Consider the following 72,089-nt stretch of genomic DNA (forward strand, 5'->3'; position numbering starts at 1 on the left):
GGTATAGACTGCTAGGATGCAGTCAATAACCACAGACGAGAGCTGACTACTCAGGTGCTAATCCGGTGTCCCACTTTAATTCAATAAATAAGGAGGGGGGGGGGGGAATGAAATGGAAGATAACAAGAAAGACTGCAAAAGTGTACACATAAAGAAGCTCATAAGATAAATTTAACACAATCAGAAACACAGTATGAGACCTCCATTAGCTACATCTTACAGAAGGGGGGATAAGGAAGAAATGGTGCACGACAACCATCGGTATGAGCAGAGTTCAATGAACATGACATATATCGAGGACTAAAGGCTGATTTGCCCCAAACTGGGAAAAGCTGGTTCTCGTGCTTGTAAGTGCTGGCAACATCACCATGACAATTTCCTCACCAATTTAGATGATCAGCAATCCCAATCCATATTTTCTTCATTCCGAAACATAGTTGAAGAGAATTACTTTGGGACTAATTCCACTTCCTCATCTGCAAACCATTACCAACAATAAAGAAAACGGGGGTCGGTAAAAAACACATTTAAACACGAAAGACAATAACCAGCAGTCAGACTACTGTTAGATGAACATGAAATAAATGGATCTTTTGAATGAACAAAATAAATTGATTTAAGAACTGGTTGATTAAAAAGAAAATACAAGAGGAATGAGAAAGTGTTCCATAAATACAGTGATGAAGGCCACCAATCAAAGGTCAAAATGTCAGTTTAAATAGTTGTAGGATAAAATACAGTCGTAGTCAAACATTTCAGAGCTAGACTGCTGGAACAGGGATGTCGATCAACATGTCCATAAGAGGTTATCTTGTCAAGATGCGATCTATCAAAAGCTTTCCTGAAGAATGACCACATTAAGAAATTGAATTACCACCACCATGTCCCAAATGGAGCAGTGATCTCAATATGCAAACCATGCAGAGAAAAAGCAGCCCGTTGAAAAATGAAGTACTCAAGTTCAGAGTAACCCTTGCTCCCACCAATATCAGCTTATTCATCAGTTTTCAGGTTGATGCTCTGATCCAATCTGTGGGTGTTCCATTTACTACTAATTGATTTTGCTGTGTTTCCTCAGTATTGGAGAATATTAACCATATGTTCTGCCACAGTGGACTAGCTCAGTTTGTTTGGGCTACTTTGGTCAGTTTGTTGTATTGCCCTTCTATCAAACAATCAGACAATCAGTAGAAGCTAGATTAAATAGTTGTTTACCTAGGCTAATAAGACCTCTATGTTCTCGACTGGTGGGAACTACTCCATCTCCTATTGTGTGGGAATGGTGGCTAGAACATTGTATTATACATCATGAGGGGAGAGTGATGCAGATCAGAGCTTGAAGAAGAGGACAAAAATAAAAATAAGAAAATACAGTTCACGAATTACCATTAACGTAAACAGTAACTCGTGTTACTGCTCATGTGAACAGTGTTGTGGGTCCATAATCCTTGAATGGAGAAAGAAATCCAAGCAAATAGAGATTCTGTGGGCCCCACTGAAGATAGCAAGACAAAACAGATTTTATGTCTGTCTAATAATTTCTAATTCTATTTAGTTTCTATTTCTAGTGTCCTTCCTTTTGTTTTAGAAGGCTGATCTATAAAGCCTTTAGTAGTTTCTAATTTTATTCACTTTCTATTTCCATTATTTACTATTTTCATTAGTTTCTATATTCCAAACAGTTGCTAAGTTTTACTTTCTATATTTGTAGTCTAGACTCGGTCTATAAAAAGACAGCTATTGTAATTGATAGACAATGAATTAATGGATGAAGTTTTGAGGCATTCTTGCACTCGATTATGGGAGTAAAACCCCTATTCAACAGCTGGGATAGCTGTGGGAGGGGTGGCCTTCTCAGCTGAGACCCAAGTTGAGAAGGCCATCCCCTACCCCCTTCTTCTATCTTCTTCTCTTTATCTTCCTATTCTCCCTACCCTGTTCGATCCCCTTTATTGGTGCTGCCATCCAAAGGTTATTACAAGTGTTGTGAGGACATCTTGAAGATCAGAATCAAGTGACAAACAACAAGGTCCAGATCTATTGATGTTGTGACCAATTGATTGAAGACCCCTGTGCTAAAAAAAAACAGAAGAGAGTTTTAATTATCGTGTTGATCCTGTCTGCAATTGATCTCTCATTGGTTTCTCCCTGGTTTGAGGTCGACTTTTGCATTATTTGGTATCAGAGCTATGGCGGAGAGAAGCTCCAACCAAGCCCCTATAGATCCACCTCCCTTCGTTTTCAAGACCCGAGTTCGTCTACCCAGTGGGAGCACAGCCATATTATGTGTTGATGAGAGGCGACATGACAACATTATTTCATAATCCGTGGTGGAAATGTTGTCTCAGACAGGAGAGATTTGCATCATGCCTACAGGTCAAGTCTTTGTTGAAGTTGAATGTTCCTCATACTATGACGGTGCTTGGTGTCAGCCGGTACCATCTCCAAAGAGCTTTATTGCAGTAGGTTGTGATTGGTTGGATGAACGACAAGGTTGGATTGAACCTAAAAACAACAGATGTGTCGTACCTGATCGACACCATCTATACCATTGTTTTACTCTAAAAGGGTTACAACCAAAGGTGACAACAACGACGGTACAGCCACAGGAAACGCCAAACATATCAACTCAAAAGCAAGTAGCAGCAACTGTGATTGAAGTTTCACTAACGGCTGATGCACCAACAGAAGATTCTACTAAGACGGTCTATCTTGAAGAAATTCAAGAACATATAGCTAACAAAATTCAAGTAGACCAAGCTGCAGCAGTAGATGAGATCGTGGTTGAGAAGCTCAGCCATCAAACTGATGTGGAGTTCAAGAACACAATGGTAGAAGATGAACTAGAGGACAACCCCGTGGACACATCCAAAGACGTTGAAGTGGCACACATGAAGTTTGTCATCCCCTTGAAGTACCTTGAAGAGCGACGTCCTCACCTCAATAACTACATTCATACATCCAAGGAATCACCCGAATTTTTCTATGGATTGAAGATGGATGTGCACCATACTAAAATCAGCCTAACATTTTACAAAATTCGAGGACAAATTTTATCTAAGAGGGGGCGTGAAGAAGAGGACAAAAATAAAAGTCATAAAATACTGTTCACGAATTACTGTTCAGGTGAACAGTAACTCGTGTAATTGTTCATGTGAACAATGTTGTGGGTCCATAATCCTTGAATGGAGAAGGAAATCCAAGCAAATAGAGATTCTATGGGCCCCACTGAAGATAGCAAGACAACAGATTTTATTGCTGCCTAGTAGTTTCTAATTTTATTTAATTTCTAGTGTCCTTAGTAGTTTCTAATTTCATTCACTTTCTATTTCCATTATTTACTATTTTCATTAGTTTCTATTTTCCAAACAGTTGCTAAGTTTTACTTTCTATATTTGTAGCCTAGCCTCAAAGTCTATAAAAAGGCAGCTATTGTAATTGATAGACAATGAATTAATGAATGAAGTTTTGAGGCATTCTTGCACTCGATTATGGGAGTAAAACCCCCGTTCAACCTCTGGGATAGCTGTGGGTGAGAGACCCAGGCTAAGAAGGCCATCCCTTACCCCCTTCTTCTATCCTCTTCTCTTTATCTTCCTATTCTTCCTACCCTGTCCGATCCCCTTTATTGGTGCTGCCATCCGAAGGTTATTACAAGTGTTGTGAGGACATCTTGAAGATCAGAATCAAGTGAGAAACAAGGTCCAGATCTATTGATGTTGTGACCAATCAATTGAAGACCTCTGTGCTAAAAAAAAAAAAAAAAAAAAAACAGAAGAGAGTTTTAATTATCGTGTTGATCCTGGCTGCAATCGATCTCTCAATGGTTTCTGCCTGGTTTAAGGTTGACTTTTGCATTAGGGTAGTTAATAGCCCTAAGGCTATGCTTTTCGGAATTAAGAGGTGCATATCTTTATCTTTTGCACCATCTTCTTCCTCTAGTGGAGCTCCAAGTCCTACATTATCTGATGGCTTACCAATCGCCCAGCGTAAAGGTACACGTTCATACACTCAAAAGTCTATGGCTATGTATCCTATAGATCAGTTTGTTTCTTTGTCTCATCTCCCTCCTATTATTCATCAGTTTGCATTGTCTCTTTCTACTAATACTATTCCTAAAAATCATATTGAAGCTCTTCAACTCTTTGATTGGAAACCCATCATGGATGTTGAAATGGATGCTCTTTTGACATGTAACACCTAGAGTTTGGTAGATTTGCCCCCTGGTAAGGACTTGGTTAAGTGTCGCTAGGTTTATACTACTAAGTACCATCCTGGTGGATCTGTTGAATGGTTGAAAGCCCGTTTGGTTACCAAAGGGTATACTCAGACTTATGGAGTTGATTACTTCGAGACATTCTCTCTTGTTGCCTAGTTGATTCGGTTCGCTTGCTTATTTCTCTTGCTATTAACTTTGATTGGCTCTTATTTCAATTGGATATTAAAAATACCTTTCTCTATGGTGACCTACAAGAGGAGATCTACATGGAACAACCTCCAAGGTATGTTGCTTAGGGGGAGAGTAGTGGTCATGTTTGCAAATTACATAAGGCTATTTATGGCCTTAAATAGTCTCCTAGGGCGTGGTTTGAGTTCAGTGCCATTATCTCTTGTGTTTTTCATAGTCTTACTCTAACCATTCTGTCTTTGTTCGTCGTCGAGGGGATAGAATAATTGGTTTGATTGTTTAAGTAGATGATATCATCATCTTTGGTAATGATCTGGCTGGTATTATAGAAAGAGTATCTACAACAGCATTTGCAAACCAAGGATTTAGGTCAGCTTCACTATTTCCTTGGTACTGAGATTGTGAGAAGCAAGAAAGGTATTAGCTTGTCCCAAAGAAAGTACGTCTTAGATCTCCAATCTGACACTGGTATGCTTGCATCAAAACCAGTGAATGTTCCCTATGGATCCTGTAATACCCCACACCTAGAACTGTTGATTTAATAACTATTTTATTGTTGGATTCACAGAATGACCAGACTGGACAGGCGGAAACCAGTGTACCAGCTTGATGCACAAGTGAGTACGGTATATTTTCGCTGTACCTATGATTTATACGATTATTATAATGATTTGGGTATATATATTTAATTTATGGTCTAATATATTAATTTATGGTCAATGATCCTATTTTATAGACTATGGTATATAATGGGATTAATGTATTAATGTGACCTATGTGTATATGTTATATTAATGGGTTCAATAGACACTATTATGGTTCAATGTTGGTTTAAGAGTTTGATTCAATTTAAGTTACGTAGTCAATCTTATGACTAGATTTAGGACCAAGGGTATTTTGGGGAAGACATGAATTAGATACCCATATTTGAGTTAATATTGGTTGAAGGGTTTTGGACTTAGTTGTCACGTCGTCACGGCGATCCAAGTCGGTGGAGGGGTGTCTAATCGATATATCGACATGTCGCCCACCATGGCGTTGCCATCGCGATCTTGTTGACCATGTTTTATTTTTTATTTTCTCTATTTTTAATGTCATTTAGTATGCTATAATATATACCCTATAACATCAAAAAGAAAAGTGTACTACTAATCTACTATGGTTTAATTCATGAAATTGTAATATCCATTAGTGTATATGAATTATGAAACCTTGGATTAGCCTATCAAATAATTAATAGCAATAGTCTTGCTGATCATAAAATTGAAAACAAAAAAACAATTTAAAAGAACATAATTTATATTGACTTATTGAGTGAAATCAGTGAATACTAGTAATAAATAGCACATCTAAAGATTGTATTTCTAAGTAAATAGTTCACTGATTTCAGAAATTAGAACTTAGAAGGGGAAAGAAGAGACAGTAAAACAGGTACAGTATTCTGGTTGCAAGGAAACCAGAAAACAGAGCAAGTACTTGCAATGCTAGGAAACCAGAAAATAGAGCAGGTACTGTGTCTGTGTGTGTGTGTGTGTGTGTGTGGTGACTGGTGAACACCGTGAAGCGTGAACTACTGAGTCACTGACTTTAATAAATCCCTCCCCCCATCTCTGTCTCTTGACTCTCCCTCTGTCTCTGTGAGTCTGTGTGTGTGTGGCTATGTGCAAGGGAAGAAGAAAGAAAGAAAAAAAGAACCCCCCCTTCTCCGTGAGTGTGTGCAAAGCTGCAAGCCTGCAATGCAAGAAGAACAAAAAAGAAAGGAAAAAATAAGTAATAAATCCCTCCCCTCTCTCTGTCTCTCTCCCTCTGTCTCTGTGTGTGACTGTGTGTGTGGCTGTGTGCAAGGGAAGAAGAAAGAAAGAAAAAAACTGAGGATTAAAAGTGAATACCTGAATATTACACTAAGTTACTTATAAAAAATAAAGAAGAAGAAGAGGAGTCACTGGAAGTAAACACGAAGAAGTGAAAAGAACAACTTAACTGAATTTTTTTTCTGTCTCTTGCGGGAGTCACTAGCAAACTACGTGTGTGTGTGTGTGTGCGTGAGTGAGTGAGAAGAAGAAGAAGAATTGAAGGCGAGAGTTGCCGGAGGACTGGGAGGAGAAGAAGAAGATGAAGTGATGAACCAAATAAAAAATAAATAAACAAATACTTACCTGTAAGCTGTAACCTGCTTGAAGAAGTTTCAGCCTGTCGGAGCTGTGACTGGGAGTGTCGCCGGAGCCGTAGAAGGAGGCCTGGAAGTGTCACCAGAGCCGTAGGAGGCCAAGAGCCTAGAGTCGCTGGTCGCTGGAGGGGTTCGAAGAAATTTCACGACTCTCTCGGTCTCTCCTCTATCGATTTCTATTTCTCCCAAGGTAGGAGTTAGTGTAAGTAATGTAGTCCTAGGTAGGAGTAATCCCACTAGGAGCCAGGGTAACGGGTTCACCTAACAAGGCTGGCCGATTGGGACAGCTTAGGCTAATTAGGGCAGAATGAGGGTTAGGGTTAGGGTTTCGAGCTAGGGTTTTATTTGGTAATGATGTGCAGGTTTTTATGAGTCTATTGGTGTAGGTTTGGATCAATTTGGATGAAGTTGGAAATCTAGGGTTTCGGGTTAGAGGCCTTATGAAAATGGACTGTCTGTGAGATCTAGGGTTTAGGGGTGGATTTTGGGAAAGGGGTTTTTAGGGTATTAATGGGCAGGTCTAGGGGGTTATTTTGGTATAAAGAAGTTAGGGTTTGCGAAGGTTTTAAAATTCTGCAATTTAGGGCAGAATTGGATTTAGGGTTTTAATGGAGGTTAGGGTTTGATGGATGGAGGGGAGTTTGGACTAGGTCTAATGAAGGGGAATGGCTGGACAGATTAGAAGAAGAAGGTTTGAAATCAAATCTCAGATTGAAACTTACTGGATTTGCAGAGATCTTCAATGGTAGCAACTTTGAAGATGAACAATGGGGTCTCCCGATCTACAAGATGCAAGGAGATAAGTAGCAGCCTTCCCGATCTTCACAATGCAAGGAGTCGATTGGAGATCCACCAATCCATTCACCTTGATATTACTCACAAGGCACGCTCACGATGGAGCAAAGGCAGCAACAAAGGCAGCAAGCATAAAGCTGAGTTTTTATTAATCAAATTCGTGTTCCATACATGGCCCCTTTAGAACTTTATATAAAAGACTCAAAATTAGACTTAGACACTAAAAAGAAATGGCCTAACCCAATCCTTAACCTATTAGCTAACTTAAACTGACTAGGAAACTGAAATAGACTCAAAATAGAGTCCTAAGGACTTAAAAACAACTTAAACTACTTAAAATAAAGAAGATTCCCTAGTAGCCAATAGGATATAAGAACCTCTTAGCCAATAGGATCACTTCACTTAAATTAGACCAATTGAACCAATTGGATGCAACCAATTTAAACCGGTTCAATTAAAAACACACAATAAAAACTAAGTATTGGGCTAATCCCGTATGCAACCTATGTACCCCTATTTTAGGCCCAGAAAAGTGGCCTATTACATTAGAAACCCATGGGATCAAAGGCCCAACATGTATGTAACCCAACCCTAGACTTATTTCTAATGAAACAAGCCCTATTTTGGTGATGAATCTGCATCAGTAAGAATAGTCAAAAGTCATTCACTAATGTTTTTTAAATTTTTTTATGTTAATATGTATTTCAGGTGTAGCTTGAAAAGTTACACCACCAATATACATCAAGGAAAAGGCATTTAAGCTCTTATATGGTTTAAAAAAAATAATTCAAAAACGTAAGTTTTATGCACTGAAACAGGAATATCGGGCGATATGGACATATATCATGGTATGGCATCCATGGTGGCGCCATGGCGACGCCATGGACTCCATATCGGTCGATATATGTACATCTACCATATCGTTGGTCGATATGTACCTCTTCCCACCGCCAGGACGCCATGATGACACCATGACAACTATGGTTTTGGATAATGGAGTTTGGCATGGTTTTGTTTGCATTTCCTAGAGAAGCTAGGAATATTACAGACCTGCCATTATGTATATATATTCGTTATTGTTGGGGTATCACAACAAAAGATTTGCACTTTACCAATTGACAAGAATGGATTGAAGGAGTCAATATTGCTGCAACTCAAGGATTTGAAGAGATCTTGGAAGGATTACTGCTCAAGAATGGTGTAGAGACTCAAAGCTATACGATAGACTCACTTGAGTTGAAGATTTAGCATGATTTGGGGTGAGGAAGTCAAGGTTTAGCTATGACTTGGCTTTGGGTTTCATTATGGTTTCATGGAATGATGTTTAGAGAGTGTATTAATGATCATTTATGATTGTAAATAGTAGGTTTTACAACCCATTACAGATTAATCTCGTTTTTTAGGAAGATTAGGGGTTTTCACATGATAAGGAAGCTTAGAATCTATTTGGTTGCAAAACCAAATATGGATTCATGTTTCTAATGGATTGAGTGTGTTATTCATGATGCTTTGATGCTAGAACTGCAACAGTTTGATGCATTATCAAGGATTCACCATGGAATTAAAGGTTCAAGAGCTCAACCCTAGGTTTTGGGAAGAACTTGTCAAGAACAAGGTATATCCTTCCCGAATCTTCAATTGGTTTCACAACTAGTTGATTTATATGTTATGAGCATGCCATGATGTTTAGAATGCTTATATGGTTGTTTTCTGGGGTGGTATTTCGAGTATGATGTATTAGAATGGAAACCTCCATGATTGAACCCCATTCAAAGCTGTAATTTTCATTTTCAGGCAGACTGACCCCTGTGCAGCGGAAATGGCATGTCTCACTCATTTTAGATCGAAATTCAGTAATTCCAAGTATGTATGAAAGTAGACTCATAGATCTACATTTTTTGTGAAATAGCATTTTTCCCATAACTGCTCGGAAAAAGGTAAAAAAAAACCCCTAGAAGTTCGAGGATAGGAGACAAAATTCTGCAGTTTGGTCCACCAGCTGCCTTGTAAATGCCAATCTTGACTGTTTTCTTTGGAGTTTTGTTCATGGATTGTTAAGGGATCTTTTTGGTGTTTGAAAACACACCTAATAGGGATGTTTTCACTGTAGGACATTAATGTAGTCCTAGTCCTAGATAGGAGAAATCCCACTAGGAACCAAGGGAATAGGGTTATGTAATAGGGTTGGCCGAATGGGCAGATTTGGTTAATTAGGGCAAAAGTTAGGGTTAGAGTTAGGGTTTCGAACTAGGGTTTATTTGGTAAAGATGTGCAGGTTTTTAGGAGTCTAATGGTGTAGGTTTGGATGGATTTGGATGAAATTGGAAATCTAGGGTTTCGGGTAGGAAACCTTATGAAAATGGACTGTTTGTAAAATCTAGGGTTTAGGGGCAGATTTTAGGAAAGGAGCTTATAGGGTTTTAATATGCAGGTTTAGGGGATCCTAATGATGTAAAGAGATTAGGGTTGGAAGGGGTTGCAAAATTCTGCTGTTGGGGGCAGAATCAGTTGCAGGTTTTAGGGTATAATGGAGTGAGGGAATGGAGGGGTTAGAAGAAGAAATTGGGCGTCAAACTTACTGGAGATTCCACTGGCAGCAGCTTGAACAGATGTGAAGGATAAAGCCACCTTCGAATTGAAGAAGATCCTCCCAGTCGTCACGGCGTAAGGAGTCAACCGGATTCCACCAGTCCCTTTCCACCTTAATAGAACCACAAGGATGCACACTCACAAGGAGCAACACTCAACAGAACAGGGCAGCAGCAATGGCAGCAAACAAAAGCTTTTCATTAATCAAATTCGTGTTCAAGGCTTTGCCCCCTCACAACCTTATATAAAAGACTCAAAAATAGACTTCTACTCTAAAAAGGAAAGGCCTAACCCAATCCCTAACCTATTAGGTAACTTAAACTAACTGGGAAACTAAAATACTTAAAGAAATAGACTCAAAACCTGGCTGGACTTATAGAATCCTAATCCAGCCCAACTTACATCACATGACCACTTAAGTTGTCACATGACCACTTAAACAAGTCACACGATCACTTAAGTGATCACATGACCACTAATTACATAAAAATCAAAAACTAAGGAATTAAAACAGCTAATCCCGTATGCAACCTAATTACCCATATTTTAGGCCCATAAAAGTGGCCTATTACATAGAAAATCCATGGGATCAAAGGCCCAACATACATATAACCCAACCCTAGACTTATTTCTAAAGAAATAAGCCCATTTCGATGATGAATCTGCATCAACTCTCCCCAACTTGAAAAAATTCGTCCTCAAATTTTGCAGTGATGAGGGGGAAACAACATATGCGTAGCAGCTTCAACCATTCCCAAACAAAATTCTGGTGATGCAAGAACATTAGGGATGAAGTCTTCAAGGCGTGGAGCTTTCTCTTCAAAGACCCATGGTGGCATAACAAACTCTATGTGTTCGACCTTTGAATCAATATCAACTATGTATGTCGTGTTCATAGAGTCTTCAACGTTGATAACCTTCTCATCTAAAACTTGAGGCACAAGGTGTACCTCTTCAAGAACAACATCTTGAATGCCAATGATTTCCAGTGGAGTGCTGTCAACCACCATTTCATCTTCTGCTGTTTCAGCTTTGTCAACTTTGTTTTCTTCAACATTGACTGCTTTAGTAGAATCTTCTGTTGGCGCATCAGCCGTTGGTGAAACTTCAAACACAGTCGATGCCATTTGCATTTGAGTTGACATGTTCGGCAACCCCTGTGGTTGTACAGTCGATGTGGTCACCTTTGGTTATAAGCCTTTTAGAGTAAACAAATGGTATAGATGGTGTCGATCAGGTAGGACACACGAGTTGTTTTCAGGTTCAATCCAACCTTGTCGCTCGTCCAACCAATTACAACCTACTGCAATAATGCTCCTTGGAGATGGTACCGGCTTACACCAAGCACCGTCAGAGTATGAGGAACACTCAAATTCAACAAAGACTTGACTTGTAGGCATGATGCAAATCTCTCCTGACTGGGACAACATATCCACCACAGATTGTGAAATAATGTTGTTACGTCGCCTCTCATCAACAACTAATATGGCTGTGCTCCCATTGGGTAGATGAACCCGGGTCTTGAAAACGAAGGGAGGTGGGTCTTTCGAGGCTTGGTTGGAACTTCCTTCCGCCATAGCTCTGATACCAATTTAATGTAGTCCTAGATAGGAGAAATCCCACTAGGAACTAGGGGAATAGGGTTATGTAATAGGGTTATGTAATAAGGTTGGCCAACTGGGCAGATTTGGTTAATTAGGGCAAAAGTTAAAGTTAGGGTTAGGGTTAGGGTTAAGGTTTCGAACTAGGGTTTATTTGGTAAAGATGTGCATGTTTTTAGGAGTCTAATGGTGTAGGTTTGGATGGATTTGGATGAAATTGGAAATCTAGGGTTTCGGGTAGGAGGCCTTATGAAAATGGACTGTTTCTAAAATCTAGGGTTTAGGGGCAGATTTTAGGAAAGGGGCTTATAGGGTTTTAATATGCAAGTTTAGGGGATCCTAATGATGTAAAGAGATTAGGGTTTGAAGGGGTTGTAAAATTATGTTGTTGGGGGCAGAATCGGTTGCAGGTTTTAGGGTTTAATGGAGTGAGGGAATGGAGGGGTTAGAAGAAGAAATTGGGTGTCAAACTTACTGAAGATTCCACTGGCAGCAACTTGAACAGATGTGAAGGATAGAGCCACCTTCGAATTGAAGAAGATCCTCCCAGCCGTCACGGCGTAAGGAGTCAACAGGATTCCACCAATCCCTTTCCACCTTGATAGAACCACAAGGATGCACACTCACAAAGAGCAACACTCAACAGAGCAGAGCAGCAGCAATGGGAGCAAACAAAAGCTTTTCATTAATCAAATTCGGGTTCAAGGCTTTGCCCCCTTACAACCTTATATAAAAGACTCAAAAATAGACTTCTACTCTAAAAAGGAAAGGCCTAACCCAATCCCTAACCTATTAGGTAACTTAAACTGACTAGCAAACTAAAATACTTAAAGAAATAGACTCAAAACCTGGCTGGACTTATAGAATCCTAATCCAGCCCAACTTACATCACATGACCACTTAAGTTGTCACATGACCACTTAAACAAGTCACATGATCACTTAAGTGATCACATGACCACTAATTACATAAAAATCAAAACTAAAGAATTAAAACAGCTAATCCCGTATGCAACCTAATTACCCATATTTTAGGCCCATAAAAGTGGCCTATTACATAGAAAACCCATGGGATCGACTTATTTCTAAAGAAATAAGCCCATTTCGGTGATGAATCTGCATCATACATCCTCTTTAATCATGCATTCAATAGCCCCAAAGATTGATATTGTGACGGAATGGATAAGAATAGGACTGAAGTGGGTAGGATTACTCAATAGGTGTTCTAGTGTATGAGATATTTTATATGATTGATGCAATGAATATAGTTTGCGTTTACGCACCACAGATAGGTTTGGATGAAAGTTGTATGCATCAAATTTTGGGGCCGTATCGATGATTTAGTGCAGGGTTTTGGCCAGGATGAATCGATTATTATTGGAGGTGACTTGAACAGCCACGTTGGGAGTGACTGTCGAGGCTATGAAGGGGTCCATGCTAGACTTTATGAAGAGAAATGAGGAGGGGACTTCAATCCTCGACTTTGCGGTAGCTTATGATCTTTCCATTATGAACACTTTCTTCGAAAAGAGAAAGGAACATTTAGTTATCTACAAAAGTGGGCTTCGTGCTAATCAAAATGACTTCTTCCTAACAAGAAAGGCTGACAAATTGGTGTGTAAGGACTGTAAGGCCCTGGGGAGAGCCTAGCAACAAAACATAGATTGGTGATCTTGGATATGTCTCAGTACGCAGAAGCGTTGGAGAAAACCTACGCACCCTAAGATAAGGTGGTGGAGATTAAAAGGGGAGTACCTAAGGACATTTAGTGATAATGTGGTCAAATAAGGAAGGTGGGACTTCGAAGGAGACACCAATGTGATGTGGCACCAGATGATGACTTGCATTAAGAGGGTTGCCAAAGATGTGCTATGGGAAGCGAAGGGCAGTCGCCAGGCTCCTAGAGAGATTTGGTGGTGGAACGATGAGGTCCAAGCAGCTATTAAAACTAAAAAAGTGTGTTTTAAGACTTGGCAAAGGACTAAGGAAACAGAGGATAAAAAGAGGTATTATGATGCTAGAAACGGAGCTAGGAACATTGTGGGGATGGCTAGGGCGAAGAAATATGAGGATCTCTATATCAACCTAAACATAAAAGAATAGGAAAAGGCTATAGATCCTCCTCTGACGACCTCAATGGTAATGTAAGTACTATGTTTAGTGAGTAAAGTTTCTTTTTCCACCAAACAAAAAAAAAAAAAAAAAGATAGCTAAGATGAGAGAAAGGAAGAGTAGAGATTTCGACCATGTGAGGTGTATGAAGGATGATGAGGGAAGAGTGTTAGTAAGGGATGAGGACATTGTGAACAGATGGAACGAGTATATTTGTGACATACTAAATGGAGGTAGGTCGAGTAGAATTGACCCAAACGATTACTCTATTCGACATGATACCATACATCATAGATATTTAAGAAAAGTTGGTGTAGCGGGAGTTAAAGAAGCCCTAAGAAAGATGAAAACAGGTAAGACAATAGGCCCAAATGAGATTCCAATAGAAGTGGAAAACCTTAGGAGGTTGTGGGGTTTATTGGCTAACCAAGTTGTTTAACAAGATTATGAACACAAGTAAGATGCCAGATGAATAGAGAAGAAGTATTGTAATCCCGGTCGATAAAAATAAAGGTGATATCCAAAGCTGCAATAACTATAGAAGCATAAAGCTATTGAGTCACACAATGAAGCTTTGGGAGAAGGTTATTAAAGCTTGGTTGAGAAGAGAGACTCCTATCTCGATGAAACAATTTGCCTTTATGCCAGGTAGATCCACGATTGAAGCTATCTACCTATTGAGAAGGCTTATGGAAAGATAAAGAGATGGCAAGAAGGATCTCCATATGATATTCATCGACCTGGAAAAAGCCTATAATTGAGTCCCTAGAGATCTAATCCAACATGTTCTAATGAAGAGGGGGGTGTCAAGTAAATATGTGGATGTCATTAAAGATATGTATAGGGTGTGGTGACTAGGGTGAGATCTATGGGAGGTCAAGGCAAGGAATTCCCAATTACGATTGGATTACATCAAGTCTCAACCTTAAGCCGGGGGGGGGGGGGAGGGGTGGGGTGGGGGGACGGAGCTCAGCGACAAAGAAGTTTTATTAGAAATAAAGTAGATAGACTAGAATGCATGCACAAATCTCATATAAGCCCGGCGAAGAATGGTAGAAGCAAGAACACCAGTACACTCCCAACCTTGTCGAATCATAATGCAGTGGCACTGTAGGCCACATCTATAAGCTATGGTTTTCCTACCTGAAAACCTAGAAAAGAGGCATGAAGAAAAGCCTAAAGATATAAAATAAGGCACAAACCTGTCCTTCATATTAAAATACTTAAAACTCTTGGTAGAAAATTCAAATAACCCCCCCTAAACATTACTACATGGGGCTGGAATTGTTCTAATAATACAAAAGCAAACAAAGGTGAAGGACTGAAAGCAGAAAACATGATGGTCTACTGACATGGCCTCTTCTTCTCTATCAACCTAATTGATTTCTCTCCTTGGGGCCTTAACCTGCCATCATAATCCAAGAAACAATCTGACCCATCAACATACTCAGATTTGAGTTTTGTTAAGTTAATATGATTTTTGCTAAAATCGTTTCCTTCTGATGCTGGACGGTTTTCTCCTGTCTGATTAAGATTCTTTATGATGTCTGATTCCGTCATTTCTTTCCTGTTATCGGTGCACTGTTTGATAATAGCATTGCTGCAGCCTCTGGTGGAGCTACCTCCCCCAGTAGTCCTCTTGCTGCTAGTATTTCTGGGTCAAGTTCCATAGAAAGTGTTGCTCATGCTGTTGCACAAATCCCATTAGATGCGAAGCTGGCTCAGTTTTCAAGGGGTTAGCTCTGTGATAATCGAAGTATCAAACTTAAATAAGGTTAAAGAAAGTTATACTGAGGACTCACTTCAGGTATGTTAAAATCTTGTGTGTTCCAGTAGGTGCTGCTTTTTGGCTTTTCCTTATTTTTGATTTTTATCTTTATTCTTAACAACTTCCATTGTGATTATTAAAGTCTCAGTTAAAGGTATAGTAGATTGATTTAGTTCTGGTTTCTGATCATGATGGTCTGGCACAATCTATCACTATTGTCTTTCTGTACCACTTTCTGAATGTTTACTCTAGATTGCTATCATAGAATAGGCTAGGCTTTTTTATTAGAATTATTCCATTAGGCTTCTGTGACAGAGATGAGACACCTAGGAGTCCATTGTTCTTCTAGCTTTTTATTTTTTGATAAAAGAAATTTTATTGAAAGAAAAAAAAATGCAAATAGTACAAGAAAAACAGCTGGAAACACCCCAGCATAGTTGTCATGGTGTCTAGGAGACCCAGGGCATTGGAGGGGGCCTGATGCAAGGCAACGCCAATAAGGCGCCTGGACGCCTTGACAACTATGCATCTCAGCCTAAGGCCAAGGTTTAGCCACAGACACATCTAGTTGGGTATGGTACTTGGTGGGTATGGTGGGCATGATTCATCATCACCCTCATTCAGCACTACTCATGATGTTCAGACACAGGGTGTTCCATCTTTTGTGGATAGCATCTTCTCCTTCGTAGGCCCTCAGCAACCCTATCAGTCTGGTTCACCAAGAAGCTACAGTGGATGCATGTTTGCATCATCTTCCTGACTCGGAGATCTGTATCCGAGGTTGGAGTGCCTAGAGTTTGTTGATGATGAGACACATCAGGATATGTGAAGTATTTTGAGGGTTTCTTCCGGCATACCATGACATGGCCATCTTTTGGGATCAAGTCAGTGGAATGGTATCGTCAGTGGCAGCAATCTTCCTCATCTTTCGAGCCTGCCGAAACTCTATGAGGTATTGACATAAAGTTGGACACTAGGATGAAAGGCAAGGGTATTTTGCTTATTTGCACATTTGATGTGGGTTGAGTCTGTTGAGTAACTGTACACTTATAATGCAACATTTTGGCAATTAATAATATTAAATAATTTGTCTCCATTGGTCACTTGTGATTGCATGTTTTAGTTTTCATTTAATTTTGAAAGTTATAGTACTAAACTTTCTGTAACATAAGCGATCTTTGAGAAATATACAAGCAAGGTACAGTATACATTGCCAAAGTAGGGTACAAACCAAACTAACATTTTGAGTATGTTTTTCAGCAATCTAAAGGTTCCATTGTGTTTAAGGATGCTTAATTACCAAGTTTCAGCCCAAATTATGATCGTTTAACCACTGAAATTGTCAAACGAAACCGACCACTAACTCCTGTAGCATTTTGGCCAGGTTTTGGTCAAAATCCGAAATATGTCTTCTTGAACCTTGAGGGGGATCTTTTGGGTCTTTTTTAGTTCTAGATATCAGAATCATGTTATGTTATTGATTATTTATTATTTATTTTTTTATTTTTTATCCTGTCCCTTTTCTTTCAGATGCATTCAGATGCTTCGATTTTGTGACTTCAGAAAAGAAAAGCTTTACATCACTATTCCAACAAAAAATGATGTGCTAAATTCAATATTGACGGCAGTAGTACGGAATAAATATCTAAACCCTTGAAGAACACTGCTGATGTTTCCTCTATTTGAAGCCGTCCTCCCAATAGGTCCCAAGAGCACCGTTAGAATTTTTCAGCCTGGAGCCACCTTGTTGTGAAGGGAGAATCCACTCTTATGATTAAGTGGCTATCCCTGACAGGAAGGAGACGATGGAGATTGATTGACATCCTTGATTAGGAATGCAAGATCCTAGTGTTTTCAAAGGAATATCTCATTTACTTTGGGTATTTGTATTCTGTTGGCTGTGTAGGGGTCTTGTATGGTATTCTGGGTTGTGTCCCTGATAAAATACCTTCATTCTCTATCAGAAAAAAAAACCCCTGCTTTAGACAAAAATGCTAACCTAAAAGTGACTGACATCCCAGTCCAATCATATGTCAGATAATTTCTACTTATTTTTTTACCAATAACTGCATGACTACAACCTCCCAGTTGAATCACAAGTCAGAAGTGAGTTGTATTGTGCGCTCTCTCCAAGCAGTTTTATGGCTTGGCTAGTTTCTAGCCTTTGTATTTCTCCAGCATTCTGTACAGACATTGTGCTAATAGGCCTAATCCTATCCTTGTGCCACTCAGGGTTCCCTTCCCTGTAACTAATCCCTCCTCCCTTTTAATATTTCTATTAAACAAATCCACAATGAAAAAGTATACAGAGCCCAAAAATATTTATTCAACCACAAGCAACAAAATCAAATACTTGAAGGATTGGTATAGTAATTAGCCGGCGGTACATTCTGACAATTGCAATAATTTTGATAAAATCACACAAACAAATAAGAATCAACCAAAAACAAACTTTGAAGAGGTACCAATAAGCGAAAATTTATTTAGACACAGAACATGGATATAATATGCATAGAAAGGTCTGAAAGAAGTAATACCTAGCGTCCAAAGTACGAAGGCATTGCTCCTATCAGCCCAAGACCAGGTTGAGACCTTGTTGCTGCACTTGCTACAGCAGAGGACTGACCCAATTGAGCACTCTGGTAAGCTCCCAACCCTTGCAAAGCTGCCTGAGAACCATAACTACCAATCACACTTGGACTAAAGCTATTGATACTCGTGTGACTGGCATAGGCTGCACTCAATCCCACTGTTGGAGTTCCGCTTCGATTCACAGAAGGAGACAATCCACTACCAACAGAGGGAGTCATAGCTGCATGATTTAATGATGCATCCAGTGCAGGATTCAATACCCCCATCCCTGGATTCTGACCAACCATAGCTGCCGGATTAAAACTCTGATACATCATTCCCGGATTCAATCCCATTGCATAAGTAAGAGCAAGATCGTTGGGCGGCAATACCGCAGAACCAGCTGCAACCGCTGCCTGACTCTTATTATCCCTGAGGCCTTCACCTGCTCTTTGACACTGCAATGTGCAACCTTCAAACATCTTTATTGGCTCCTCCAATGCCTTCTTACTTCCCTCTTGCGTCTTGTACACAAAAATCGCAAAACCCTTAAGCTTCCCAGTGTTCCGATCATAACCCAGTGGCCCTTCCTCTATTTCCCCAAATTTAGCGAAGAAAGCTCGAAGCTTCTCTGGGTTTATATGAGGGCCAACATTGGCTACATAGATCTTGCGACCAGTTGCATCAATAGATGGTTGACTAGGCATGGGACCCGATGAGGCGAGCTGACAAGCAGTCATGCGGTTCCCAATCTTCTTCTGAGGCTGCTGAAGGGCCTTTCGAGCTCCTTTACGGGTCTTAAAGAGCACAAATCCATAGCCCTTGGACTTTCCAGTAAGCTTATCTGTGACAACATTGCATTCTTCAATTTGACCATATTGTTTAAAAGCTGAAACTAGGGTTTCAGTGGTGGCGTCCCAGCCAAGGCCATGAACGAATATCTTGCGCTGAACAGGGTCGGATTCTGCAGCTTTGCTGATGTTAGAGATGACTGAGCGGTCCTTGAGGGCAGCTTCTTTGAGAATTTCAATTAGTTGGTCTTTCCCGAAGGGCTCCAAGAGCTTACGAATTTGTTCTCGCTTTGAAGTTTCGTCTTCTTCCTCTTCTTCTTCGCCATCTTCGTCTTCATCTTTGTCTTCTTCCTCTTCTTCAGACGAAGATACATCTTCTTCTTCTTCTTCTTCTTCTTCTTCGACTTCTTCTTCTTCTGCTTCTTCTTCTTGTTCTTCTTCTTCGTCTTCTTCTTCTTCAGAGGATTGATCTTCGGAGTCGTAGGTTTTTAGCTTTTCATCATCATCGGAAGAAGATTGTTGTGCTTTGGAAGCAGCCTTTCTCTTCCTCGCCATTTTGGAGAATAAGAACAACTGATCTCTTTTCCTTTCTCTACAAATTATGGGTTTTTAGGGTTTTGTGACCAAGATCAACAGAAGGTTTGCGGAAAGTTTGCAACAGAGACTCGCGACCGGACTTACTGGGACTCCGGAGTTGAGATATAACTATATAAGCGTGTTGAGTCGTTTAGATCCGGTCTTTTTTTACGTAAAAGAAGTGTTTACATTGTTTCTGGTGTGGTCATATTTGGCCAGGTTAAGAGCTATCCCTAAACAAAACCGATCCAATAGAGGGACACACTGTAATATTGAGACCCAAGTTACTCATATATAATAAGTCTCTAATAAAATACCACGGCCAGCCATGGGGTACGAGATAGAGATGGAAGAACGTCAATGATCATATGATTGGAGCACCATATTTCTTTAATCTCCAATCCAAACTCAAGAGCTTGTTCAAGACCCTTCCTAATGATGTACAGGTCAATCTCCAAAGCTAAAGAAACATTAATTAACCCTGCAGATAAAGATAAAATTCTCCCATCTAAAAAAATTATATTCGACCAGCCTGCAAGGCTTACTCCTGGTTCCTAGACACCTACACAGATCAAAACAGGAAATTTAAGAATTGGTAGAGAAGACCAACTTGAAATAGTGTATTGTACAGCAAGATCCTCAGTTACACAATGGGATGAAAGAGAAGGGGGAGAAATGTCCAGATCTGCTATCCAGCGGTCAACATGTTTGAGCACCCATTTGGCATCGGGTGAAGCTGACTTCATGAGGACATTGTTTCTGGCAGCCCATATAAAATAACAGGTGATAATGAACACCTCAAAAAACCAAATACTAGAAGTTTTATCTAATTGTCTAGAAGGAAAAAAAACCGAAACAAATGTCAGCCAAGGAAGCATAAGACAAGAATTCAGTCCTTGGTCCCAAAAGGTCAGCTGCCCAGATGTGTTTGACCCAATCGCAAGATAGGAAAAGGTGCCAATAGGATTCAGAACAATTTCCATAAAAACCACAAGTAGGGTCGATCTAAAGCCATTTTGAAATGGAAGCCTTGACCGGAAGTCCTGCATTTATCAAATGCTAGAAAAAGAATTTAAACTTGGGATGAATCTTAAGTTTCCAAAAAAAATTCCACCAAGAGGAAATCAAACTAAAAGATGAGTTAGCTCTAAGCGTTAAAGATCTAGCAGCAACTTTAGTCTTAAACTTCACATCTTTGAAATGAGAAAACCACCATCTGTCATCAGAAATATTAAATCTAAAATTAAGCAATTGAGTTGAAAGAGATGCAGGGAGCAAGGATAGCACTAGTGACGGAAACCCTCCTCCATCAGAGATTAAATTAGCTATGGATAACCTCTTGGCAGAGATAGGCAGAGGATAGAGTGCATAATTACATAAGCACAAAGGCTGAGAGGGTAACCACCATTGAGTCCAAAAGAAAGAGGTAGCACCATTTCCAATATTCATTACCACCATTCTTTCTAGAGAGGGAATTATGTGAGTAATACTATTCCATATCCTGGAACCCTTTTTCAACCGAGTACTGGGGTCAAAGAAAGACATCTTAGGAAAGTATTTGGCACGTAGAACTCGGGACCAAAGGGATTGGGGCTCAAAAATTACGCGCCATCCTAGCTTCAACAGGAGAGCAGTGTTGTGATGTTCTGCCTTGCAAAAATCCAAACCACCTTGTGATTTTGGAATACACAATTTGTCCCAGGCGATCAAAGTATGGGTTCTCTTGGTTCCAGTATTCCCCAACCAAAACTTGAGACAGATGGAATCAATGTTTTTGCAAATATGGCGGGGCAACAAAAAAAATTTGTCAGGTAAGCCGGGGTAGAGTCAAGAAATGATTTAATAAGCACACTTCGACCTGCATAAGAAAGAAAATTAGTTCTCCAAGCAGATAATTTCTTCTGCAAACGAGATATGATGCCACTGAACTCTTTAACCTTAGACCTGCGAGGAAAGAGGTTCGTGCCCAGGTATATAGAGTCCTTGGTCATTTCACGAATGCCAAAAATGTTGGAGAGAGATCTTCGTTCCTCAATTGGCACATTGCGACTAAAATGGATCCCACTCTTAGAGTAATTAATCACTTGGCCTAATCGATCTGAAAATAGCTCCAGAATGGCCTTAATTGTCAAAAGATCATCTTGAGAAGCACGACAAAAAATAAATATGTCATCAGCAAATAACAAGTGTGAGATTTCAAGAGCAGTTCTGGAAACCTTAACTCCCTTGAAGAGATTTAAGTCCCTGTAGGCAGCAAAAAGCCAAGACAGCACTTCCATGGCCACAATAAAAAGGTATGGACTAAGAGGGCCGCCCTGCCTAATGCCTCTGGATGCACAAAAATGCCCAAAAGGGCTACCTTCCAGCTTAATTGAGAAAGAGGAAGTGGAGATAAGAGAGAAAATGAGACGTTGTTGTTTGAGTTTAAAATAATACCACAAGCGTACGGGTCAATCGTAGCTACGGGTCGAACACGAGGAGGTCAACCTTGAATAAATTTTCACTTTTAATTAAGGCGAAGTGTACAACTTACCAAATATGAAAACAACCTCTATATGGAAACTACCAATTATGGAAACTAGCAAATATAGAAGTAACTAAATTACCAAAGATAACAAATTAAAAATAGAAACTAGGGCAACCGCTAAGGGAATGGATGAATTAAAAGTAAGAAAGTCACTTGGGAATGGGTTCCACCATGAGAATTAAGGCAAATCAATGACTAGCATATTAGGGCAAAGCATGCATATAGCCTAGGTCTATAAGATATGCGGCACGGCTCATATACGGCTAACATATCCTATGAAATTAGTGCTCACACAACATACAATGTAAACAAAAAAATACATGAACATAATGATGTCACAATGGATACGGCTAACGAACATGTATATAGTTCCCCTTGGAATGACATACAAGTTGTGGGTGGTCATCCATTGTAAGTCTAATATTGATCATGTTCATTAATCACATAAACAATGCTAGCCATCAATTCTTCCTTCTCTCATGTTTTCACCCACTACCAAGTGGAGAGGTTTAGCTAGCCATGAAAGCAATGAAGAGGGAAGGAAGGATTGATGGAGAAAAAGACATAGAAATTACTAAAATTAAAATTTTTAAGAAGAAAAACTTAACTGATTCGAATAACTCCAATGAAGACGATTCTATCACTTGAATCCCATCACTTGAATCCGCATCCAATATTGAAGAACAAATTACCAAAGTATATAATAAAAATTACACATATGATCTAAAGGATGGGGAAATAAAAATTAACCTAACAATGATTCTAAAAATTAAAATTACATCTAATAACCTAATTACATAAGATCTAAAAAAAACACTCAAAAGAAAAGGAAGATGAGAGAATCGGGAATGGGAAGAGGGCTGTTGTCAACTAAAATTTTGAAGGAAACTAAACCAATCTGGAAATCAATTCTGTTACTACTGTATTCAAAAATTAAGCCGCTACTATAACAGAAAAATAAAACTAACAAAGAAAAAAATAAGGAATCCGATAAAGGGCTGTGTTGAGTGCGGACAAAAGATGGGGTATTTATAGAGGGGGAGGGAGAGCTCGTGAAAGGGAGATAGGAGAGATGAGAGAATTTAAGAGGAAGTGGGAGAGAGAGAGATAGAAGCCGAGAGGGTTTAGAGAGAGATGGTGAGAGCCGTAAGTGGGAGAGAGTTAAAGAGATGGAATGTGAGTGGTGATTGAGATGGAATTGTAAGAGATAAAAAAATAGGAGAGAGGTGGAATGGTGAGAGAGAGTCCGTGAGAGAGATGGGTGTGAAAGAAAGAAAGAGATAATAGGATGAGAGGTGGAGAGAAACGAGAATGGGGGAGAGAAAGAGATGGATTAGGAAGAGAGAGAGAGGCCGTGAGTGGGAGAGAGAGATTAGGAAAGGGAGAGATTATCTTCTTTTTTTTTTTTTTTTTTTTTTTGTTTATCTCTTTTTCCTCCTATCTCTCCTACTATTTCTCCTTTCTTTCTTGTGCAAAATCCCATCTTGGCCGATCCTTGCTTGCAGCCCACTTTCTAGTTAAACTTCTAATTTGAATATGAAATTCCTCTTTTGTCATTGGTTGCTTCAGACTGGCCCGGGCTTGCGTTTCGGCTCATTTCTGGCCCATTATTCTTTTACGGCCCGAAAACGATAATTGCTTGCATGGAGGCCTAAAAGGATGCGAAATTGAATTCTGTCATGTCCATCTTGCTCAAAATTTAACTCTGAACACAGCCATGCAAAAACATTGGGCAACTTTATGTGTAAATTTGGAGATGTAGCCCACGATAGTCCAGAATAGCAATAAATAGCCCAAAGACCTGAAAAGCACAAGAAAGCACCGAGTAACTCTGTCCAATGTGGTAAAATGTATGCTTTATGCCCTAAGATTTCACACATAAATGTGCTCATCAGATTCCCCCACACTTGAACGTTACTTGTCCTCCAGTAAAGCAAAAACAAAAACTAACCTAAAACACACAAAAAAACCTAACTCACTTTCGTAGGAATCACGATTGCACTTAGCATGTGCAACAAGCCTTTAAACCCCTAGGTTACCCCTAGTAAACCCATAGGTTACCCCTAGTGGATGAGTTGTGTCTCATGAGTGTTTGCAGTGAATATACACACAAAATGCAATTTGTAAATCTATACTATGGCCAAGGTAAAGAATGCAGCCCAAAGATAATTTACTTTGAGATTTTCTAGATATTCCCCCAAACTTGAACTTTATTATCCCACTCTGAGTTGGAGAACTGTCATACATCTAATTTAGGGAGGTTTGGGGTAGGGTGAGTCACACTGTTTTTCCTTGAGATTAGATCGAGTAGGTCATCTAGATTACAAAAGACTTCAGCTCGGAACCTTAGTAGAACCTTTAAACACATGCACAATCTCAATTTCACTTCGATTTCACTTTGCCATACATTTTCAAGTATTGAACTCAAATGTCCCTCCACTACCATTGGCTTGAATGACATGCAGGGCTTGCACCAGACACCCAAGTTACTAAGTAGTGTTGGAATAGATTCTCAATGCATATATCATTTGATTGCCACATTGTGGCTTTAGACATTGTGGCTTTAGACATTGATGCAGTATGAGTTTTTTCTTTTTTTTTTTCCAGCACACACTGCTCTAATCCGTGCAATGTCTGGACTTCTTAAGCTTTCTAGGTGGCTCTTGTAATGAGCTTTTGGCCAATTACTCTCAAACCAGACGGCTTTAAGGAATTAAGTGTAAAACACCCCTCGGGCTTACTTACTCAAACCAAATAGGCTACAAGTCAAGACTGGATCAAAGAGCAAATAATTTTTTTTGGCAATCAACTATACCATGCAAGGTATTAGGTACTTTCAACAAAATTTAAAACTCCCTTTGATCGATATATTCTAATTCCTCCTCCTCAGTGTGGAATTTTTATTACTTCAAAGTGTAGGTTATTTTGGATGCTCTCAAAGTCAAACTAAAGAGGCCACACACTTGCTCTCAAACCAAAGTAAAGACTACAATTCGATGAAATCCCCCCCATACTTAAATGATGCAGTGTCCTCAATGCATGAAAAAATAAAAACAAGGACAAAGAAGAGGGGGCGTACCAGATATGATCATGGTGGCTCAAAATAAGGAGGTGCATGGAAATCCATGACCTTGTAAGAATGTGGTGAAGAAAGTGGCATGAGAGAGGAATTAAAAGATGTGCTAGAGATTGTAGAGTTTGTACCCTTACTTGGATCAAATATTACAGTGCCCCCATTGTGTTGCTGGGACAACACCTCCTATTCCTTTTCAGGCGGTTCCACTGGTGGTGACTTGGGAAGAGAAGTAAACAAATTACCATCTGGCTCAACAGGTGGTGGATTGGTCCATAATTTAGAAGGCTCTCCCCCATACTTGGATTGAGGCAAGTCCTCTAGACATTGATTAATACTTGTGTTAAGATCAGTTGCAACCAAATCAAATGGTTCAAAAATTAGATCCACGTCTTCATCTAAGCATGGTTGCTTTCCCAATCTAAAGACATTAAAATCACGAGATGCATTCCCAAAAGACAGCCTCATCAGACCATTCCTACAATTGATCAGAGCATTGCTAGTAGTTAAGAAAGGTCTACTAAGGATAATTGGGATTTGGCCTTTGATATTGGGCACAGGTTGGGTATTTAGGACAATGAAATCCACGGAAAAAAAAATTCTCCAACTTTTAATAACACATCCTCAGTTACTCCCTTGGGAGTCTTGACTGATCTATCTGCCAATTGTAATGTGACAGATGTTGGCTTAAGGTCTCCTAACCCTAATTGTTGGTACATTGAATATGGTAATAAATTGACACTAGCTCCTAGATCAAGAAGGGCATGATCAATTCTAGTGTTATCAATCATGCATGAGATAGTTGGGCAACCAGGATCCTTATACTTAGTCACTATCTGTTGTGACAGAATTGAGCTCACATTGGCTATCAGGAAGGCTTTCTTAGGTACATTGGTTTTCCTTTTCTAAGTACATAAGTCCTTGAGGACTTTTGCATAGGTAGGTACCTGGGAAATAGCATCTAAAAGAGGGATATTAACTTGCACATTTTTTAAGATATTTAAAACTTTTTCAGTTATTGCATCCTTCTTGTTGCTTTTAAGCCTATTGGGAAATGGAGCCTTAGGGAGATAAGTTTTCTCAGGTGGCTCTTCATATTTCTCTTCATTAATCACTATAGGTTCATCAGACGAACCTTGGACAGGGGCTGGTCATTCATAACTATGGGAGGGTCGTATGGGGCACTTACAATGGGAGATGGATGGAAAACATTCACAACATCAATAGGAGGCTCAGAAGTTAAAGGAGTTGATTGAATTGGAACCTCTTATTGGTACTCACGTCCACTCCTCAGAGCATATATGGCATTACATTGACTAGAGGGTTCTAAGTGGTGTGAATTCTGATGGATAGAGTTCAACTGAGTGTGAGGTGGATGGGGTATAGAGGTCCTAGGGTTCAGATCTGGTTGACTCGGCATCTTACCCTTTTCCCTTTCATGAAGAGTATTGGCCAGTTGAGAGATTTGCCTCTGTATGTTATGTTGGCTGATCATAAATGTGCTCATGAGGAGCTCCATACTCTTCTCAAGGGAATTTATCCTGGTAGACTCATCGCTATTTTTCAAAAATTCAGGTGGTTGCTGATTCATCATTGGGTTTGGTGGTGTGGGTTGAAGATTATTGGGAGGGGAGACAAATCTAGGGTTAGTCTGCCGGGGAGCAAACTGACCTTGGATTGGAGGCTGGAATGTGGATGGACCAACTTGATTGGGGCCTTGGTTCCATGAGAAGTTAGGGTGATTTATTCACCCAGGGTTATAGGTTTCACCATAAGGATTGTTCATTACATGCACACTCTCATAGCTTCCATGCCCACTAGACCTATTAGAGCACTCATCCATCATATGTGATGAGGTTTGGTATTCACTACACAAAGGGGTGGTCTGACAAACCTGATGTATCGGGGAAGGTCCCTTAGTCACTATGGCTTCCAATCTTCTAATAAGACTTTCCAATTGAGCCTCTTTGGCTACAGTTCCCTCTACCAAAAATCCCTTATCGAGTTTTCATTTTCTGAGTGGATTCCCACTGTCTTCCGCTAAGTCAACCAAAACTCCCAAGCTTGATTTCATGAATGATGTGAATCCAGTTGGGCACATGGATTCCACCAATTGCTTGATTTGATAATCTATACCCTCATAGATAATTTGGCACAGATGCCAAGTATCTAGGCCATGGTGAGGACACTCTTGAAGAAGGTTGTTGAATCTCTCTATGAATTTGGAGAAGGAATCGTTTGGTCCGTGTCTGAACTGCAGAATGTCATTCCTAATCCTATTGGTCTTATGCAAGGGAAAGAACTTCTTTAGGAAGACAACTGTAAATTGATCCCATGTAGTTATTGAGTCACTAGGCAAACCATAGAGCCACTTTTTAGCTTGATCCTTAAGTGCAAAGGGGATGAACCTCAACTTAATCGCATTATCAGTCAATTGTTGCATCTTAATGAGCACACATACCTCCTTAAACTCTCTAAGAAACAAATATGCATCTTCATTAGCCACCCCATGAAAGTGGGGCAACATACTAATGAAATTAGATTTTAGCTCATAATTGTTTCCTTGGGCGACGGGTAAGCGAATGCATGAGGGTTGTGCAGTCTGTGCGGGATAAAAGCGGTCCCTAAGGGTCATAGGTTGCCTCTCTTTCCTCACCCATGGTTGGAATCTCAACTCGCTTTACCCGGTTCTTTGAATTCCTCACCCAAACAAGCATACAAAAACCACAATCTAAAATTAGGGCACTTCTCAAAACTCTTTTTTTTTTTTCTTTTTTTTTTTATTTAAAAAAAAATAAAAGGACTGTAACAAAATCACAAAAAACACGAGGGAATCAATAATCAGTTGGTGCACTGCCCTCAAGGATCAAAAAAGTGGTTCCAAAGCTGTAAGGTTGCCATATAGGTTGATAACAAGGGAACCGTTATAGTCTTCACGAGCCACCTACGGGCGACTCCAAGTGGATTCTGATGTAGAGTAGAGGACTACTATACGTTTCTGTTTCCAAAGAAAAGCACTCACTATGTCGCTTTCCTATTATCAAAGTTGGTCACCTCCAAAGATAAGTCACATGCCAATCCACCCAACCAAGTCAAGATGCAGCATCATAGGTAACCAAATCCTATGAGGGACACCAAGACAGGCAGGGTTTGGGCATATGAAGGACTTTAGATTAGGCGCACAGTCTTTGAAACAGAAGAGAAACAAGATGAGGTTTTCAAAAACTTTTTTTTTTTTTTTTAAACTAAAACACTATGAATCAATTAAAATTGGAAACTAAACAAGCATCACCTCCCCGGCAATGGCGCCAAAAACTTGTTTGAGTTTAAAATAATATCGCAAGCGTATGGGTCAATCATAGCTACGGGTCGAACACGAGGAGGTCAACCTTGAATAAATTTTCACTTTTAATTAAGGCGAAGTGTACAACTTACCAAATATGAAAACAACCTATATATGGAAACTACCAATTATGAAAACTAGCAAATATAGAAATAACTAAATTACCAAAGATAACAAATTAAAAATAGAAACTAGGGCAACAACTAAGGGAATGGATGAATTAAAAGTAAGAAAGTCACTTGGGAATGGGTTCCACCATGAGAAGTAGGGCAAATCAATGACTAGCATATTAGGGCAAAGCATGCATATAGCCTAGGTCTATAAGATATGCGGCACGGCTCATATACGGCTAACATACCCTATGAAAATAGTGCTCACACAACATACAATGTAAACAAAAAAATACATGAACATAATGATGTCACAATGGATATGACTAATGAACATGTATATAGTTCCCCTTGGAATGACATACAAGTTGTGGGCGGTCATCCATTGTAAGTCCAATATTGATCATGTTCATTAATCACATAAACAATGCTAGCCATCAATTCTTCCTTCTCCCATGTTTTCACCCACTCCTAAGAGGAAAGGTTTAGCTAGCCATGAAAGCAATGAAGAGGGAAGGAAGGATTGATGGAGAAAAAGACATAGAAATTACTAAAACTAAAATTTATAAGAAGAAAAACTTAGCTGATTCGAATAACTCCAATGACGACGATTTTGTCACTTGAATCCCATCACTTGAAGCCGCATCCAATATTGAAGAACAAATTACCAAAGTATATAATAAAAATTACACATATGATCTAAGGGATGGGGAAATAAAAATTAACCTAACAATGATTCTAAAAATTAAAATTACATCTAATAACCTAATTACATAAGATCTAAAAAAAAACACTCAAAAGAAAAGGAAGATGAGAGAATCGGGAATGGGAAGAGGGCTGCTGTCAACTAAAATTTTGAAGGAAACTAAACCAATCTGGAAATCAATTCTGCTACTGTTGTATTCAAAAATTAAGCCGCTACTTTAACAGAAAAATAAAACTAACAAAGAAAAAACTAAGGAATCCGAAAAAGGGCTATGTTAAGTGCGGTCAAGAGATGGGGTATTTATAGGGGGGGAGGGAGAGCTCGTGAAAGGGAGATAGGAGAGATGAGAGAATTTGAGAGGAAGTGGGAGAGAGAGAGATAGAAGCCGAGAGGGTTTAGAGAGAGATGGTGAGAGCCGTAAGTGGGAGAGAGTTAAAGAGATGGAATGTGAGTGGTGATTGAGATGGAATTGTGAGAGATAAAAAAATAGGAGAGAGGTGGAATGGTGGGAGAGAGTCCGTGAGAGAGATGGGTGTGAAAGAAAGAAAGAGATAATAGGATGAGAGGTGGAGAGAAACGTGAATGGGGGAGAGAAAGAGATGGATTAGGAAAGAGGGAGAGAGATTATCTCTTCTTTGTTTTTTTTTGTTTATCTCTTTTTCCTTCTATCTCTCCTACTATTTCTCCTTTCTTTCTTGCGCAAAATCCCATCTTGGTCGATCCTTGCTTGCAGCCCACTTTCTAGTTAAACTTCTAATTTGAATATGAAATTCCCCTTTTGTCATTGGTTGCTTCAGACTGGCCCGGGCTTGCGTTTCGGCTCATTTCTGTGCCATTATTCTTTTACGGCCCCGAAAACGATAATTGCTTGCATGGAGGCCTAAAAGGATACGAAATTGAATTATGTCACGTCCATCTTGCTCAAAATTTAATTCTGAACACAGCCATGCAAAAACATTGGGCAACTTTACGTGTAAATTTGGAGATGTAGCCCACGATAGTCCAAAATAGTAATAAATAGCCCAAAAACCTGAAAAGCATAAGAAAACACCGAGTAACTCTGTCCAGTGTGGTAAAATGTATGCTTTATTCCCTAAGATTTCACACATAAATGTGCTCATCAGCTGCCAATGGTCCCCAAAACCCAGGAACCGAAAAAGGGATATAGTCAAATCCCACTCAAGTCTGTCGTAGGCTTTGGACATGTCAATCTTAAGAGCCACAAACCTGGTTTTGTTGCGAGTGTGGTTGAAGAAATGGAAAATTTCTTGTGCGATGATAATGTTATCAAAGATTTGCTGTCCAGGAATGAAGGCAGATTGGAAAGGTGAAATGAATTAGGAAAGGATTGGTTTAAGTCTATTTGCAATTAGTTTGGAGATGGTCTTCACATTGCATAAACTAGGGCTGCAACAGGTTCAGGTTGGGCCGGGCTTTATAGTACCCTAGCCCAATCCTAAGTCCCCTTAGTTGGGCCTAGGCCTGACCCGCCCTCAGGGTCGGGCCAGGCTGACCCTGATTGGCCCTGATCATGGGGAGGGGGAAAGAAATGCATGGACTGGAATGGGACGGGGAGAACATTATCAATTTTACATAAAATAACACTATAATAAAATGTATTATACCACTTATTGTCTTTATATATAATATATTATATAAAAAAATGTGGGTGATGTTCAAAGATTATAATGCATATATTAATATCAACATATATTCTATAGTATAACTTAAATCAAGGTCGGCCCGGGCTGGGCCAACCTTAGCCCGATGCCTCAACCCTAACCTGACCCGACCCTAACTCAGTGCCAGAAATTTCCTGCCCTGACCTAGGGTGGGTTCGGGCCGACAGGGCCAAACTTGCACCCCTAGCATAAACTAATGGGCCGGAAATCACTAACTGAAGACGATGAATCGGATTGGGGATAAGGCAAATAAGGGTGTGATTTACACTAGGTGGTAGTGAACAATTGGAGAAAAATAGCAAGATGAAATTAATTAGATCTGGGCCAATTAGAATCCATTGTTTTTGAAAAAAACAAGCCTGAAAACCATCAGGACCGAGTGCTTTGAAAGGGTTTAGACCCGGTCTTGGATTTAGAATTTAGACTTGGTCTGGTTCATAATCCACTTCCCGACTCAAGAATTTATTTATATTGGCATAATAGGAAAGGATTGGGCATGACGGGCTGCCCAACCATGTGTCATACTCTTTCCCACCCCTTGTGAAATGACCCCTGCCCAACCCATCCTGTGACCCCCTGCCCAAGCCATCCCGTCCTCTCCAATTGTGCATGCTCTCTGATACGAGTAAAATATTTCCACCACTAATAACAAGACGCGTGGATACACAAAATGGGAAACATGATCCAACAAATCTCTAGCCCGACTTTCGCAATATGGAAACTTTTCAAGTTCCAAGGCAAGGAAACACACCCTAAATAGGAAATTAAGGAATCCCACTCCAACTCCCACTAAAGGGAAGTAATCCTAGTGAATCTACACGATATAGAACCTTTTCTCAAAAAGAATCTCCAAGAATGATCCCAACTCCTAAAAGGAAGCTACTAATTTGTGAAGAATGTGTATCAGAGAAGGGCTCTCTTCCCTAGCTCAAGTTACCAGGAAACCAATATAAATAGAACCTCCCTCACAGTGTAAGGTATGAGACAATTACCACTCTACACTCTTATGATATTGCTCTGTTATTCCCTTCAGTTGCGAGGAAGTTGATTTAAACATCCGAGAGTCTTTGTCAGACATAGCTCTAGCACTCTCACATTGTCCTCTTCTTTGTGTTCCATAGGTACCTCACACAGCACAGCTCATAGTTGTGAAAAGTCAATGTTCTGCTGCAATAGTTGGCACATATATGGGAACGATCACAAAGCAATTTCATAATCGACAATGGTGAATACCAGATCCACTACTACAATGACCCATAAAGCCGAAACTTCTATTTAGGGTATAGACGTGTAAGGACATCGAGGCTACCCCCTGCTTCGATTGAGGAGCAAACTACAAGCCTTGATGGGAACGAATAACAGACTCGTACTCACCTACCCCTAGAAATACAAGTCTAAATTCAAGGAGGTGAAGATGAACAAAACTGTGCGTTAGAAGTAGATTATCCACCCATTGTTAATTCTCAAGCCACCTATTCAGCGGTAGCGGCTGATCAGATGGACGCTATGTAGATGCAAATCATGAACCTGGAAAAATTGATGCATGATGCAGTCAAGCGAATCACTCATATCCAACTACCGCAAACAAATTGTAATCCCCCATCAGTATGAGGAGGACTCCTCATAATGGGGGTGAAGAGCGAAGCAGGACAAGTTCAACAAGAATGTAATTGAGTAGTAGCGACAAACCAATCGGTCATATCCGACCTGCTGACCCCCCCAGGGGTCCAAGACATCCTAGCAAATCTCCTCTCTGAATGGAGCAAGTCGTAGCCCGCTAAGGAGTGAGACACAAAGAAAGTTTGGAGAACTCAAGTTTCGGGAAGAAGGAGAAGGCCTGAGCAAACAACTCAAAGAGCTCACTGAGCAGTTGCAGAAAATATTAAAAAGGCTAATGGTTACTGATGATTTGAAGTTTTCCAACAACAACACTTTATCTGATGAAATTATGAAGGCCCCACTCGTTGTAGGATTCAAATCACTAACTTTTAAGATCTATGATGGGAAGACTGATCCAATAGATCACTTGAATTTTTTCAAGTCAATTATGATCTTGATGGGTGCCCCGCATCCTATCTTCTATAGAACCTTCCCATCTTCTCCCAAAGGACTAGAAAAAAAGTGGTTCTCAAAGCTCCTGCCAAAATCAATCAAAGATTTTGTAGAGCTCAGCAACAAGTTCATGGTTAACTTCTAGACCAGCCGTAAGAGTAAAAAGAATTCTGCCACACTTGTAAAGCAACACATAAGAGAATCTCTTTGAGATTATGTTAGCAGGTTTACCCGTGAATCTTTGGAAGTCGATGACCTAGATCCTCAAGTAGCTTTTGCCGCATTACAAAATGGAGTAGTAGATTACAATGTGATTAGGTCCATAGTAAAAAAAGCAACCGAAGAGTATGGTGGAGTTGCTAGCTAGGTGTGACAAATATGGGAACATGGCTGAAGTCTTGGAGGCCCGAAAAGAATGCGATCATGGGAGAAACGACAAGAGAAGAGTAGATCGAGGAGAACATGCCGATCGAGGGAAAAAGTCTAGATATGAGAATTGGTCAAAACGAGATCATAGCCCACAGAGATCAAGAATGGTGCTAATCCATTGGAGTTCTGATATCTTATATCAAATAAAAGACTGTAATATCATAAGATGGACCAACAGGATGAGAAATCTAGACAACCAAGATCCAAAGAAGTTTTGTAGATTTCATGATGAACATGACCATGATATTGACCAATGCAGGCACCTTAAAAGGGACATAGAGACACAACTTCAGTAAGGCTACCTCGGGCAATTCATACGACAAGATGACAAGGGGCCCCACAAACCCCAAAGGCAAGAGCTCTAGGATGATAACGAGGAAACGATCATTGAGGAGATGAATGATGCTATGATCAGAGAGATAACAACCCTAGAGATGGACAAAGAGAAAAGAGAAATACAATGGCAATAGATTAAAGGTGAGACCATCTCTGAGATCAATTGGCCGAAATAATCACCACCATCAGCAAGCTAGTCACGACTAAAATCTCTTCCAACAGAAAAGCTAAAGCCCATACCAGAAGTATCAATGCTACAGAATGGACAAATAAGAATCTCAAGGCAGGGCCCATTATTTCTTTCTCTAATGATGATTTTGAAGGAATTTAGACCCCTATGATGACCTGATGTTGATAAAGATGATAATTGCAAACTTTGAAGTCCAAAGGATACTCGTGGATAACGGTAGCTTAACCGACCTACTATTTTACCATGCGTTTGAAAGATGAACTTGGACGTGGAAAGGCTTAAGCCTGTAATTTCACCTCTATACAACTTCACTGGAGCTCTTGTCAGAATTGAAGGCTCTATAGACTTGCCCAACATTGTGGGAATCAATCCTAATCACTCTACTATGATGACCATGTTTATGGTCGTAAAAGTTGCCAATGCGTACAATGCCATACTGGGGAGAACTAGCTTGAATGCATTGAAGGTTGTGGTTTCCATACCACACTTGAAGATGAAATTCTCTACGGTGGACGGAATCGGGAAATGCAAAGGAGATTAGCAGGCTGCTCAAGAGTGTTATACGACCTCAGTATGAGGAACCGACAGCTCAGCTGAAGCCCTACCAATCTAGATAGAAGATTTGAGAGACGAAAGCACTCTCCGTAGAGGAGTACCCGCACAAGACACACAATAATAGGATTAAGAGGAGATCTCAATCGGATTGTACAGATTGGAAGTCGATTGGAAGGAAAGGAAAGAGAAGCCTTGATCCAATTCCTTGAAGAAAATTCTAATGTCTTTACATGGTTAGTAGCAAACATGCCCAAGATAGCTCGGGAAGTTATTGAACACAAGCTAAGTATAGATGTTGCTAGAAATCATGTCCGTCAAAAGATAAGGAAGTTTGCTCTAGAAAGAGAATTGAGGATCAAAGAGGAAGTCAATAAGTTGTTGTAGGCCAAATTCATCAAGGAGATCAAGTACCTAGAGTAGTTGGTAAACGTCTTCATGGTTTTCAAACCTTTATATAAAATGGTGGTTGTGCGTTGACTTCACCGACCTCAACAAGGCATGCCTAAAGAACACCTATCCGCTGTCCAGAATTGACCGACTCATTGACGCTACCGTAGGTCATAATATGCTAAGCTTCATGGATGCATACTCCAGATATAATTAGATTAAGATGTGCGAGCCCGACGTCCTTAAAATGGCTTTCCTCACCGGAGACAACCAGTACTATTACAAAGTGATGCCGTTTGGATTGAAGAATGCAGGTGCGACCTACCAGAGGTTAGTTAATAAAATTTTCAAATCTCAAATTGGTAAAAATTTGGAAGTTTATGTAGATAATATGATGGTTAAATGGAAACCAAAAAACATTTAGAAGATTTAGAGGAAGCTTTCCAAGTCCTTAGGAAATATCAAATGAAGTTAAATCCAGCTAAGTGTGCTTTCGAGGTAACTTCTGGAAAGTTCTTAGGCTTCATTGTCTCCAATAGGGGAATTAAAGCTAATCCTTCAATGATTAAGGCCATCCTAGACATGGCACCACCTAAAACAGTGAAGCAAGTTTAGGAGTTGATCGGCCGAATAGCAGCCTTGGGGCATTTTCATAGCCTGATCTGAAGACAGGTGTCTTCCATTCTTCAAAGCATTGAAAGGGTCCAAGGACTTCGTATGGACTGAAGAAAGCCAGAAGGCATTCGAGGAACGAAAGCTTATCTTGCCTCCCCACCTCTGTTATCAAAGCAAAATGTAGGAGATAACCTACAACTGTATTTAGTCGTATCTCCTATGGCTATTAGTGTTGTGATAGTAAGAAAAGAAGCCATGGCGCATCATCCAATTTATTATGTTAGTAAAGTTTTCTTAGATGTAAATAAGGTTGAAGACCATTGAAAAGTTTGCATATGCCTTGGTAATTGTTGCTCGAAAGCTCAAGTCGTATTTTCAAGCTCATACCATACAAGTCCTCACTAACCAACCTATACATAAAATATTGTGGAAACTAGACGCTTCAGGTCATCTAGTAAATTGGTCAATAGAGTTAGTGAGTTTTATATCCGTTATCTTCCTTATACTGCCACAAAAGTTCAGGTGTTGGTAGATTTTCTAGTTGAATCAACCATACCCAAGGACGTTGTGGAAGAGAGAGAGAAGTAAAAAGGAGTTGGAAACTATGGACCTTGGCTCCTCAAATTTCAGAGGGGTGTGAGAACTAATGGTCATGGCGGGGGATTGCCATGTGTCCTCCACTTCATCCCTCTTTGGGGAGAAGAGAGAGGTGAATTGAATGTTGGAGTCACCACCTAGAGGAGGGTCTGGGACCCAAAAAAAAATGTAAATGTAATGACTCTCATATTACGCCCTTTTGGGGATCAAATGGTCCGTCGGTCTGGGTACGGGTCAAGTTATAGTCCGAGGAAGGTTTCAGGTACCCCAGTGTGCCTGGATTTGCCAGTCTTTCTATTGCTAGGCATAATGGAATGAATAACATACTTTGGGAGGATGTAAAATGCGAGAGAAGACGTAATGAATTAAATACAAGGGAAGTAGAGAGACACATACCCGGAGGTTCGACTGTAAGGCAAGAGTTAGTATACAGGAATGTAAAATAAAGGACTCAAAAACCTAAACATGGATGACACTAGTCTAAACATGATATTACAATAGGCACACATATGTGAAAATGGTGATTTGATGTGTATGCGTGACGAATGAGGAAAATGAGAAGAAAACATGAAAGCATCTATGTATTGCATGTGAAAAATATATAAATAATACATGAGGAAAACTAAGACTATGAAGAATGAGATCATGCGAAGAATGCATGCATGCTAAGAAAGACATAGCATAAATAAAAGAACAGAGGAAAAAAAGTGTAAGTGATCACCATCCAAAGAGATGGGATCACTTTCCTCAGGAGATGCAAAACAAAGTATAAATGCAAACAACGTAAATTAAAAAGAAACTTGAGAATGAAAGATGGACTACCTAGTAGGGAGAGATCACAATGGTAGTGTGGAGTCCCTTTTGTAACTTAGGATTTTCGTACGTTGAGCAAGTATCGCTGCTTGTGGTGGCTTCTCTTGTCTCTTTGTACTTGAGTGCTTCATTGTCAAGCCGAGATTACCGGATTGGTGTCTCCTAGTCTTGATCTTGAAGTTGGGATTGTGGTGTTCAAGAGGTGAAAGTAGTGGTAGGAATCTAGGCTAAGTATGGGTGGAAGGATTGCTGGCTTTGAACTGGGGGTTAAGCAAAGCTCATAGGAGGTTCATGTGAGGATTGTCTAACCTAGTGAAGGCAAGTACCCTCCTTAATGTGAGAGGGACTGTATTTATAGATGTAGAGGGGTGTGTGCACTCCCAAATTCATGTAGGTATGGTTGGGTTAATCCGGATCATCCGACATAGGTGTCTGTGCATCGACGGTGGGTGTAAAGTCAAGGTAAGGACCAATGGAGGGGTGACAAGTGTTTAATTGCCTTAGAAGTGGTTTCTTGGGGCCTAAGGGAGCCAAGATTGAGATCCAAAGTGCCAAAAATAGGCTGGGACACGAAAGGTATCGCAATCGGAGCAAAATATGGTAAGTTTGGGCTCCTCTGATTTATAGATATTCGACAGCGAAGCTGCCTGAGTTGACATCAAAGTGGGGTATAATCGACATTGAGTGGCTGTCGATGAAGGAGGACTCGACATCGAAGGTTGGTATTTGAGTGTCTAAAATTGAATTCTGAATGTCCAAGTGGGATAGATAGTAAAAACACACTGATCGACAATAAGAGGATATGGCTCAATGTCGATGGCAGGTGGGTGCAGTGTCGACTCGGGGCCTTTGAGTATCGAGGTGTGTTCCGGTGTCAACAGGGATAGAATGGGTTGTTTAGGCTAGGTTTTGGCTTGGGCTAGGTTGGTTTTAAGGGGTCTGGGTCAGGGCTAGCCTTTCCAGGGGTTCTTGGATGGCTTGGAAGCTTTGGTTCATGCTTCGGTAAGGGGAATGGATGATCGGTAGATGGATTCGGGCAGTGCACATTGACGCTACATCCACAGATACACCGATTCTAGGCCTTGGAGGGTACTCATCATCATTATGGGAAACCTCCAGGTGGAAAGACAAAATGAGGTGTCGACCTAATGCCCCTCTTTGACTGAGACTATGCACAATTGTAAGTCAAAAAACTGATTTTGTGAACACTTCGTCTCATTGGTTTGAGCAAAAACTCACCAATGCCTTGCTCAAGGGCACTGGAGTGTGGGAGATAGAGGCATACCTGTGCAGGTGGCTCCATCGATTGAATTTTTAATAATGCTCGGGATGCCAATAGTATGGGCTGCGCTGGCTACAGTGACGATACTGATCGATAGTGCGGGCTCTTCTGTCGGGGTTGTCGACAGTATCTGCCATGGTTCGGGCGTACTGGAAAAATTTACTGTTGATAGGGCAAGGGTTCTTCTATAAATGATCGTGAATAGTTTGGGTGCTTTGGTGAGTAATACACCGTCGCTAGGGCGAGGTGCATTTGTAAAGGGTTGTCGATAGTGCAAGCACTCCTGAGGATAAATTTGCCTTTGATAGGGCAAGGGGCAGGGGTAGGTTAATAATTTACCACAGGTGGCTGTACAACTCTGGACATGTGAGGGCAGTCTAGTAATTTCATCAATTCAAGGGCGTGCAGGATACACTAATTGAGATACCAAGTTGGTAATGGCCGATTGTGCGAGCGTGGTTGGTGACTGGAATCTTGCTCGATTGCAACCGCAGGCCACGTGTAAGGTGGGTATTGGCTTGCTAGGGGTGCCAAGTCACCATGGGGGTGGACCCACTTGATTAAAATTCAAAATTTGGCGACAAAACATATAGTTTGACAGTGAAAAGGGATTTATCGATAGTGAGAGCTTGAGTTGACATCGAAATGCTTTACTCGACAGTGCATTGATGTCAAGGGAGGGGTTGTTCAATGTTGATTCTGGGCGAAAAATCCTGTTTATGAAGACGAAGAGACACAATTCGTTTTCATTTCAAACTTGATTTGCTCTGGATTTTTAGGGTTCCAGAGTGGATTTTACCCTATTTTAGGCCGTGTGGCATCAATTATGGATCAAATCTCGAGATCTTGGACTTAAAACGATCGGCTCTATCTTGTCTTTGTTTCTATTTGAGTGGAGTACTGAGAAAACCCAAAATTTTCTTAGATTTCCTTATTTTGTTTTCCTTTGCTCCTCTTCACCATGTTCGATAGAGATAAGGGAAAGAGGTTGATGGGGTCTAGTGGTACTCCTCCTTTTGTCAAGAGGTCGAGGAGTTCGAGCATATTGATTTGGGAGGAAGATGATCCCGCTTGCCGCCCGGAGACCAATCCAGATGAGGATGTTCTCAATGATTGTAAGGAATCCTCAAGAGCTTCATGGTATGAGGATCGCCTGCTCAGAGAGACACCCTCGCATACCTGTAGTACTACGTGGAAGCCGCCCAAGGTAAGCTTTCAATTTTCTTGAATTCCGTTCATTGTTGTTTGATTTTTCCCATATTGATTTAGCCATGCTTGTTGAAGATTGGTTCAACCCTAACTTAGGTTTGACCAATTTTAGAACCACTACTTGTCGTGATGACTTGGATTGCCTGCCTTATACATGAGTTCTTGCATTGATCTCTGCTTTACTTGCAAAAATTTCTATTGCATTGATCCTTTTGGATCTATTGGGGATTGGTTTGTTCCTAGTGTAGGTTCGTGTATGAGATGACCCATCCTTGAACCAAAGCAACATAATCCTTGGCCTGTGTTGCTTCTGTCCCGAGTTGCATATGGCTTGTCTTATTGGATCCATTGGGGCTTGATAGCATGAGCTCATTTCATGAGGTTCGAACCTTGGGTGCCAAACCTATGGATTTTGTTGCCTATTTTTTCTTGTCATGGCTTGTATGCTTATGAGTATTAATGTGGCTTACCTTAGGATATTTTATGGATTTTCACTGTTGAGGATTAATCCACCTTTGAACCTTTTTTTTTTTTTTTGATAAAATTAGCCCATTGGGGATGTGTTGAACTGACCTTGAAGTTGTTACTTTGTTTTGCAAGAACCCGTGACCTATCACAAATATGGGTCACGATCAACTATTCTAAGTTGGTATAGCCAATTATGCGGGGCTGTCCGGCAACCAATTGTGGTGGCCGTCTTTGAGGATCTAGCTCTTCTCCAGACTAGGTCCTTCGATACATCCTTGGCGTAGGCCTTGGCTGAGAGGTGGTGGCCCACTACCCATACCTTCCACCTACCTATGGGCGAGATGACGATCACGCCCTCGCTATTTCGGTATATAGGACTCTCTTTTGGTGGTGAGGCTATGACAGGTGCCCGGTGGTGGGAGTACAATGAGGAGGAGTTGAAGAGGTAGCTCGGTTCCTTCCCCGATTCAAACATGGCGGTGTAGTGGTTCCGTCGTGAGTGGGATAAGAAGACGATTATTGACTCTTCTAGCCAAGAGAAGTTGGATCGGTAGGCGAGGTGCTTCATCATCTACCTCTTGGGGAATACTTTGTTTAGCACCGCGCATGAGGATCCACATTTCTATGGTCCTGGTACCTCGGGATCTGTCGAACGTAAGAGCCTTCGCTAGGCTGGAGCGGGCTATGCCCACATGCCGAGGACATCTGGATTCTTGCATGCGGCGCACCCAAGGTGTTGGCGACACTTGGTTCATGCCGAGGTAATCCATCATTCCTTCCTTGTGTCTTGCTTTGAATTTTAACTATGTCTGGGTGTAGTGATGTCTTTTATTTGTCTATAGTGCTGGTGTTATGACCATCTCAAGGTATGTGCCCCTAGATTGAGGGCTCAAGACAATACTTATTTCCATAGGGCGGGAATGTGGTTGGCTGACCACACTCGTCCTAAGGAAAGGAAAGTTCCGGTGTTGGTGCTTAGGGAGATGTTGGACTAACTCTCTCCACAAGAGGTAAAATTTGTTTTCTTTTGCCTGTTCTTTCTGTGTTTGACTTGATGCTGGCCTGAATGTGCTTGTGTTGGTAGGTTGTGTGGCAACCCTTCTAGTCTGTCGAGCTAGGCGTGCAGGCTTGGCTAGAGGCAGCTAGGAGACTTGTGTCTCAGCGCATGGTCTTTGCGGGCCATCTGGTACCTGGGGGATCGGGCCTATAGACAATGGCCCAGCATTGAGAGGCCTTGTATTCCCATGAGGCCTCCTTGCTTTATGCTCGAGCCAGAGAGACTCTCCAAGAAGGACATGAACCGGTTTGTGAAGGGCTTGATGCACGGCCCTTCGTCAAGCCCAACTCATGGGGACGTTACTATGGGTACAGGGCAAAGGAGCTGATGTGCGTTCGACTCACTCCTTTGGGTCCGCGGGTAAGTCTTGAATACCTTTGCTCCTTGCTCTTCCCGATTTGCTATTTTGGTTTTGTTGGTGATTTTTTCCAACACCCTCATAAGATGGCACAACACACATGGTGGAGGTAGAGCGGACATGCCAGAGCCTTTGTGCAGGCTCAAATAAGGCCGAAAATAGCCTGTTCTAAATTCTAACCAAGACGAAATGGCTTGTTCTCAACTAGGATGAGACAGCCTGTTCTAACTTCCAACCAGGATGAATGTGAGATCTTTCCAGTGCCTGAGTTAACTCTAAGGTCTTTTGGGTAAAGAAAAATCGCAATGGAAGAAACAAAGGAAGAAGATTGAAAATCAAATTGATTACTTGACTATAACATGGCCATTGAAGACGCTTACACCTGGCCGTCTACGGATTGTTGAACATATACAACTTGGTGTTGAACTACACTAAACTACATTAACCATACCAAACTCTCGTTGCCAGTAATGCATCCATTGAAGTGCCCACATCCTGTTTAGCGATGATCTGTCGAAGCTTGCAACTTGATTTTGATGATTGTCTTCTAAAACACAGGCCAAATAACAATACTTTGGGTAGGACACATTCTGAAACACAGGCCAAAAGACGTATTGCTGGAGTTATTCTCCAAGCAAGAACTAAAGGATAAAAGATAAAACATCTACATCAAAAGATAAATTATAAAGAGAGTTTGCATTGGCTGGGGCCTATTCTTCTTCGTTCTCTCTCCTTTTATAATTGTTCCCTTGGGGGTTCAGGCGGTTTCTATAGTTATCAGGTAGTTTTATAACTACCCACTTTTTTGAGGACTAGTTATACCCACCCTGCTGACCCTTTTTTGACCATTTTTTATCAATGATCGTTTTCTGACTATTTTTGGCTTGACTGTTCCTAACCATTTTTTGCCTTACTATTTCTGACCGTTTTTGGCCTGACTATTCCTGACCATTTTTGGTCTAACTGTTCCCGACCATTTTTCAATCTGACTATTCCTGACTGTTTTCGGCCTGACTGTTCCTGACCATTTTCAGCTTGACTAACATGTCAATCTTGACTAAAATAGATTTTGGTCTATTTCTCTATTAACTGAAATAGACCGAAAATAGGGTCTAAACAAATGCCCCTCACAATCTCATTTTATTGGTCTTAAGTTTGGTCTATTGACCGAAATACAGTAGCACTATCCCTACTTGCTCGGTCTCCTTTTGTTGATTTCGGCTTAAGACCGATTCAAACAACATCACCATTCATTCATTCATGCACTATAACCATGACTGGCTGTGTTCGGCCATTGGACCGCTGCTACTATTGACAGAAGTGAAGTGGTTGTAGTGAGTGTCATTAAATATGGCCGCACAGAAATCCTAATGTTTCAATTCACTGGTGGGGGTGGCAAAATTTGCCTGAGTTGGGTTCCCTTGGTGGATGACTCGTTCTTCTTCACCTCCCCTCTTCGCCGAAGGGAATACTTCTGAGCATGGCTAAAAAACTGAATTTTTCCTCCATCCATGGAACTCCTCTCTTGTACTTGTGGTGATCAGCGGAGGTGTGGATGGCAATGTTGGGGTCGTGAGGCTGCTTTTATTAGGAAATATTCTTCATGCTCACAACCTTATGCGTTGAGTTGGAGATGGGACTTCCCTTCTGGTTCTCCTTCCAACGTTAATTCTCATCTCTTTTACCATGAATGACATAAAGGGGAAAAATGGAGATAATGATGGGGATTGAGGAGGAAGTAGTTAGGAATTGGAGATAATGGTCGGGATTAAGGAGTAAGTAGATAGGGATTAAGGAGTAAGTAGATAGGAGAGTGGGATGTAATTATGGTTGTTTAAGGAAAAAAAATGGAGATAACGGTGGGGGTTAAGGAGTAACTGGATAGGAGAGGGATGTAATTATGGTGGTCTAGCATTAATCTCTACCACATATCAAGCGACACGGCAACCTACTAATTATAAATCATCAATAGATAGCCTTCTCTACTTAACTAACAAGAAGTGGACAAACAATGAGGGAATATTTCCTTATCTTCAACCTTTTGACGTCTTCATGCTATGTACGCCTATTAAATAGGCTAATAAGTTTCAAACATACGCAACTCCTAAGTCGTTATAACTACAACCCACGTTTGTTAGTAAGTTGTGTAACTATCTCCATAACATCAACAATCCACCATGGCCTTATAAACCCCAACAGCAATAACGACAAGATTATCAGAATCAGTTACTCCTGGATAGAACGATCGAGAGATATGACCAGACGTTGGCAGACGAATCTGATGCCATTTTCGTCAGTATCACCATCGTCGATCTTTAATCGGATATACACGGCCCTTAGAATTGGGTCTTCCTCATTCCTCGACTATTTTCTTCATATTTTCAATTGAATTGGACCGCTTCCAAAGCCGATACTCAATTCCAAGGCTGATTACAATTCCATACCTTTATTGCTAAAAATCAACCGATTCAGGTCGATTAAGCCCAATTCTGCTCCAATTCGAATCAGAATCGGCAGTGATCAATTCTGTTGCCGATCCCATGTTCTAGAGCCTTGTCGTTGCTTTTACCTCAAAACCTCAAAGGTTCTTAATTTTCCATTGTCAAAGTGATGACCAAAGGGTAATTATGCCCTGTACTTCATATACAATGCTACCCAATCGGTCTTGCTCGTTTAGGCCGATCTAGCTTTCTCGTCTTTTAAAACCCCAAGGGCAATTTTTGTAAAAAACGACTTGATAGATGGGATAAGGATGGGTTCATAAATGGGTAATTGAGTATGATGCAACAGTTGTGAAAGAGGAATTCCACCACGTTAAGAAGACTCTACCCACTCATCCTTTTTTGTCTCCCTCTTTCACTGACTTTTCACTTGAAAAAAGAACCAGAATCACAGGAGATTGGAGATTGAAAATGAAACTTGTTGATGAAAGGAGTTTGGTTTCCGTTGGAATCAGAATTTCCACTACCAAAGCTTTGATAGTACCGTTGGGTGAGGCCCACTTCAAATTCAGACTCTTCTACCAAGGGCGTAACGGCGCATCGGAGTTGCAGTTAAGGATTTTCTGCGTTCAACAACTGCTACAATCTTTGCAACCCCTTTTGGTAGTGTTTACTCCCCAACAATCAACGGTCGAGATTAGGCCAGATCAAGGGTCCAGGTCGTATAGGAGAAGCCATGACTTGCCAGGAGACGGGGTATCCTACTTGGGCGCATTCTCGTCTCCTCGATCAAGGTAGAGGGCCACGTGGCAGAGCACCCAAAAGGGAAGCCTGGTGCGTAAGGATGTGCCGCTAGGATTGTTAGTGGGCCCACCATAACAACAAATATGGGAATGTTATAATCCTAATAGAGGCACGTGGCAGGCAAATATTGGCTGAAGGGAAAATGGCCCTGAGAAAAAGGGGGGGGGGGGGGGTTAGAGGAGTACTGCGTTCAAGAACTGATAAGAGAAAGCCTTCTCCATATAAGGCAAAAGGCTTATCTAAGGAGCACACATCATACTCCTGACAAGCATCAGAAGCTTATTGTATCATTTCTTTTGTTTTCTTCCTTTTGATTGAAAGTATATATGGTCGTATCTTGAGTTTGGGGGCGGCATAGATTTGTTCTTGGGGCCCATGTCCACAACTGGTATGCTCAAATGCAATTTACTTTCATTCTTTATTTCTAATTTCATATTATTTTAGTGGTGTTGTTTCAATCTCTTTTGATTACGATCTATCTAGCTTTCTTTGATTGCGACCTATGTCATTGGCTTAACCCAAAAGATCTTAGAGCTACTCAGGTAAGAGGGAGACCGACCTCCTGGTTAGAAGTTAGAACAAACCGTACCAGCCTCGTTTGAGCCTGTGCAAAGGCTTTGGCACGCCCGTGCTATTTTCACCATGTGCGTGTGCCCCTGTGTGTAAGTGTTGAGTTTTCTCCACCAACACATTTTGGCACGCCCGGTGGGACCCTCATAAGCCAATGACTACCTTGGTCAGACAAAAGAAGGGACCTAGATGCCCTCGTAAGCAAAAAGAGGTTATGGTGGATGAGGAGATGGAAAATCCTACGGCATTGGACTTTACAAACCAAACCGAGGACGAGCCATCTGGTTCACAAGGCAGCAACGGTAGTCTAGACTCAACGCAGCGGCTAGCAATTGTGGTACATGATGCTATAGTTTCAATCACGGATAATATGTAGCATTTGGTGGACGTCATTCGACCCATTTCTGAAGATCTTTGCCACCTGATGGCCACGATTGACAAGGCTACCACTAGCCAACAAACCCAATTTGACGAGTTCCGTGAAACTCTCGTAGCCTTGAGGCAGCAAACCACAGCAGGGGCAAGGTCACAATTAGCGACCGCCCCACTTGAGGGCACAGTTGCATAGACTAGGAGTGGGGACCTCGGCATGGGTCGAATAAGCCCATTACAAGCCACGTACGGTGGCAGCTCCAGCCAGAGCCCTGTCAATGGAGATCGGCCTAGAGTCAGTTTACCACAAGTGACCTATGTCAATCCCTTGTATCAGGCCGTGCCAGGAAGCACCGTAGGGAGCTATGTGGTTAACACTATTTCTTCAAGTACATCAGGCGGCCCTACCTATGCGGTTGCATTAGGGGCAGATGGATATCCCACAATAATAGTCCCTATTGGGGTACAAGGGCCAGCTGCCGCTAGCACTATGCAGGTAGGGGCTACCATAGCGAGTCATCATCCTGCTAATTCGGTTGCTACGGGGGCAAATGCTATCCCGCTCCAGGATGAAATGGTAGCAATGCCAACATCCCGAGATATAGGACCATAGGGACAAATATTAGAGAAAACGGTCTCGAGCTGGAACAGAGGCCGGAATCTTGCCTCAGCGCCGTGCCGGTTTTGAGTGTTCCCAATGGCCAATGGTCGCATAACATGAGAGGACAAACTGCACCACAAGGGGCCTAGTAACCACTGATTGGGATGAGCTGAACAGGATTATCCAGAACAGCATTAGCCCAATCTATAGGATGATCCCATGTCCTATATACAAAAAACCTGACCCTGAGCACTTCGATATGATAGACTTGGGTAGAAACCATAAAGTCCCAAAATTTGCCAAATTCTCAGGAGAGGACAATGTTTCTACCATTGAGCACATAGCCCGTTTCACTGTTCAGTGTGGGAGTTTTGGGGGCAATCGAAGCAGCCAAACTTAGGCTTTTTCCTAATTCTCTAATGGGATCGGCCTTTACCTAGTATTTCAATCTGCCAACTAATTTGATTCAAAGCTGGCAAGAAATGGAGGAATTATTCCACACCCAATTCTACCATGCTGGACCAGAGGTCAATAGGAGACCTGGCTGAAATGTACCAAGAGCCAGGAGAGACCGTGGAAAGATTCGTCGCCCGGTTTAAAATGTCTAAATACAAATGCCCGCCCCTATTGCATGAGGACGAATACGCAAAGATGGCATTAGGAGGTTTGAATTTCGAGCTCAGGAAGAGGTTTGCTGACCAACATTTATCAAAAACAATCTCTTTCTTATCCCATAAGAATTAGGGTAAAAACAAGAAGAGAGAAAAACATCTCTTCCCATCATCCCATGGGAAGAGAAAACCATCCCACGCTCGAATGCGCAGTGGAAAGAGATTGATTTGGGTTTCTTTCGCATCCCATGGATATCAAATTAATTAAAACCTCAATGAGTGATAATAAAACATCAAGATTTACTGACCTGGAAAGCCTCAAGTTTTGCTCCTCCTCCAGATAATAGTTCTTCAATTCCTCCCATGAGCATTCCAAGAAGGATGTTCTTGAACCTTCTTGATGCAACCAAGGTTCTTCAAGCCAATGCAACAATCTTCTCCAAGAAAAGATCCAATCTTTCTAAGAACCAGGGTTCCACAAAACCCTAAATCTCAAAAACCCAAAATCTAAGCAAGAGAACCAAAAGAAGAAAGAGAGGAGAGAGATTTTCGACCAAGGAGAGGAAAGAGAAAAAATCCGGCCAAGCATTGCCTGGCCGACTCTCCCCCCATTTGGTTTTCTTATATTTCTTGTGAGAATCTGACTCTCTCTCTCTCTCTCTCTCTCTCCACAAAGTTGACTTAAATTCCAACATTCTTTCCTAGTATGCTTCTAATTAATGAAGAAGTAGAATGTAAAAGGGAAAGTAAAAAATTAATTAATTTTAATGGGCAATAAAAATAATTGCATCAAAATTATTAAATGAAATAAATCAACTATTTAATTAGCAAATCCCAAAATTACCGTTACATAATATCATCTTATTATTTACCAACCCTCAACTAATCAACATCATCGTTATGGAATCTAGGGCATGTATTTAAATACTGCCAAACTCCATTCCGTAGTACATGCCCATATAAAACCGATTAAACACATTAAAACATACATATAAGTACCATGTTATATGAAAATATGTTTGCAAACCATTTCTGAAATGGTACTGGATCCAGATTCTGATCCGACCATTCACAGACAATCTCTCTTGATGTTCCCCAGTCAGGCAATGGAGACCATGTTGAGTAATTCTTTCACTCACAAAATGTTTGCACATTCTCAGAATGTTGGCTTTGGTTCTTAGAACCTCAGTTATTAACGAACCAAAGTATGTGTTCACATTTTGCAGTGACAAGGTCCTCTCATGTACTGGGTCTCGATGATACATGTCTATCCCATACCTACATCTAGTAGTAACACATAAGGGAATCGACACAAAAAGATTCTTTGTCAATACATATCCACATGTGTATTCACATTCTTACCCTGACATCAACATGTCTAGGCGCACCCAATGTAACAACCATATGATATGGGTACCCAACCCAAACCCTAGTCGTGACTACCATTTGAAGTGTAAGCTTAAGGACACATAACACTTAAAAGTTCATATCGCATGTGATAACATTAAACCAAAATGTATAAATGGTTCAATCTACACTAAACCAGGTTTTTATATATGAACACATAAATCCAACAACCTCCACTTGCAATACCTAGATTACCACAGTCAATATATAGCTTAATAAAGTTAGTCAGACGCTTTAACAGTTAAAATAATGAAGTCATTGTCTAAAGGCTTAACTTCCACTCTCAATATTTCAAACATTTTCTTCTTAAAAAGAAATAACATGTTTATATGGCGAGAAAAGGACTAATGTCGATAATGCACCTCTTAATTCGGAAAAGCATAGCCTTAGGGCTATTAACCACCCCCTCATGATGTAAAATACAATGTTCTGGCCACCATTCCCACACAATAGGAGATGGAGTAGTTCCCAGTCCCACCAGTCAAGAGAACATAGAGGTCTTATTAGCTAAGATAAACAAATATTTAATGTAGCTTCTACCGATTGTCTGATTGTTTGATAGAAGGGCAATACAACAAACTGACCAAAGTAGCCCAAACAAACTGAGCAAGTCCACTGTGGCAGAACATATGGTTAATATTCTCCAATACCGAGGAAACACAGCAAAGGCAATTAAAAGTAAATGGAACACCTGCAAGTTGGATCACAACATCAACCTGAACACTGATAAATAACCTTCCAAACGAAGAAGCTGATATTGGTGGGAGCAAAGGTTACTCCGAACTCGAGTACTTCATTTTTCAACAGGTTGTTTTTTTTCCTGCATGGTTTCCATTTTGAGATCACTGCTCCATTTGGGACATAGTGGTGGTAATTCAATTGCCTAATGTGGTCATTCTTTGGGAAAACTTTTCATAGATCGCATATTGACAGGATAACCTCTATGGACATGTTGATTGACATCCCTGTTCCAGCAGTCTAGCTCTGAAATCTTTGATTGCAACTGTATTTTATCCTACAACTTTTTAAACTAACCTTTGATTGGTGGCCGTCATCTCTATAAATCGAACACATGTCAGGCCCGATCCAAGCCACCCACAAGGGGCAGGCCGGACCCGACCTGACCCGCTATGCGTGGAGAAAACCAGTCACTTAAGTGGTTGGGTCTCTTCCCCCCCTCTTTGATCAATTCCCAATGGGAGTCTAAATAGGGGCAGGGGTCTTAGGGTTTTGGCTTTAAATAGAAAACCTGTAACTCTAAGACCAGATGCTCTGAGAAACCAAATTCTCCCTTTCTCCAGTGTTTTGTGTTTTCTTTGGGCTTCCATCTCTTCCTAGGAATTTGTGGTGTGGAGTTTTTCTTTGTGGAGAAACCTTTCAAGATATTCGAAGATCATGAGAGAGATTGTTCGAGTTCGTGAAACTAATAACTAAATTCGTATGAGATCCTCTTCCGCTGTATTCCCATCTCCATTCAAGTAACACCCTAACGCGTGATGATTTATTTATATTGACATCAAAGCCATTAGGATTTGGTTTTCATTCAATTTGTAAATATATATATATATATATTGTTATGATATGGGGTTTCTTGAGGTCCGCAACCAACGGCGGTGCAAGCTACCATGGTAGTGTGCATGTGCAACGCAGCTGGCTGCCTCCGCTATGCCGAAGCTAGCATGCGCGCATGTTGCTGCTGCACATGCTAGCCCTGTGCACTTATGGCCCCTGTTGACTTGTACACCCCACGGCCCCTGCTGGACTCCTTACACGTGCTTTTGTAAATACTTGATTTTTATATAAAAGAGAAATACCATAGTGCAACGAGTGCATCATGGTATTCGAAAGTCCTTTTTGAAAGTTTTGATTTTATAATGTAATGATATATTGCTATTTTTTGTTTTTCATGATTAAAACTAATAATGCATAATCATTAAACGGATTTTAAAAGTGCTTTTTAAATGTTTTGATTTCAATTATAATGTAATGATTGTTTTTTTGGGTTTTTGATGGCATTAAAAGTAATAATGCATAATCATTACATGGATTAAAAGCATTCCACGGGGTGTCTACAACCAGCCCTTTATAAGATCATCTTCTGGTTTGTGCAACTCGAGTGCGCCCCACATGAACATTCAAAAGATTGCGGGGCTGAGTATTGGGCGATGGTACAGCCAAAGGCTGCCATGCACGGCCAGTCTCACAAAAAGGGGCTGAGTTTTTTTTAGGGTTTTGGCAAGAAGATGAGTGAAAAGAAAATATCTTCACCCATATTCTTGTTTTTTTGTTATTTGGTTTTAATTGCCTTTGAGTTTTATTTTTTGTTTTAATGTGTTTACAAATTAAATTAATAATTTTACCTTCTAGTGGTGGTATTGACTTTATTTGATTCGCACCATATGGGTAAGAGGTCAAACCCCATCTCCTGCGTTTTTTATATTCTATGAGATGAAAAATTTATTGGTGCTTGTATAAGGGATATGTTTTTCTATTTTTTTTAATGTACATGCAATAAAGTTGGTATTTAAATTAGGGGTGACAATGGGTCGGGTTGGGCCGGGCCTGCCTAAACCCTGACCCTGACCCTAGAGGCCTTAACTTAAACCCTGACCCTGACCCAACCCTGGCAGGGCCAAGAAACCCTCAACCCTGACCCGATCCTGTCAGGGTTTTCCCTAACCCGGACCGGCCCAACCCGACCCTGTTAGGGTCGGGTTGGCCCTGAATGACCCTGACCTTAACTTTAAATATTTTCAAAAAATGAAACATTGAAGGGTTTTACCTTGCCCATTAGTTTAGAACTCAAAGAAAAACTCCTCTGCAATGGAATTATATTGAGCCTTAGCTCTTGGTAGACAATCACAGAGATGAATCCTCAACATAAACCCAAAATTTAAGAGCTTAGCAAGCTCAAATCGATCCTCCAGAACTGAGAACAAAGATCCAATAATGCAGGAATAGAGAAGAATCAGCCATAGCCAGCGAAAAGAGAGTGAACCTCTCTCAAATTTCAAATAGAAGAACTCCCACTCATCTCTCTGAAAATTTCACTCTGAAACCCTAGAAAAAAAAACCCCAAATTGAAATTGTCAAACTCTATAAGAACCCAGATTTTTCTCTCCACCTCAATTCTTCTCTTCCAACCCCTAGGGGTTCTTCTTGCCTTCGATTTATAGCCTCTTACCGTGCGCTGTGCGCCGGTCTCGATCTTTGAATCTTTGATGGTGATTATCAACAGTTTTTGCACTGAAATCACCACAAAAAACAAAAACAAAACAGAGAGAGAGAGAGAGAGAGAGAGAGAGAGGACAGAAAGAAAGAAACAAAACAAAACACTATTTCTGGGGCCAAACCTCCTTGTAGAAAAAAAGACAAGCCCCAAAAAACCTAGAAATTCCCAAAAATCTCAACAGGACCAAAAAAGTGCTAATAGCTATGACCCATGGAAATTGGTCAAATTACAAACAAATATTAACAGAAGATGACCCTAGGTACCAGATGCAACCCTTTTTCTGGTCTCTAATTCACTTGGCAACTATATCCCTTTAGCCACATATAATGTAAAATCAAAGATCACTAATCCAGCCAGTTCAACAAAGATTTGGAAGTGAAGCTGACTGATGAAATGAACTAGATCTTCATTCTTACTTGTCATAAGCCTAACAGTGTGTCAAGTAGCACTTGCAGAGAACTCAAAACCTCATAAGAACAGGAAGATGAACACATCTTGTTCACCACCACCACCATCATCATCAACCACAGTCATGTGTGTGTGCATACACATCCTGTTCACCACCATCATTATCATCTTCGAGGGAATATAAGTGTGTACCTGGAGGCCGTAGCAATTGATCGTCAAGGGAATCGATTCATCGAAGCAGCTAAAAGAAAGTGAAGGAAACTCATTACTCAGGGAAGGAGACTGAGGGAACTCAGGGAAAGTGAAAATGAAAAGGAAGCTTGATAGCAGAGAAGGAGGAAGATGGAGGCACGAGCATCGAGCGACGGCTTTTCGGATCTGGATAAGTGAAAATGAAAAGGGATTTAGATTTTAGGGTTTACTATTGGCTTTTTATCTTTTTCTTTATAATATATACATTAATATATAATATTATATACCTATAACTAATACAGGGTCGGGTCTGGGCCGGGCCGGGCTAAGCCCGAGGTCTTATCCCGAACCCGACCTGACCCTGCCAGGGTCAGCCAAAAACTCAACCCTAACCCGCCCTTCGGGCTGGTAGATCAGGGTAGGGTCCGGGCCGGGCTCAGGGCGGGTTCGGGCCAGCTGGGCATTATTGACATCCCTAATTTAAATGTGATACAAAGTGCGGTACTCTCTAGTAGTGATGTAGTAGGATTCTTCAATGTAAAGATACAGTTATAATTTTAAGTTTTTTTTTTGAGAAACCAAGTAAAGGGAAGCTACTGCACTGCGTATCATATTCTTGTATCGACTCGATATATCACTTCAAGTACCAATTTGGGTCTCTTGTGTGAGATCCTTGCGCACCCAATGGATGACGCATTATTATATGGTTAGGAGATGCCCTTTCTTCCTTAACTTGTTTTTGTTCAAAATCAGTTGAAATTATATGTTTCCAAATCCTCACACTTGTGAGATTTGATTATGAGCTTAGCAAAATGTTTGGTCTCACCGTGTGGAGAAGGGAACCGTTAATTTTAATCAGGGTTGTTTGAACAAAATTTTTGAATTTGTACTAAATGTCCTCCCTTGCATATTATGGATTGTAGTGATGGCCACCAAGGCCGTTGTTGCTAATCTTAACCAAGGCAATAAGTTGGATGGAACTAACTATGACATGTGACATCGTAAGATTAGATTCTTACCGAATGAACAAGAATGCCTTAAACACTTGACCTCTGAGATGGCCAAACCCGATGAGGGTACTACCGCTCGTCATCGTCAAAACAAAAAAGCCTATGAGGCTTGGTTTTAAAAGGACTATAGTGCTCGCTTTATCGCTTTATCGGTCAGTATGAGAAGTGCGAAACTGTCAAGTCCAAGTGGGACTAGGTTAAGATAGACTGTGGCGGGACATCAACTATAAGGCTACGGGCTATGACCTTGAAGTTTGAGATGTACCATAAGACCCTAAGCACAACATGATTGAACACCTTAAGGTTGTGAAAGACATGACAAGTAAGTTAGATGATGCTGGGGTACACCTTACCGATGAGTAGCAAGTTCAAGCTGTCATTAGGACGTTACCATATTCTTGGGCCCAAACAAAAATAGTTCTCTCACACGACGACAGTGTCAAAGCTTTCAATGACATTATTGCACACGTGGAACTAGAGGCGGAGAGCCAAACCCTTGTAGCCCAAGCGGGGCAGCACAAGACTTTGGGTCTAAGCGTAAGAGACAAAGGAAAACAGGGAATCAGGGATAAGCTCAGAACGCTGCACCAAGTGGAGGCAAATCAGCCAAACACAAACATGACAAATGGGGTGGAAAAAGAGATCTTACCAAGGTCAAGTGCTATAATTGCCAGAAGTTGGGCACTTCGCTCATGATTGCACTAAAACGAAGAAGGTACCATTTCTATCCCTCTCTCCTTGTACTTTTGTCTACATATGTATTGGTTTTCCATACCCAATCTGATTGGATTGTAGATACAGGAGCAACAAGACATATAATGCATGATCAAGGGGGATTTGTAGATTATTGGAAGATTCAGGATAGCTCCCAGAATATCTACATGGGAAATGGCACAAGTGAAACGGATCGAGGAGTTGGTACCTATTAGCTCATCTTACGCACTGAGCGCATCTTACTTCTTCATGACGTGCTATATGCACTGGAAATCCAACATAATCTACTTTTAGTTACTGCACTTTTAACTTTGGGATATTCATTTGTTTTTTATGGTGGTTTGTTTGAGATACTTTTAGACGGTAATTTATTTGGACAATGTATTTTTTAGAATGATTTTATTAAATTAGATTTAGTAAATCCTATGGTTTGTTCTTCATCTTTTGTGATTAATATTGATAATAATTCAGAATCAATTGCATGACATACTAGATTAGGACACATAAATCGAGATAGGATGGCAAGGTTAACTAGAGAAGGCCTCTTGGCCCACTCGCTAAAGTCAACCTACCAACATGTGAACCTTGTTTAGCTGGCAAGGCCCACCGGAAGCCTTTTGGAAAAGCAATCCGGGCAACCCAGATCTTAGAGCTTGTCCATTCGGACATCTGCGGACCAATGAATGTTAAGGCATGTCATGGTGCTTCTTATTTCCTTACCTTTATAGACGATTATACGCGATATGGTTATGTCTTCTTAATCGCTCACCGCTAAAAAGCATTAGATTGCTTTAAACACTTTATAGCAGATGTTGAGAATTAACAAGGCAAGAGTTTAAAAACTCTATGCACTGACCGAGGACCCAAATATTTGTCAAACCAGTTTAAAGAACTATGTGAGGAAAAAGGGATCACCAAGCAATTAACTATTCCTTACACTCCGCAATAAAATGGTGTAGTAGAGCAAAGGAATAGGCCACTTCTAGATATGGTTAGATTGATGATGGAGTAAGCCAACCTCCCAATATCTTTCTGGGGGAATGCTCTTTTGTCAGCTGTCTGCATCCTTAACTGTGTGCCATCACAGTCAGTTCCTTCCACTCCTTATAAATTATGTAAAAGCGTAAAACCCACTTTGGGGCATATGCGACCATGGGATGTGCAGGATATTTTCATAGTACCTCCCATAAGTTTGGGAAACTTGGCCCTAGAGCTAAAAGAATATCTTTATAAGATATTTTGATAGCTCAAAAGGCTATGTAATGTACGGTGAACATTAAGATGGAGGAATGACCGAAACCGAGTCTCGCGATATTGATTTTCTTGAAATCGATTTCCCTAGTATTAGACGCTAGGAGAGATCTTGATCTCTTTGAGATAGAGACTGATGAAAACATTTCACCTACTCTTGGCGAAGGTGGGGAATTAATAACTCATCATGAGATCACCATAAAGGGTGAGAGTGATCATTAGCCTAGTGGGAGGGCGCCACTTAGTGAAAGCGTACAACCTGAAAGTCAAGATTCCTTTGCGCATAGGAGCGCACATGGACATGTTCTCCATTGTCATTTTGAGATTGAAGGGGACATTCTCGTTTGTGTTCCAAGGGATGAGGATGAGCCAGCCTCAATAAGTGAGACACTCTCCTCTCTAGCTAAGGAAATGTGGCAAACTGCTATGGAAGATGAATTGAGTTTTATGAGTAAGAACCAAGTTTGGAAGTTAGTTGACCTTCTGCTTGGCCGCAAAGCCATTGGGATCAAATGGATCCTAAAGGCCAAGCACAAAGCAGATGGTTCAATTGACAAGTATAAAGCACACCTTGTAGCGAAGGGATATACCCAAAGAGAGGGTGTAGACTATGATGAGACATTCTCCATTGTGGTGAGAATGGCCTCAATTCGCCTCATTCTAGCCATTGTAACAAAATCGGATCTGGAACTCTACCGAATGGATGTTAAAACTGCTTTTCTCAATGGAGAACTAGACAAAGAGATCTTTATGTCTCACCAGTGAGTTTTGAAACGAAGGGACAAGAGAGCAAAGTATGCCATCTTCAATGTTCCATCTATAGCCTTAAGCAATCGTCCAGACAGTGGTACATTATATTTCATCATGCCATTAGCTCTATAGGTTTTAAAATGATTGAAGAGGACCACTGCGTATATGTTAAGCAGTCCAAGGAAGGTTTCATTATCCTATCTTTATATGTTGATGAGATCTTATTGGCTGGGAATGACATTGAGTTGATTGTCGCCACTAAAGAATGGTTGTCCTCTATTTTTGAGATGAAGAACATGGGTGAGGCCAACTTTGTATTGGGCATGAAGATTGTGAGGGACCGCACTAGGAGATTTCTTAGTTTGTCTCAAGAGACTTACATAAAGAAAGTCTTGGAGCGATTCTATATAAATGACTTGAAACCCATAGACACTCCAATGCATAAGGCATGCACTTTGAGCCTAGACTAGTGCCTTAATACTGATAAAGAAAGAAACCAAATGTCCAAAGTACCCTATGTGGCAGCGGTAGGTAGTCTGATGTATGTGATGATGTGCATGCATCCAGATATATGTTTCGTTGTTGGTATGGTTAGCAGTTATTAGAGTAACCCTGGACTAGTTCATTAGCAGGTAGTAAAGAGAATCCTTCGATACCTATGTGGGACTATGGACCTCTCGCTCACCTTCAATGGTTTAGACTTGAGACTAAGAGACTATAGTGATGCTGATTGGGCTAGTGATAGAGACGAACGCAAATCCACTGCAGGGTATTCATTTGTCCTAGGAGACGGAGCTGTTACTTGGAGTAGCAAGAAATAGATATGTATCGCTCTATCCATGATGGAGTTGGAGTATGTCGCATGTTCGGTAGCAGTTCAGGAGGCTGTTTGGCTCAGAAGGTTCTTGTAGAGACTTAGTGTTTTTACTTACTCAGACAACACTGTGCTTATACATTGTGATAGCATGACACCGCTGCATTTGCGAAGGACCCCAAGTTTCATGGAAGAGCCAAGCACATTAACATACGATATCATTCGAAACATTGTCGCACAAGGTGAAGTTGTTCTGTAGCATATCTCCGTTGGCAATATGTTGGCTGATCCTTTGACTGAGCCTATTGCCAGAGAAGTTTTCCTAGTTCATGTTAGGAACCTGGGACTCAGGCGGATTTGATGTGTATTTTTGAGACACTTTTACGGATGGACATTTATTTGTATTCCTCTTACATTTATAATGAAAATATTTGTTTGAGCAATTTTTTGTGTATATATTCATTATTGTAAAGATGTCACCAGGCATTAAGTCGAACCACTCACATGCGTGACTAGCCTTGGCGCTTGTAGATAGCGAGCAAGATGACATATAAGCATTTTTGCTTCAAGGCACCTTAGTTAAAGCTAAGATGAGACCTTATCTGGTCCAACTTGGAAGATACCACACTTTTATGTAGCCTGTGGAAAGCCGGATGTGAGGTTTCAGGAAGAAACTATGAGGGTGGTTGCGCTAGAAACTCAGGTTAGGCGCTTGAAGTAGCAACTAGACTAAGATCCGTATGGCGTTTATATTTTCGTAAGTGACATGCCCACCTCAGTGGGAGTTGCGCCATATCATACATATCATACTGCATGTGCTAATACTGACCAATAGTGAGAGTGACTAAATGGATCCCTGCTTCGTCATTGTGTGAGCCACTTGGATTATCTTAATCCCTCAGTACCCTTATTACCTGAGATAATGTCATGAAGAGGACACCCAATGATGCTACTTTGACGTACTCCTTAGAATCATGGATGATGCGGTCCAGTGGGATACGATTGGGAAAGCTATTAGAAATAATTAGATTGACATGAGGGGCTCAGGAAAAACCATCTAACATTACACCTTTGTTTTGTGACTCATTGCCCGGGCGACTTGTCGTATTTGCGATCGACGTAGGCATGAGTACATTGCATACAAAGAGTTAGCACTGCTCATAATAAGGGATCCAGAGTACTAGATCTGGTGTACTTGGATTGTTTGAGGTATTCCGAGATTGTTTGTGAGTAATGTACTATGTTGGTTAGATGGAAGTTTGATATAGTACTCCTACCTTGTATTATCTCGATAGGTCGCACATCCCATTTCCTATATGAAAAGTTACACAATTGAGAGAGACTTGGATGCATAGTTAAACTAATGCACCCTATGTGGGTGAGTGGGAGATGTATATCGAACACGGGCCAGGCTCGGTCCAAGCTGCCCACAAGGGGCAGGCCCGACCAGACCCGACCCACTGCTAGTGGAGAGAACCAGCCACTCTGGCTCTCTTCCCCCCCCCTCTTTGATTGATTCCCAGTGAGAGTCAAAATAGGGGTAGGGGTCTTAGGGTATTGGCTCTAAATAGAAAACCTATAATCCCCCTAAGACCAGATTATCTGAGAAACCAAATTCTCCCTCTCTCCAGTGTTTTGTGTTCTCTTTGGGATTCCATCTCTTCCCAGGAATTTGTGGTGTGGAGTTCTTCTTCGTGGAGAAACCTTTCAAGATATTCAAAGATCATGAGAGAAATTGTTCGAGTTCATGAAGCTAGTAACCAAACCCGTACGAGATCCTCTTCCGCTGGGTTCCCATCTTCGTTCAGGTAACACCCTAACGAGTAATGATTTATTTACAATCTCTGTATTTATGGAACACTTTGTCAGTCCTCTTTCTTGTATTTTGTTTAATCAACCAGTCCTCAAGTCTATTTATTTTGTTCATTCAAAAGAACCATTTATTTCATGTTCATCTAACAATATTCTGACTACTAGTTATTTTTTGTGTTTAAATGTGCTTTTTATTGACCCCATTTTTTCTTTATTGTTGGTAATGGTTTGTAGATGAGGAAGTGGAATTAGTCCTAGAGAACTATTATCTTCAACTATGCTTAGGAATGAAGAAAATATGGATTGGAGTTGCTGATCATTTAAATTGGTGAGGAAATTGTCATGGTGATGTTGCCAGCACTTATAACACGAGAACCAACTTTTCCTAGTTTGGTGGCAAATCAGCTTTAAGTCCTCAATATATGTCATGTTCATTGAACTCTGCTCTTACTAATGGTTGTCATGCACCATTTCTTATCCCTCCTTTAGGCTAGTCGCCTCCCCCCTTAATATAGGTTGCAAGATGTAGCTAACCAGCTTTTCCCAGTTTGGTGGCAAATCAGATTTAAGTCCTCAATAAATGTCATGTTCATTGAACTTTGCTCTTACTAATGGTTGTCGTGCACCATTTCTTATCCCCCCCTTCAGGCTAGTCGCCTCCCCCCTTGATATAGGTTGCAATATGTAGCTAATGGCATAAGAGGTCTCATACTAGTTTTCTGATTGTGTTAAATTTATCTCATGAGCTTCTTTATGTGTGCACACTTCTGCGGTCTTTCTTGTTATCTTCCATTTCATTTCCCCCCCCCTAAATTTATTGAATTAAAGTGGGACACCGGATTAGCACCCGAGCTCAGTGAATTTGACATTTAGGTCAAACCACAAACAACCATAAAAGCCCAGGCTCTTGTAGATTTTGTAATAGAATGTACCCTACCAGATGAGGAAGTATTGGAAAAGTAGAAAGAAGCAAAGCCCATATAAATTTGGACCCTATTTGTAGATGGCTCATCCTACTCCTCGGGAAACGGAACTGGTCTCATACTCTCAAGCCCAGAAGGCTTTCAAATTCAGTATGCCCTGCAATTTGCGTTCAAAGCCTCCAACAATGAGTCTGAACATGAAGCAATGATAGCAGGTCTCAGATTAGCCAAAGCATTGATGGTGAAGTATAGCGACTCCCAGCTTATAGTTCAGCAAGTCAATAATGAGTATGAAGTTAGGGAACCTCGGATGATTGAATGACTAAACAAGGTAAAATATATCTCCCATAACTTTCAAAGCTTTAACATAAGCTAGGTACCAAGATCAGAAAACACTGAGGCTGACGCCTTCTCAAAACTAACTTCATTTGAATACTCTTGCTTGGTCAAACTGTGTAAGTTGAAACAGTAACCAACCAAGTACAGAGGACCACCCAATTACGATGGAAATTAACTAGGAAGCAAGTGTGGATGGACCCGAACTTCCACTATTTAGAATAAGACATCCTCCATAAAGACAAGGCTATGAGGACAAATGACATGATGGAGGATCGCCACATGTCCTCCACCTTATCCTTCTTGGGGGGGAAGAGAGAGGTGAGATTGTATTGTAGGAATCGCCACCTTGAGGTGGACTTTAACCCAAAATGTAAATGTGTTACACCCGGACCCCAAACCTAAACTAATTTTGGGCTTGTGTGTAGGTACTACCCCTATAGTTGTCAACACTGGTGATTTTGGACAGCAATAGTTGATTCTAGCTGACTTATGGTAAGCACACTAACCTTGATGTTTGGACACAGAATTTCACATGTTGGGCATCACACTTTATAGTGCTTAATCATTGATGAAAAACCCTTGAAAATGGGTGAGAAAACTGGAAAAAGTCCAGCTAAACCAAGCTATATAGAGTAGACGGTTGGTCAGTGTTGGCTGATCAAGACCCATTAGTAGTGATTAGTCGGTAGGTTTTGACAACACAGCTAGATGGAATTGTGGTTGTGGGACCCAATGAATTGGAGATTTGGTCATCCCTTATTATGGCCTCATATACCTTGGGAAATGACCATGGTTCCATGCCCAAATTGGAACCAAGATGGTGGACCCACTTTGGTTTAAATGAAGATTAATGCAATTTCAAATTAAGAAACTCCCATGCTAATGAGGCCATAATTGCCTGGGTCTATAAATAGGAAAGTGACTTCACATCCCCTTTTATTACATCCTAAAGTGGAAAAAATAGAAGAAGAAGCTAGAGAAGAGGGAGAAAGGAAGAAGAAGAGGTAGAAAAGATGGAGGAACCTCAATCTTCAGCAGCAAATTCCAAGTTCTAGTGTTGTGGGTGAGCTCCTCACCCCTTCTATACATTTCTACTAACTAATCTTAGATTTTCTCCTATTTACTGGAGTTCTATAGAAATGTATTAATCTCTCTATGTAATCCATACTTTGGGATTTATTTGTGAGTTTGGTACTTATAGCCCATGTAGCTTAGGATTGCTATTACCCCTAATGTTTTTCTATTTTCCCCAGATTGGAACCCTATTTCGTTGCCATAGACCAATGGAATGATCTTGGATCCTCCAAGAATGGTTCACCCTATTTGTGGATTGGATTATTGAGTTAATTAGAGGGCTAACTACGTAAACTATCGTGCCATTAACCATTGGAAGTGGCAGACCTAGCCTAAGGTTGAGAATTAACTCACAGGCAAAGCTGGTTGATCACTGTCGGTCGATCAGTTTGACCCAGAGTGATCAGCCAGCCGCCTAGTGGCCTAAAACCTTGGACTTCTGCCTGATGTACCGGCAGGGTTGGGTGGCCAACCGGCTGTCACAAAATAAACCGGCTAGGTCAAATTTAACCTTGTATAGAGCAATGCAATAGGACACTTGAGGGACTCTTTGAGGGTTATATTGAGGGGTGTTTTGGGGATATTAAATACATATTTTCACACTTGAACATAGGGTAGAAACAAGATACCTGGTGAGAGTGAAACGCTGTGTGTTTGGGAATTTCTACCGGGATCTTCACCTAGTCAGTAGACAAGGTGAGTGGGTTTGGTTTGATTTAATTTATGGAGTGTTTTAAATTAGATAACTTGTTGTATGTTGTATGCTTGTGCATATATTTTTTATACTTTCTATAATATAAATTGCTTTGTTAATTTTGCTGCTATGATATTACTTATGTTGTCAAATATATTTCTTGCTCAATATGTGAATTGGTTACGTATGATGGAACCCGGTGTGGCCGAGAGTGGATTTCGATATCGAGGTTGCCATGCCATGTTGTATTTATTTATTTATGCCATTAGAATTAGAAATACATGTTGCTAGGGCTGCATCAGGGTTGGTTGGGTCGGGCTTTATAAAACCCTAGCCTAACCCTAAGTTCCCTTAGCTGGGCCTAGGCCTAACCCTACTCTGACTCAGGGCCTAAAACGTCCAACCCTGACCCGTCCTCAGGGTCGGGTTGGGCTGACCCTGTTTGGCTCTAATCATGAGGAGGGGGAAGGGAGATGCATGGAGTGGACGGGGCCGGTATCAATTTTACATAAAATTGATAAACCCAAAATCACAACAACCAATCAGAGGTCGCCACGTGTCCCGGCCCAGGTAGGAAGACCATCCCAAGGCCGGCCACCTTACATTTTACTCGATTGGCCCGTATGGGCTACTACCAATGAGGAAGTCTAGGTAGTATGGGCTACTACCGCCAACAACAAAATATACATTATCTCATGGGTACACGGTGACCACCACCATCAACAAGATATGTCCCATCACAGAGGACTCTAGGCCATCGCCTACCAGTCACGTAGTCTGGATGGACTCATACATAGGGAACCTCATCTACCACGTAGATAGCTCTATCCATTAAGGATATCAAGTCTATCATGACACCACGTCTCACGGGAAGACAACCAATCAAGGATGAGCCCTACTACTCAGGGACTCTATCGACTACGAAGGCCACTCTACATCAACTGGGACTCTCCACACCACCACACTCCACTATAAAAAGGAAGGTACTCTACCCCATCAACCCATCTTGAATACTATTATTCATCTGTTTGCTCAGGAGACCTGACTCTAGCATCGGAGAGTGCTAGGCTGGAACCACACCGGTTCTCCTTTGTCATCCACTGGTTCTTTTGCAGGTTACGGCACTCGAAAGGACCCTTGAACGATTTTCTGACACAACAAAAATAACACTATAATAAAATGTATCATATCACTTACTATCTTCATATGTATAATATATTGTATAACAAAATATGGGTGACATTTAAAGTTTATTATATATATTATATCAATATATATGTTATAGTATATCTTAAAACAGGGTCGGGCTAGGCCGGGCCATGCTCAACCCGAGGCCTCAACCCTAACCCGATTAGACCCTGACTCAGGGCTAGAAATTTCCAGCCCTAACTCGCCCTCAGGGCCAAGATATCTCAGCCCATGCCATGTTCGGTCTCAGGGCGAGCGAGGGTGGGTTCGGGCCGACAGGACCAAACTTGCACCCTTACCTGTTGCATTAAGAGTTGGAAATGAGTTTGCGGTGTGGCCGATGATGGATTCCAATACCGTATTCACCATACTCAGTTGTATGGTATGCGAATATTTAAGGAGATGGTTAGGCAGTGTCGCCGAGGGTAATTTTGGTACTGTCCTCGTCGACCTTGAATATTTGCAAGTTCATATAACCAATTGTTCATGATAGAAATGTATCTGGCTAGGATAAACAAACCTTGTGCACGAACCCTTGCCAACAGGGGAATAGGTGTTGGATAACACATTATGGTAAGCTCGATGAGATTCTTTCAAGATACCATATCTGTGGTACGATGTGATTATTTTCAAAGGTGCACCGAGCCCGGGTGACCGATGTTTTATTTCAGGACTGTGGCACCAGGACGAGGTTATTGGGGTTTGCTGGGTGACCCATGGCACTTTCAAGAACGATAGACACCTATTTTGCAACCGGTGTTTGATATCATTGAGTGACCAATGGAATATTTCGGTACTAGGGATACTATCCTTTGGGTTGTAGTGGCACTTAACCAGAGACTAGTTGTATTGTTAGGTTATTAATAAAATGAGATTATGCATTCATTCATCTTCTGGACTATATGTGATTGCTTGCATGTTCTATTCCCCTCATTGGGTTTGATAATCTCACATCACATGTGTGCCTTTTTTTTAGATGATGATGCAAGTTTGGTGGACACTTTGAGCATGCTGATGTCCCCTCTACAGAGATGGATGGAGATTGGTGGGCCCCAGAGCCCTATGAGCATGAGCAAAGATGTGCCTGTGATAGCTGTGCTTATGAAGCACCGTGACCATGGCGTGACAAATGTTCATATTTCTTTTTGGATATTTGGACTCTTTGGTTGTATTTACTGGGATATGTAATTTATGGTTTACGTCTTGATATTGTTAATTTTGAGATATGATTGTTCTATTACTTTTATCACCTTAGTAAACCCTTTAATATGATTCCTTATTATTATATTGCTTCCACTGTCATTTATTGGACTGGTTTATGATGTGTGGGTATGTGAGCCTAGAACATTACACGTGCAGATCTGGGTAGGTCTAGTTGGATATTTACGAATATTTATTCACATCGCCGGTTTAGTGGGGTAGGGTGTGACAATGTGGTATCAGAGACTTTGTGTTCTTTTCTAGCTCCCAAACACATTGAACCTAGGGTATACTTGTATCTATTAAAAGATGTTAAGAACAAACCAAAAAGGAAAGTAGAAACCCAAATAGGAAACTAACTTAAATAGTTTCACAAGTTGTCGACTGATAATTCATTTCAAAACAAAAGAGTCTTAGATTATATTAAACGTTGTCGAAATAAAAGTACCTTACAATATCTAACTGAACTAAGACAAAGAGAATTACATGCTTGAAAGGATAAAAATGAAACCTAAAAACAAGCTAAGCAAGGAACTAATAGCCTCATCATCAATGATCTACTGGTGGTAGTGGACGTGGGATAGCTGGGATAGTAAGTCCCACATAGCGCTCAATAGCTAAGAAGCGAGTCTTCAACTCCTTGATTTGCCCATTGAGGTTAGTGAACCTCTTCTCAACCATGGTGGACATAGTACCGAATTGCGTCTCGACCATAGTGAACATGGCACCCAGGCTGTCCATCACATCCTCCAAGGTGTACTGTTATCTTGGTTGTGCACGGGATGACGAAGCCCCTGGTGTCTGGAAGGTCGGTGCTAGAATAGTCCTTGCTCTAGGGCTAAATCCCTCATCCGGATTTGTTGTTGCATTCATAGGGTCTTCCTCACTTCCTCATCATATGGTGTCTAGTAGAACCTCCCCATCTCACTCTCACAACAGATGCCTCAACCCCAGGGCTAAGTTCCTCCCCTGTCATTCCCATTTTCTTCAGTGAAACATAATCGGAATGGGGTGGAACCCGTACCTCCCATGCCCTCTCCCATGATCTCTACCCCGAAATGCAAGAATATGCGTGTAAGCATCTTACTATAAGGCAAATTCTCCTCCCTAGGGTTCGGCTCCCTGACCGTCATATGCCACATAAGAATATACAACAGGTTGATTTGGTATTCCATATACAAGCAAAAGGCAGTATAAGCCTGAAAAGAAAAGACTTCATGGTAATGGTCACCTTCTGGAAGGACATTCATTTGAACCAATCTACATAGCACCTTGGCCGAAGGAGTCAAGATCTTGGCTTTTGAAGGTAATCCACCTTCTAAATCATTGATAAGGACCTTACAGATTTCCATGCACTGGGAAAGGGAGAGGAAGTCATTGATCTTCTTTTTGGGTGCACAATACACCCAAGGACCTTTATTAGAGATGCTAAGAATGTTGGCCAACTCTTCCATTGTGAAGGAAATATCAGCCCCCTTCACCAGGCTTGTAAGTCAAAAGCCATCCCCCTCCAAATTGATATACATCAAGTTGCAATAGAAAAGTTGAACCAAGCGAGGGTAGCATTCTTAGTCTAAACTAAAGATCGGAATCCAGCCCAACTCGTTGAAACGTTTTTGCACATTATAAGCCATAAGGTCTGAAACCATCACAAAATGCCCATTTTTCGATCTTCTTTGAAGCATAAGCAGGCCAAATCTGTTATTTCTCGGCAGTGCAAAACATTTCCACATCAAAACGGTTGGCATGGACGGAAACATTGCATTGGGGAACCATTTTGTGATAAAAAACTAGTTCAAAAGAGAAAGAAATGAAAACCTAGGATTTTGGGAATGCAAATAGTCAAAGGTGTGTGTAAAAGAGTAGAAACCGACTAAGGGTGAAAATTCGACAATGAATCGATGCGTTCGAAGACCCAATCGAGTCTTGGAATGGACAGCCAGTCATTCCTTGGTGTTCAGCCTAAGCCTAAGTGAGAGTTTGAAAAGGAGAAAATGAGCCTCAACGGGCCATTAAACAGCATTTCCGCCGCTACCAGTCGGTCGGCTCGACAACTTCGATCAACCGGCAGTGACCGCCTAGTCTTTGGTAACTCTGGTGAGTTTTGCCTAATCTATTGGCAGCCACCAGTGATTGATCGACAGTGTATGCTGAGTAATCCAGCTTGTATGCCTTGCATCCCTTCTTATATATTTGCACCTTGATTGTAAGACCCTATATTGTGCATCATATCAATGTTGTGATTGAATGGAGTTGATGATTTTAAACTCCTTGGATAGGAATTTAGATGTCACGAAGGGTGACCCGTTCCCAAGGGAGCCCTCTCCCTCTGAATCAAAGGGAAGGACCACCCAATCCAGCTACCCTTGTACATCCACTGTGCCACTTGCCAACCTGGAAGCACTGCCAATGCTCACGGCATGGGATGTTGCCATTATGATGGGAGATATGATGCATATGCTCCAAATGCAACAACAATAGTTTATGGAGAAAATGAATGCTTAATTTGCAGCAACAACTCAAGCTAGAAATGTGCCACCAGTCCCTCCTGTACCTCAATACCCAAATGTGGCCTAGGTGTGGACTAACATAGCCAAATTGATGTAGAAGTTCCAAAAGCTAAGGCCCCCATACTTTTCTGGAATCAGCCAAGACCCTCTCTTACCTGTCAAATGGGTCCGTAGCATGGAGAAAGCTTTCACGGTATTGACATACATGTTAGAATTGATCCAAAAAAGCTGATATCCATCGGATATCAATTGCAAAATGAAGTCGATGCTTGGTGGAAGGCCACTCAACTGGTGTTGACAGCCACACATCCTAACCCCATCTGGGAAAACTTTAGAGATGCCTTCTTTGGGAACTATTTTGTCGAGAGCGTTCGTGACTGTAAGGAAGCGGAATTTATGGAGTTAGTGCAAGGATCAAAGTTTATTTTGGAATACCAGCAAAAATTTGAAGATTTCTTCTACTTTGCACCGAAGCATATGAAAGTGGATAGAATCATAGCCAAGAGGTTTGAGAAAAGTCTGAGGCCAGGAATTAGTGCAGTGCTTGTGGCCCATTGGCTACAAACTTATGCTGAAGTTGTCTAAGTGGCAAAGTTCGTAGAGGACTATAAAGGGACAACTATACAGCACAACACGGGTCTGACAAGAGGCCAATGCTAGCACAAGGATTTCGAGGATTCAACAAGGTGTTCAGGGTGCCATACTTTAACCTTACACCTGTGCAATACAAGAAACCAGAAGCAAGCCAAGCTCCCCAAGCACCACTGCCCACAGTACCAGCTCGGTCGGTAAGGCTAAATACCTGTTGCTTCACCAACAATCAGATGGGTCACTTGTCTAGGACCTGCCCCGAGCGTAGGACAAGAGATGCACCCCCTATGCGGCCTCCTAAGCAACAACCAGATCCGCCTGCTATCCATTGCCCACAGCTATAGCAAGGCCAAAGGCCTCAGGGACATGTTTACGCGGTGACATCAGAGGACGTCGAGGCGAGCACTAGTGTGGTTACATGTATAATCACCTAACTATCCAATGCATATGCATGAACTCATGTTTATTTTCATGCTAAGAGAATGTTTTGTTACATGCACTCTACCCATCTCTTGTATACCTGCTCAAGTATTATTTAATTATGGGGCATCCCGCTCCTTTATGTCACCTAAGTTTGCTAGTAGGATGAGGAGACCACCTAATGATTTGATTCATGGTTTGTCCGTTAGCACTCCAACTGGGAGCATTGTGGATGTGGATTTAGTTTATGAGCCTTGTGCAGTACATATTGAGGGTAGAGAGATGATCGCCCACTTACTTGAGTTAGACATTATGAACTTTGAAGTGATCTTAGGCATGGACTGGTTGCCCGCCTATAGGGCTCATGTAGATTGTGCCGAGAAGAAGATATTGTTTAGACCCCGACATGGTGATGAATACATTTATGAGGAGGACAAGATGAAGAAGCCCAAGAGTTTGATCATATCCGCCCTATAGGCGAAGAGGTTGATAGACCAAGGGTGTCAAGGCTACTTAGTCACAATGATGGACACCGAAGCCAAGGTGAAAATTTATCAAAATTGAAGATAGTAAAGGATTTCCCGGATGTGTTTCTGGATGACTTAACCGAACTACCATCGGAATGGGAGACGGAGTTCATGATTGATTTGATTCCCGGATCAACACCAGTGTCAAAGGCTGCCCACTAAAATGAAGGAGTTACAAGTGTAGTTGTAAAACCTTTAAAAGAAAGGGTTCATCAGACCTAGCGTGTCTCCTTAGGGAGCATTGGTGTTGTTTGTTAAGATGAAGGATGAGAGCATTATAATGTGTATCAATTACCGTGATCTTATTAATCTCACCATCAAGAATAGGTACCCACTACCTAGAAAATATGACCTATTTGATCAGCTGAAAGGAGCACAAGTATTTTTAAAGATTGACCTGAGATCTGGCTACCATCAGCTCAAGATCAAGGAAGGTGATGTGAGTAAGACAGCTTTTGGAACCCGTTATGGAAACTATGAGTTCTAAGTGATGTCCTTAATTTGGGTTGATCAATGCACCAGTTGCATTCATGGATTTAATGAAAGGGATATTTCATGACATGCTAGATAAGTTTGTTATAGTATTTATTGATGATATTTTAATATACCCTAAGAGTGATAAGGAGCATGCAGAGCACCTAAAGCTAGTGTTGTAACGGTTGAGAGAGAAGTAACTTTTCGCAAAATTCAGCAACATCAAATTTGGGCTTACCTAGATTGCATTTTTGGGACATGTAGTCACAAATAGTGATATTGAGGTTTACCCAGGGAAAGTAAAGGCGGTATTAGACTGGGAAGCGCCAAGGAATGTAAGTGAGATTCGTAGTTTTCTGGGACTGGCTGGATACTACAGAAGATTCATAGAGAATTCTCACATATATCATCTCCCATGACTCGACTGACCATAAAAGGAGTGAAATTTGAATGGTCTGAGGCTTGTGAAAAGACCTTCCAAGAATTGAAGTAGAGATTGGTCACAACCCTGGTGTTGATTATCCTGACCGGTACCAGTGGGTTAAAAGTATATAGTGATGCTTCAAAGATGGGTTTGGGTTGTGTGCTTATGCAAAATGGCAAGGTTGTTGATTATGCATCTCGACAATTGAAAGATTATGAAATTAGCTGCCCTACTCATGACCTTGAGTTGGCAATGGTGATATTTGCCTTCAAAATTTGGCGATACTACTTCTATGGAGAAAAAAGTGAGATCTACAGTGAACACAAAAGCCTTAAATATTTCTTCACCCAAAAAGATCTTAATATGAGACATAGGCAATGGTTAGAACTGATGAAGGATTTTGACTGCACCATTCACTACCATCCAGCCAAGGCCAATGTAGTAGCTGATGCACTCAGCAAGATATCACAAACATTATCTCTAGCATCTTTGGACATTAGCGAGAGGCTTATTGAAGAAGCCAGGAGATTTGACTTTGAGCTGCTGATTGAAGGTACCACCATTACACTGGCAGCGTTGGTGGTACAGTCGTCCTTTCGGGAAAGGATTATTGCAACCCAATCTTTAGATCCAGAATTGCAAAAGGTTATGGATAACATTTGGGAAGAGAAGCGGCAGTAAGAAGATTTCATCATGACCGAGGATGGGATTCTCAAATTCAAGGACAGATTGCGTGTACCCGTAGATGATGAGTTGATGGGCATTATTTTGAAGGAAGCATATAGTTCTCCTTATTCCTTTCATCTGGACATCACAAAAATATACAAGGATTTGAAATAGATATATTGGTGGATGGGTAAGAAGGCGGATGTGGCTATACATGCGTTAAAATGTTTGATCTGTCAACAAGTTAAAGCAGAATGGCATAGGCCACAAGGTTTGCTACAATCATTACCTATCCTTGAATGGAAGTGGGACGTCACAATAGAATTTATGATTGGACTACCTTGTACCACTAGAGGTATGGATGCCATTTAGGTGATTGTTGACCGTCTAACCAAGACAACGCACTTCATCCCAATCAAAGTGATATTTTCGATGGACAAACTAGCCAAATTGTATGTGGATAATGTACTACGCCTTCATGGTGTCCCAATTAGTATTATCTTTGACCACGATGTCATATTTACGTCCAAGTTCTGGGTTGGATTTCAGAAGGCCATGGGTACATTGTTGAACTTCAACACAACATTTCACCCATAGATAGATGGGCAGTCAAAGAGGACTATTCAGACCCTGGAGAATATGCTCAGGGTTTGTGCGATAAACCTGAAGGGTAGCTGGGATGAGCATATTTCACTCAGAATTCATCTACAACAACTACAAAGCTACCATTGGCATGACACCATATGAGACACAATAAGGTAAGAAGTGTCAGAAACCTCTGTATTGGGATGAGGTCGACGAGCGGTGTATTCTGGGCCTGGAATTGATACAAGCCACTTTATGAGAAAGTGGATTTGATTAGAGACAGAATCAAGGTAGTACAGTCCAAGCAGAAGAGCTATGGTTACTTAAGGCGTAAGGATCTAGAGTTTGATATTGGTGATAAAGTGTTCTTACGGGTGTCGTCGACCAAGGGGGTAATGCGGTTCAGTAAGAAGGGTAGGTTGAGCCCCCGATTTAATGGACCATATGAGATCCTAGCTAGGATTAGACCAGTGTCTTATAGGTTGGCAATACCCCCATCACTGGTAGGAGTTCATGATGTTTCCCATGTGTTAATGCTATGTAAGTACATACCCAACAAAACACATGTTTTGACTCAAATCCACCCGAGCTTGCCTCTGATATGACTTATAAGGAGATGCATGTGGAAATCATGTACCATAAAGAGCACAGTCTCTGAAATTGTACCATCTCATTTGTAAAGGTGCGGTAAAGCAATCACTCTGAACGAGAGGATGAGATGCGGACATAATACTCTCACTTTTTCGGCTCCTTAGGTATGTTGAATTTCGAGGATGAAATTTCTTTTAATAGGGAGGAATGTTACATCTGGACCTCAAACCTAAACTAATTTTGGACTTGTGTGTAGGTACTGCTCCTACAGTTGTCAACACTGGTGATTTTGAACAGCAACAGTTGATTCAAGTTGACTGATGGTAAGCACACCAACCTTCCTGTTTGGACACATAATTTCACATGTTGGGCATCACACTTTAGAGTGCTTAATCAGTGATAAAACTGTTGAGGAGAAGTCCCCATAACTCCATCATCTATCAAAGATGATACCAATGTTTTGATGATAACAAATAAACCAAATTGGACTAACTCTTGTTTAAAGATGCATAGATAAGAGCATGACACCAAGTGAGGGAGAGCACTCAATTCAAGAGATTGATGTTCAAAGCAAATTGAACCGTTGTCCAATCTTTCAAGATAAATTTTGAAGACAAAGATCAAGACAAGTTAGAGGAACTCACATTGAAGACATTCATATAAAGAAGTGAAGTTCAAGACTTGAAGAAGATTGAAGACTTAGAATTGTACTAAGTTGTAAAATCATATTTAAAGTCACAATTAATGTAATGCACAAACACACGCATACATTCATATAGAATGACTTTAGGAGGTTAAAATTAACCCCAATTCATGTGACCAAACTCATTTGGAATTCCCTAAGTTAGTCCAACAAAGGACTTAACTTAATTCAGTAGAAATTTGTTGATCCAGTATACCGGATCAGTTGTGGTCTCAGGAGAATGCCTGCAGTAGCCTTTCAGCATATGCCGGATTGTGGTCCAACATACCGGATCAATTACTGCCTTGCTTTACCCTGATCTAGCATACCGGATCATGATATAACCGTTGAAAACATGACCGTTGAATCAAGGCTATTTTAAGAAGTTTGGTGAACCGGCATACCGGATTAGGAACCGGTATACCGGATTATGTCTATCTAATGAATCCGATCTTAAGATAGATTCCTAATTAGTTTGAGCTGCCTAGCCCATAAATAGTCACTTGTTTATACTCTAATTACTACTAATCATCATCATTAAGAGCCTTCATTACAAGCTCCAATTGTAATAACCTCAAGTGAGCATTCAAGCACACTCTCTCACAAGCTCCTTCAATTCACTTAGCATTAAGTTTCAAGTTGAAAGGTAGCATACACTACTAAGGTTGAGGTAACTCCTTTAATACCCTTTATTTAAATGATAGTTTGAGTTCTTTTGCTCAGAATCAAGAGTAGTTTGAGTCCGTTTGCTCGAAATCAAGAGTACTTAGTTGTGTGAGTCATCTTTCTCTTAATCAAGATTTGTACGAGTTTTCTTGCTCATTCTCAAGATTGTTTTTAGTGGAATTCTCTTTAAGATGAGAGGAGTGGATGTAAGAAAGTTTGGGCCGAACCACTTTAAATCTCGGTCTTATCTTTGCAATTTATTTGTTTGATAGTGATAACATTTTTATTTTCGTAAAAATTTATACTTTCAACTACGTTCACCTATTCATCCTTAGGTGAATTCACATTTGGTATCAGAGAGGGAGCTCAAGACCTTGATT

The 72,089-nt window shown here is 40.9% G+C and overlaps 1 protein-coding gene across 7 annotated transcripts; it reads right to left on the reverse strand.

Moving 5' to 3' along the window:
• Window positions 1–250: 250 nt before the first annotated feature.
• On the reverse strand, window positions 251–19,434 carry LOC122642725 (UBP1-associated protein 2A-like). Of its 7 annotated transcripts, none has more exons than XM_043836299.1 (4): window positions 19,174–19,434; window positions 17,977–19,110; window positions 8,075–8,084; window positions 251–428 (listed from the first exon to the last, which is right to left on the reverse strand). In XM_043836299.1, exons 1-2 carry the CDS (start codon window positions 19,354–19,356, stop codon window positions 17,977–17,979), a joined length of 1,317 nt encoding a protein of 438 aa, XP_043692234.1. In that variant the 5' UTR covers window positions 19,357–19,434; the 3' UTR covers window positions 251–428; window positions 8,075–8,084. The 7 variants fall into 7 exon arrangements, with proteins under 7 accessions (XP_043692234.1, XP_043692235.1, XP_043692233.1 ...); XM_043836300.1 differs by having other exon boundaries at window positions 252–428; window positions 17,977–19,152; window positions 19,225–19,434; XM_043836298.1 differs by having other exon boundaries at window positions 252–428; window positions 17,977–19,152; window positions 19,207–19,434.
• Window positions 19,435–72,089: the final 52,655 nt, after the last annotated feature.

The sequence above is a fragment of the Telopea speciosissima genome, chromosome 10 (assembly GCF_018873765.1).
Source record: "Telopea speciosissima isolate NSW1024214 ecotype Mountain lineage chromosome 10, Tspe_v1, whole genome shotgun sequence".
NCBI classification, from domain to species: domain Eukaryota; kingdom Viridiplantae; phylum Streptophyta; class Magnoliopsida; order Proteales; family Proteaceae; genus Telopea; species Telopea speciosissima.

Excerpts from the sequence above, each read along its gene's own strand:
- LOC122642725 (XM_043836294.1), bottom strand. The coding sequence starts at position 19,356 with ATGGCGAGGAAGAGAAAGGCTGCTTCCAAAGCACAACAATCTTCTTCC.